This window comes from Trichomycterus rosablanca, chromosome 15, assembly GCF_030014385.1.
Source record: "Trichomycterus rosablanca isolate fTriRos1 chromosome 15, fTriRos1.hap1, whole genome shotgun sequence".
Classification (NCBI taxonomy): Eukaryota; Metazoa; Chordata; class Actinopteri; order Siluriformes; family Trichomycteridae; genus Trichomycterus; species Trichomycterus rosablanca.
In genome coordinates, this window is record NC_086002.1 from 29699611 (window position 1) to 29771699 (window position 72089).

The 72089-nt window shown below is 39.1% G+C and overlaps 1 protein-coding gene, 3 long non-coding RNA genes, 2 other non-coding genes and 3 pseudogenes across 6 annotated transcripts; 4 read left to right on the forward strand and 5 right to left on the reverse strand.

Annotated features, from left to right (window-relative positions):
* Positions 1–1489: 1489 nt before the first annotated feature.
* Positions 1490–1602, reverse strand: LOC134329657 (5S ribosomal RNA; annotated as a pseudogene).
* A 5734-nt stretch (positions 1603–7336) lies between these two features.
* On the reverse strand, positions 7337–9691 carry LOC134329120 (uncharacterized). The gene is made up of 4 exons (XR_010014775.1): positions 9382–9691; positions 8481–8781; positions 8099–8214; positions 7337–7884 (listed from the first exon to the last, which is right to left on the reverse strand). It is a non-coding gene; the product is annotated as an uncharacterized LOC134329120 (long non-coding RNA).
* Positions 9692–11782: 2091 nt separating this feature from the next.
* LOC134328479 (uncharacterized) lies at positions 11783–15105 on the forward strand. The gene is made up of 15 exons (XM_063009572.1): positions 11783–11942; positions 12367–12404; positions 12510–12575; positions 12831–12911; positions 13003–13101; positions 13199–13246; positions 13319–13497; positions 13586–13655; positions 13756–13842; positions 13929–14027; positions 14134–14197; positions 14292–14390; positions 14494–14552; positions 14908–14945; positions 15040–15105. The coding sequence occupies exons 1-12, from the start codon at positions 11783–11785 to the stop codon at positions 14321–14323; spliced, it is 1023 nt and encodes a 340-aa protein (XP_062865642.1). The 3' UTR covers positions 14324–14390; positions 14494–14552; positions 14908–14945; positions 15040–15105.
* Positions 15106–16201: 1096 nt separating this feature from the next.
* Positions 16202–17223, reverse strand: LOC134329130 (uncharacterized). The gene is made up of 2 exons (XR_010014786.1): positions 17054–17223; positions 16202–16764 (listed from the first exon to the last, which is right to left on the reverse strand). It is a non-coding gene; the product is annotated as an uncharacterized LOC134329130 (long non-coding RNA).
* A 5402-nt stretch (positions 17224–22625) lies between these two features.
* On the forward strand, positions 22626–29610 carry LOC134328480 (NACHT, LRR and PYD domains-containing protein 9-like; annotated as a pseudogene).
* Positions 29611–36344: 6734 nt separating this feature from the next.
* Positions 36345–43772, forward strand: LOC134328481 (uncharacterized; annotated as a pseudogene).
* On the forward strand, positions 40101–40173 carry trnak-cuu (transfer RNA lysine (anticodon CUU)). The gene has a single exon. It is a non-coding gene; the product is annotated as a tRNA-Lys (tRNA).
* trnan-guu (transfer RNA asparagine (anticodon GUU)) lies at positions 40366–40439 on the reverse strand. The gene has a single exon. It is a non-coding gene; the product is annotated as a tRNA-Asn (tRNA).
* A 20528-nt stretch (positions 43773–64300) lies between the features above and the next one.
* On the reverse strand, positions 64301–67863 carry LOC134329159 (uncharacterized). The gene is made up of 3 exons (XR_010014814.1): positions 67748–67863; positions 67319–67495; positions 64301–65108 (listed from the first exon to the last, which is right to left on the reverse strand). It is a non-coding gene; the product is annotated as an uncharacterized LOC134329159 (long non-coding RNA).
* Between the last annotated feature and the right edge of the window lie 4226 nt (positions 67864–72089).

Below are 72089 nucleotides of genomic sequence, written 5' to 3' on the forward strand. Positions count from 1 at the left end.
CCACCTCTCAGAAAATGAGCAAAAACTCTTCAGAATCACTTCTGCATCTTTTACGCCACCATTTGCTTCTCACTCCTCCTTGCTGCAGTGAACTGTTTGGGGAATGGGGGCTGGAGAAGGAAAATGAACTTAAAACGTCTTCCTGTGCAGAAAGGTACATTCATAAAAAGATTTGAATGTTTGATGTAGAACTCAGAATAACACGTTCAGACCATCATTCCATATTAATGCCTGGCTTGTTTTTCTTTCTAAATATCAGTGCAGTTTTAGGTTTGGCCCATATTTTGTCCAGGAGTGTGGACCAATCAAATTACACCCTAATCCAGTCGGAGCCAATTGGAATTTATCTCTCTCTAGATGCGGCCGTTTTTTCAGCCCTTGTCCCGCCCCTCTACAAACCCACAGCCAATCGTGAGTCTGCGTAAAGGTGCACGTCTGCACGACCAGGTGATAGCAGAGCAGATCATTGAAATGAAGAGCTGAAGATTTCAGTGTGTTAGGATGTGTAAGTACCAATTTAAACACGTTTATAAATGTACTTGGTTTTAGACTTTTAACAAACACACCTACAAAAACATTAATGCCGTTTCTGATGAATGCGATGCTTTGCCACTTCTGCGTATTTACTGTAATATGTCTGTAAATGCTTGGTGTAGAGGACTACCTGATCTATTTAGTATTAATCAGCTAATCAATGGCCACTGTATTTTTACTAGGAATGCAGACGTTGGTGTGGTGTGGTTGGATTGGTAGCTAAACTGAAAATCTTCAAGGTTTAAGTGACTTGTAAAGTGGAGTTCAAAATTATCCCCATCTAGTGGTGCTAGAAATAAGTTACATCTGGTTGATGGGATTGTAATATTATTTTACAATTACATTTGTTTTTGTATTATTTGTTATTTTAAACATAATTTATTTTTTGAAAACTGTTCATTGGTTAAAATTAAACAAAAAGTCTCAAGTGGAGGACCAAAGCAATTAATTTATTTATTGATGGTGGTGTTTATGCTTTTGCACTTTAACCTGTGGAGTTTTCAAAAAATCTGTTTAAAATAACAACAAACACAACAACAAATAATCAAAAAATACAACAACAACGAAAAATAAATCACAATACAAATGAATAATGTCACAAATCTTTACCCCATCAACCAGATGTAATTTATTTCTAGCACCACTAGATGAGGATGATGTCAGGACATAATTTTTGAACTCCACTTTAAAAGACACTTTAATGTTGAAGATTTTAATTCGGCTTTTCAGTACAGTTAATAATAAATGCAATAATAATAATAAAAACAACAATGATAAAAGTTATATTGACAAAATAATTTCCTTTTGTACAGCCAGCATGGATAAGTGTTTTACTCAGAATGAAAGTATCAGCTGGCCTTTTTCTTCACGTATTGCTTTGATGATGAAGAAAAAAAGAAAATGTTCGGTTCCTTTGGCAGGAGGTTGAAGTAAAGATGTGTGAGGATAAAATAAAAGCTTACAGCACCTGGTATTCCCAGACGGTCTCCCATCCAAGTACTAACCAGGCCCGACCCTGCTTAGAGATCGGACGAGATCGGGCGTTCTCAGGGTGGTGTGGCCGTAAGCGAGAGACGCTACTCTGTAAAACATTTCACGTTGGTTAAACTCAGAAACTTAAGTTCACCTGCTGCCTTAAAAAGCTGAGTAAACTCAACTTGAAGAAAACTGTTGTAACAACTCAAGAAGTTAAGTTAAAAAGTTGTTTAACTAATGATTATTCATTGTTTTAACTTGATGCACTGAGTCAAAATAACTTACTATGTTTATGTTATTCATTTTAGAAAATGAGCTATCTAGTCAAATAAACATACAATTCCTCACTATTTTAACACACACTTTTAAGTTCATAAAACTTCAGCTATATTCACATAACTTATTGTCTAAAGTTAACAGTGCTTATGTTCATCATTTCTAGACTTGACTAATAAATGTTTCCCAGTTTCTTTAAACTTTACAATGAATCAACTTACAACTTCTGTTTATAAATAACATTTATTTAAACAACAAATATTTCATAAGTCACCTTGGCTCTTGGTACATCTTTTAAAAAGGCAATGTGTCCCCAAAATAAAAACAGTGCCACGTTTTAACACATTTATTGCAAACAGGTTCCATAAACGTTGTTTAGGAATAAATCTGCTCTTTGTAGTGCTGTTGTATTCTTCCTTGACCATTTCCACTTCATGAAAGGGATCTTCAGAACTCTGCAGAGAGAAAAACAAGACTGCTAAATTATGTTCTCAAAAATGTATGTGAATAAAATTATTATCTGGATAGTGAGGTATTTAGGTCTCTTTATTCATCCCTACATAGGTCAATTAAACCCAATTACAACTTTAAAAAGAAATACAAATTATTTAACACTCAGCATATCAACACAGTATAAAAACGCACAAAAATAAGTCGTTATTTACCTTTGAAAGTGGATGGCTAATGAATTAGCTAGCTAGCTAACATAATCTTTACCACTGTTAGCTTACCCGAGCACGCATGCAGACGTTTCGTTTAAAAGCAAACCAAAGTTTATTTCGCCCCAGTTAACATTCCGTTATACTCATTACAGCACAAAACAACACAACCACCATTTAAAATATCTGCCATGGACCCAAGTGGTGTATTAGCTAACTGTTAACCTAATGTTAAGCGATCATGGCCTCGGCAAACATAACGAAACGAGTAAATCAGTCAGTTCTGTCACATTTAATGGTCGGCGTACATAATTTCACTTTTTATCACACAGATTTTAAACATTGATAAACTCACCTGCTTCCCGCCATTGATGCTTTCAGTAGTAAACGCAATCCGCAATTCATTTACCTCAAACTGTCCAGAGTCAGGTGTGTCCCTCCGCCGCTAAATGTAGTCCACTATGGTATAATGTGTGTTATTCTTGTTTTTATCAGTATTAATATTAATGGCTTTCCGTCTTTGAAAAAAAAAATGGTTAGCCCCATGCTCCCATTGTTTTAACGTTTTAAAAAACATTATTGTTCTGTCTAACTCAAAAATGGTGCCCACCTATAGGAATAGCCCACTCTTTCCCCTTCTCTTTTGTTTAACTGATAACTTACAGACATGAGTTAAATGAACATTGACAACATAGAAAAACTAACAAGTAGTCAAGACAACTGATTATTTTACGTTAGATTTTCTGAAAACTTATTAACCTGAGTTCAAAATCCAAAACTTGTCATGACAATTTGAGTTGAAACGAAGAAATGAGTTCACATAACTTATTGAGGCTGAAATGTTTTACAGTGTACAAATAGTTTCCCTTTTAAATACGTCCATCATTCAGCCTTTCACTTCAGTATGTTTAGTCTTTTTCTTTCTCTATTCTACATGCCCCATTTTAAAAAGCGTCTCATAGTTCCTATGTTCCAGAAAAGTCGTCATTTCATACCTGCAACATCTTACAAAAACACTTGGGACGGGGGAGCCTTTATTATGGAGGTAAATATGTAGCAAAAGTTTTGCACCTGTGAAAACGAAATCTGTAAAATTTGTACCTGTAAAAAATAAATTTGTAACTGTAAAAAAAATCTGTAATATTTTTATCTGTAAAAATTAAATCTGTAACTGTAAAAAAGATTTGTACCTGTAAAAAATAAATTTGTAACTGTAAAAAAGATTTGTACCTGTAAAAAAATAAATCTGTAACTGTAAAAAAGATTTGTACCTGTAAAAAATAAATTTGTAACTGTAAAAAAGATTTGTACCTGTAAAAAATAAATTTGTACTTTTATTTTCGATGTGAGAATAAAAACATTGCAGCACAGTTTCAAATCTGCCCGCCACGAGTTTTGCAACAAATATCTGTCAGCCTGCTGCAACACTGATCTGTACGGTGGCCCGCTGAGTCAAAACACAATAACAGTTACAAAACAAACAAAAGCTGACAACACAACAACAATAAGGAAAAACGTGAAATACAATAAGACAACACAACAACAATAAGGGAGAACGCGAATATATTAAGACAACACAACAACAATAAGGGAGAACGCGAATATATTAAGACAACACAACAACAATAAGGGAGAACGCGAATATATTAAGACAACACAACAACAATAAGGGAGAACGCGAATATATTAAGACAACACAAATGCTTTAAGGTGGAACGCAATTACATTAAGGGAACACAACGAAATTAAGGAAACACGAATACAAATCTACAACGGAAATGCTCCCGGTCACTAGAGGGCGTCTCTATCATTTTTTATCTGTATGAACACTGCAGCAAAAGAAGCAAGAAGCAGAGCAGCGTAGTGCAGAGCATCTGGCTTCGGTTTAACTTTAACATTCAGTGATATAATTCTAAATAAAATTGAGCTTTTTAGTGTCGGCGGTTTGACTGTATAGCGCTTTAGCTATTAGCTTGCCAAATTTCTAACATATTTGCAAAATCAACTAACTTGAGTTTTAAACGGACTGTCATATTGTGCCACGCTTTTACAGTTTAACATGTTTTAATGTCATAAACCATTTAACAGTATATTCACAATGTATTAGTTAGTTATCATTAATCATTTTAAGCGTACATACTCATGCCCATTAGTAATATTCTACGTTCGTTTGACATTCGGCATTCTAGTTTAAATAAGTGCTTGAAAAAACACCTAAGACTTATTTTATTAATTTTTACACATGAAAATAGGCAACATACTTAAAAAGCAATTTAATTTTAAATTTAAGATTACGTCTATTGTTTAAAAAATTCTTTTAATTTTTTTTTTCGGAAAAAGGAATCCATTAAAGTGTCATATAATTTGATGTATTAATGTCAAACTAATTTTTATATACACACATCATTGTCTCTCACCTACTACAAACCTTGTACAAAACAATACAAAAAATGTCTTTCTTTTATAATAATTTGATTGTGCAAATAAATAAGTCTTGTATTATTTGATTAGATTAATGTCAAACCATTTTTATATATATAAATGATATAAATGACATAAATGAACAGAACTGTAAAATATAAATATTATACAATTATTGATCTTAACTAGAAACTAAAATAAATGATTTAATAATGTAAAGAAGTTTGTAGGTGAGGGGTATGTACTGTATGTGTAAATATAAAATAGTTTACATTAATAAATTTAATCATATCAAATAATTCCATAATTTATAATTATCCTATATGAAATAAGGTAATATAGCCGTTATTTGTCATATATACCTATACAGATGTGCAGTACAATGATCATACATCTTAACTATACATTTAAATAAAATACAACTAAAAATGTAACTAAAAAAAGTTGTTAGTAAATGGGAAACATTGATGTTTGTACTAATAAATGAAATTATACGAGACCTGCATAATTCATCTCCAATATAAAATGATCAGATTTATTGATCTTTATTTAAAATTAATATAAAAATAGTTTGTAGTAGGTGAGAAACATTGATGTGTTTGTATAAAAATGGTTTGACGTGAATTTATCAAAAGCTCGATTTTATTTAGAATTATATCACTGAAAGTTAAAGTTAAACCGAAGCCAGATGCTCTGCACTACGCTGCTCTTCTTCTTGCTTCTTTTGCTGCAGTGTTCATACAGATAAAAAATGATAGAGACGCCCTCTAGTGACCGGGAGCATTTCCGTTGTAGATTTGTATTCGTGTTTCCTTAATTTCGTTGTGTTCCCTTAATGTAATTGCGTTCCACCTTAAAGCATTTGTGTTGTCTTAATATATTCGCGTTCTCCCTTATTGTTGTTGTGTTGTCTTAATATATTCGCGTTCTCCCTTATTGTTGTTGTGTTGTCTTAATATTTTCGCGTTCTCCCTTATTGTTGTTGTGTTGTCTTAATATGTTCGCGTTCTCCCTTATTGTTGTTGTGTTGTCTTATTGTATTTCGCGTTCTCCCTTATTGTTGTTGTGTTGTCTTAATATATTCGCGTTCTCCCTTATTGTTGTTGTGTTTTCTTAATATATTCGCGTTCTCCCTTATTGTTGTTGTGTTGTCTTAATATATTCGCGTTCTCCCTTATTGTTGTTGTGTTGTCTTAATATTTTCGCGTTCTCCCTTATTGTTGTTGTGTTGTCTTAATATGTTCGCGTTCTCCCTTATTGTTGTTGTGTTGTCTTATTGTATTTCGCGTTCTCCCTTATTGTTGTTGTGTTGTCTTATTGTATTTCGCGTTCTCCCTTATTGTTGTTGTGTTGTCTTAATATATTCGCGTTCTCCCTTAATGTTGTTGTGTTGTCTTAATATATTCGCGTTCTCCCTTATTGTTGTTGTGTTGTCTTAATATGTTCGCGTTCTCCCTTATTGTTGTTGTGTTGTCTTAATATGTTCGCGTTCTCCCTTATTGTTGTTGTGTTGTCTTAATATGTTCGCGTTCTCCCTTATTGTTGTTGTGTTGTCTTATTGTATTCACATTTTTCCTTATTGTCGTTGTGTTGTCTTATTGTATTTCGCGTTTTTCCTTATTGTTGTGTTGTCAGCTTTCGTTTGTTTTGTAAATGTTATTGTGTTTTGACTCAGCGGGCCACCGTAGATCTGTACCTGTAGCTGCAGGGGCGGGGCTTAGGGGCGCAGGGGGCGGGACTACTGGGGAGATAGACGTAATTACCGACCAATCAAAAGAGCTTGTTTTTAGAGCAGCAAGAAGCGTGTCGATCACAAAGTTTCAGTGTAGTTGGATCAGAACATCATAACTCACGTTATAACTTCCTTATTAGTGTTGCTGTGGGTTTTATGTTGGATGTTTGCTGCGTGTTGTCTGCTAGTTAATGTGTTAATGCGTTTAACCCTGCTGGTTTTATAGTGGACATTCGTCTGACATTCCAGTTTCTTTCATCTCGTTCTCGGCTAATAAACATTCAAAAGCGAATAAACCTGCACGAACTGACTCTGCAGTAAACAAAGCACAAACTACAATCTAATATGTTTTTAAAAGTCTTTCTGTTTATTTTTATTTAACGCTATTTCGTGATTCCCAGGAAAAAATGTACTGTGAAATTTCATAGTAAAACTGAAATATTTTCCAGTTCTACTTTGAAATTTTGATGGTAATTTGGCCACTTCATGGTTCTACTGTGAACTTTCATAGTAGTCCAGTTGACAGTTCCACTATCAACTTTCACAGTAAAACACTGAATTATTTCACAGTTCTACTATAAACAATTTCAAAGTAAAACTGTAAGCCTGATTAATTATTTTACTATGATGTTTAACAGTTCCACTGTAAACTTGGTAAACAGTTTTACCCTGGACTTCACAGTTTACTTTGTAATTACTGTACTTTGACATTAATTATACAATACAATACAATACAATGTATAGATCTCACAACTCCATTTATTCAGCAACGGTATAATTTCAAACACAGGCACAAAAACAACTGGTAAGGATTCCTTCTAAATGGTAAACTGATAACACATGTACCAACTCGGCATTCTATAATGTAATGTTAAATGCATTAAAATAATAGTAATATAAAAAATAATAGTAATAGATTGTATTTGTTATATAATAACATAATTATATTACACTTAATAATTTATTTTACGATGGTAATTATACAATAATATAATTTTATTATACAGTAATATATACAATTATAAATAAACTGAATAATGTATTGTGGTATAAATCTATATATAAACTCTATACATACATAATGAAAAATCTAATTCATAAGCATTCCTTATGCATTTAATTATGGCAGTATTGGGTGCTTGGATGTGTCCTATGTCTGAGTGTGTGTGGGGGCGTGAATTGTGACATGAATTACACCTCTTGTTTTCCTAGCTTGTCCACATTGTTGAATTTGCTGGTGAAGTACACTTTCTGGACCTCCTTCATGGGGAAAATCTGTTCGGCCACCTTTAAAAATGCAAAAAAATAAATAAATAAATAAATAAATAAAAATAATCAAACATTTGCCGCCATCACCTCTAAGCTACAGGGGCCCTAATATATTTCATCAGCAATGTCTTACATTTGATGTATCATAAGGCATATATTTGGTAAGCGTATCATTAATTACCATTAATTGTTATGGTGCAAAAAATATTTATTGCTGAAAAACATGACTTACCTTCATCTGCACTAAAGCACTGACACAGACAGATCTTCTCTCTTTTTAATTTCATTATTTTAGTAGCTCAGACTGCCTTAAGATGGATTGGCATGGCCCGTCTGATTCACTAGTTACTACAGTAGAAAAAGAATCAAACAATTAATATCAGCAGCTATGCAATCAGTACACAGTTTAGCATTTAGTAACACACCCAACAGAAGCTGAAAACAGTCAGGGCTTTAAGCATATATAGATATGCAGGCGGGCACAAAGGTGGATGAATGGATGGATGAAAAGACATTGTCAGCACCAAAACTGTAAAGAAGTGAGTTGTTTTACATATTTTAACAAAAATTTATTTTAAACACAATCTGTTTTTAAAAAATCAATTAGCACCTACTTCAAGTTTCCGAGATCCAGGCCTCCTTGTAATTTTCACTTTTACAGCATAGTCCTAGAATGAAATGATTTAGAATATGTAGTTATCTGAGTTATCTACAAAAACAGTAACATTCTGTGGATGTGGTTGTAAAGCAATGTACTAAAATGTGCTGCTACTATCATGAACTAGAATATGGAAAACCATCCTTATGTGCTGATGTGCATGTAGGCAGATACTGTTATCTACAATACCCGGGTCTTCTCTGTCGGACACTGAGACTCTCTCAACCTCAGCAGCCCTCCTTGACGTGACCATTTTCCTGAAATAAAAATACTGTTTTTAATTTCATATTTAAAATATGTAGTTAACAGAATGCTAAAGTAGCTTAAACACAGTGGCACAAATGCATGGTTTTCCCTGGGTTGTTGGTGGGCTTACAATTTTAAGAGCAACTTGCAGGTTAACGTCCACATTTAATTAATGTAGAGATATGCGTATAAATAAGACATAAAAGGTGAATTGTCTCGTAGGAAGTATTAAAAGCATTAACAAACTTGTCTATGTTCATTTCTTAGTACTATTATCTGTACACTTAAAATCATACAAAGTGAAAGGTTTATTATAGTGCAGTTCAGCACTGTAACAACACTATAAACTAAGTACTAATTGTACCAGTCTTAACGCGTTGCAAGCATTACTAGGCATTTAAAAAGTGCACAATCAACTACCGTCAGCTAACAGACTGTTAATGCTAATGGTTTAGTTTAGTAACGTCCCAAGTAACTAATTTGAAGACATAGAATCCTGAGACCTGTGTTATCTTCGGCTTTCTAATATGGCCACTTATTTTTAATAACATTTCAGGCACAGTAAAGATATTATTGTGTATTATTATAAACTGTTTAAGTTTTTGACTTACCATAGAACTTCAGGAGTTTAGCATGTTAGCAGGGCGCCGCTTCACCAACGTCTTTTTATCCATTTCTCACTTTCCAGATAACAGTTTAGCCGTTGACGAGATTACCGTCGTCAGATTCTTGTCCTTTAATAAGTTCTGACTCAATAACACATGTGGCAGGAACTTTATCTTTAAGCAGATACACAGCGCGGACTTTAACAGACTCGTTTGTGAGAATTAAATCACTGAAACTGAGACTAAATTTGTATTTCCGCGGTTCACCTGACGCGAAGCTCGAGACACTTGTTTGAGATAACGGTCTCAAATCAAGTGCGCATGTGCGCATGCCCAGATGTCCAGGCTGACATGATGTGTGTAGAAGAGAGGTTTGCGCAGAATAGGCTTAATAAAAGGTTATAAAGTCATCTGTCTGATGTAATATTGATGTAATGTAATATTTGTCCTGTCTGCATGAGGTTATTTGTATTTTTGTAATATTTTAAATATGTAAATCTGTGCTGTATTCTTTTTTTATTGGAATATTGTTAATCATCTAGTTTTTTAGATGTAAATAATGTCTTTTTGACATGTTTTTCATGTCATGTAATTAACTTACTCCCACACACATACACTCCTTTCATTCACATACATCCTTTAAATAATACATAAATATTATATACATTATTATTGTCTTGATATTTGTATCTTGTCATTTACCTATATGATCATAGTTAAACTGTAAATTATTGTAAACATCAAACATTAGAAGAGGTGACTATGAACTATTCTTAGTTGAACTTTAAACTGTAAGTTGACTGAATTTCACAATTCAACAATATCATGTTTACAGTTGAACTGTAAACTTCACAGTCAATATTATTAAACACTGAAAAGGTTACCATGAACTTCGTGGTAACATGAGAGTTCACAGTTGTACTCATGGTCAAACTGTAAAAGTGACAGTAGAACTGTGAACTATTATGGTTCAACTGTAAACTTAACAGTTTTACTGTAAACTTCACAGTCAATATTATTAAACACTGAAAAGGTTAGAATGAACTTCATGGTAACATGAGAGTTCACAGTTGTACTCATGGTCAAACTGTAAAAATGACAGTAGAACTGTGAACTATTATGGTTCAACTGTAAACTTAACAGTTTTACTGTAAAACTTCACAGTACATTTTTTCCTGGGCATACACTAACACGCGCACACACAAGAGAACCACACACATAAACACACACTCATACACGAACACACACACACACAGACACAAACTTACTTGCACATACACTAACACGCGCACACACAAGAGAACCACACACAAACACACACTCATACACGAACACACACACACACAGACACAAACTTACTTGCACATACACTAACACGCGCACACACAAGAGAACCACACACAAACACACACTCATACACGAACACACACACACACAGACACAAACTTACTTGCACATACACTAACACGCGCACACACAAGAGAACCACACACATAAACACACACTCGCACCCACAAAGTCCCATGCATGCGTGCATACACACACACACTTAGACTGTGACACGTAACTACTCGCAAACTTACATGCTCGTACACTACCTCGCGCACACACACACGAGATCCACACACTTGCACGCATGCATACACACACACACACTGCATTGCATGCATACATACTTACACACACTTAGACTGTGACACGTAACCACTCCCATGCATGCATACATACACATTTACACACACACACACACACACACACACTTAGATTGTGACACTTAACTACTCGCATACACACACACACACACACACTGATAAACAAACTTACATGCGCACACGCACTAAATGATGTATTGTACTACTGTGTCTGTATCACTTGCATCTTTGCACAATATTGCAATTTGCACAAGTTTGTGCATGTTTAGAATCCTGAAAAGAATAAAAAATTATTAATATCTTAGTGTATTATGTAAATATTATTATTAAAAGCTTTGTAATGTTTTTAAAGCGCTAATGCCCGTTTCGCTCCCTTTCTGCACTGGAGAGTTCCGTGGAATCGGTTCGTTGAAATGAACACGGCAAGGAATCGACTCTTCAGTGTAGTAGCGTGAAATGGGTGCGCTGATTCTGATCGACTCGTAGAATCAAACCAATTATTAATATTAGTTGTTATTCGTTTTATAATTAAACATCTACTTTTAAGACGTAATGAAATATCTAAAATGAAATAAGACACGTTCCTCGATTCATGAAATGATTCGGTGATGAGCACGTGACCGGTTCTCAGGTTGTTATAGGCAGAGCCCTTAGTAACCAGCCTCATTAGTGTCTCCGCTTAGCTAAGAGACAGACGTGTTTCTCAGAGCTCCGTAGATTTCTCTTTTTACAGCTTATCTACTGTACAAGCAGTCATGGACCTTGGCAAATTCCTGCCTAAAATCACTGAGGGAAGTCTCAGGAAGGTGGCGTGCGCCGCTGGCGTGGTACTGTTGGGTTCAGCCGGCTTCATTTATTACCGGCGTTGGCGCAGAACCAACCCGCCACCTGAGCTCTCTCAGCCGGCCACGAATGGTAAACAAACCCCCCCCCCCCCCCCCCCCCCCCCCCCCCCCCCCCCCCCCCCGGTCAGTTAGCTATTAACCGTTAGCTAATAAGCTTTGTGCACTCTGGTTGGCTAAAGTCAGTTCTGTACCGGACACTGATAGATAAATGTATTCATTAATTAATAAAATAACGAAGAAATGAGTGATTTGCCGTAAAAAGCAACTTTGTATCCAGATTGTAACATAAACACGAAGTGTTTCAAAACACACCCAATGTCGCACACTGTACAGTTCATTTCTAATCACGCCCTATTTCAGAACACGCATTATTTAGATCATACATTATGAATCTATATACATTCTCCACTTGCTTTAACAATGTTTGTGCACCTACCACAAATAAATTAATACAATAACAATACGAATTCTTTTATTACTTTATTCTATTGTAGACTACGAAGAAAGACCGGATGAGACCAGTGATCTTCAGGTACGTCTAATTCAGGATAAAACTGTGACACTACACTTACATCATATCGCTTTATATTTATTTGTTGTGTGTGTGTGTGTGTATATATGTGTGTTCATTTTCAAGGTCGACATGCCAAACTGGCAACTGGTGGCTAATGACCCGCTGCCCACAGAGGAACCCGTGCTTCCGGTAGTATGTCTTGTATTTTAGGTTAGGGGTGGGAGAGAGGTCATGGTCATTACATCTGACACATTATTAGTGAGTGAAATTTAATGGGTTTAATGGGAGGCCCTAAATGGCCATGAATTCAAAAACCAGTCGAGGCCCAGTGGCGGTTCAGGATCCCTCTCATCTCTGATTTTTTTATTGTTTAGAGTGTTTGTTGTGTGCTATGAAAATGTTTCGAAAAGAAAGATTTCTGATCTCTGTGCTGTCATTTTACAGCATTCTGGCAACTGCGAACTGCAGAGCGCATCCAGAATCATCCGGTTCCTCTCGAGCGAAAGTCACCGTTCTCGGTCTGAGGTATTCAAATATGTTGCAGTGTTGCAACTGTGACACAAACGTATCATCCGGTCTATGACTACTAATCTATGCTCTTGTGTTTGTTTAATAGTCAGTGCAGCTCAGACGATGCTCTGTGTGTGTGGTACAAGGGTCAGAGATCCAGCAGTGGTGGTTCACCATTGCTGAGAGCTGCCGTGTAAATCATGTTGTAAGAGCAGATCATTCACCTCCAGCTTCGTTTCGATTAGATGAGGATTTGTGTGCAGTCGTATGTTTTGAGTTTAAGTTGAGATGCTCTTTTGCAGGGTTTCCCTTACTACACCACCAGTGAGGTTTCTTTCACTGGCATACAGGTTAGAGCTCGTCTATTGTGTCCCGGACGTCTGTTGGTTTGCCCAACATCTTGATATTTGTTTTATTTTCAGCAAACCTTCCACGAGGTGACCAGGGACTGCAGCCAGCTGTGGGCCGACGGACAGGAGGATGCTGCTCACTGTGTGGAGAACGCCACCTTTCAAACACCGGACATGGACTCCGGGACTGACTCCGAGGGCAGCGACGAGGGCAGTCTTTCTCCCGAGGAGAGCGAGGTGCATTTCATCAGGTCAGGATCGTCCTCGGGTCATTTTAGTGGTATTTGATACATGGCCGACTAAGTCTTACAGAAAGATTCATTCTAACCTCGTTACCAGCTGCCACCCGAAGGACTGCGGCATCGCAGACGTCGCCCTGAAGCTGCCTGCACTCCGTGAGGTGTTCTCTGTGAGTACACCCTGAACCTCTCCCGTCTCTCTGATCACCGGACGTTACCACACTTACGGATTTCCTCGTGTTCTGACCTTGTGCTTCATCTCCTGTTCAGACCCTGTTGACCAGCGTTCACCTCCAGAACTTGCTGTTTGTGAGCGGCAAAGAGCTGGTGATGCACCTAGCCACCCTGAACGAGCGGGTGACTGATCTCACCGGGTTACCTGAAGCGGTTACCTAAAGAAACGAAGCAGTGTGTATTAAGAATGCGATTCTTTTTTTGGACAGGATGTGCTCGAGGTGCAGCTCTCTTACGAGGCTCTGATCCGCTTCCTAAGAGGAGCAGCCAATCGGAGCTCAATCGAGCTGGAGATGTCCGAGATGCAGGTAAAAAGAAAGGTTTCTCTGTATAGGGGTACCTAAAGCCCCCCAGAGTTCCACAGCTGGATTGATATTGGATTGTTCTAATACTTTTTAACGTTTCTCATTTCAGCTGAACTTTCTCGATGTGCTGTACGAACTCGTCGTCTTCGTCTTACGACTCTGCACCCGAGTTTGTGAGTGACTTATCGGCAGCTTTGATCTCATCCTATGATCATTCTCCATTCCAGTGGCCATAAAGTAAAAGTGTCTTATTCTTCTTGCCCAAAGATGGACGGAGGATTCCTGGATCCACTGTTTAAGCACATCATGAGTTGGGACCCAGAGATCTGGGAAACTGCTGCTCAGCGGTGCTTCCTGGCTCTTCAAGTAAGCGTCCGACATTTAATTTCACCCCACGTTACACGTCGTGAAGGAGAGTTTTTATTCTCACTGATATCATGTTGGAAATGTGTGTGTTTTTCGTTGATAGGATCAGCTGACAGCTCACTTTATTAGGAACACTTTCTTGTTGCTCAGATTTCTCGGTAGGTAAGTATGCCGTTTTTATCATTTTTATGACGAACAAACACTAATGGTATACCCACTAAGCCACTATGCGGCCCATATGTAACACCTGTGTAGGAGGAGTTGTGTTATTGGACCAGTTCTAGATTCGTAGGGGGAGTGGTGCAATTACAAATGATCAGAGACAACCACAAAATGTCATTAATTTAATATTTAGTTCTCAAGGAAAAGAAAAAATGACACCTAATTATATATTTAAATATATATATTTATAATTGTTACAAGTCTTATTCAAGATGTACTAGTCCAATTATCAATTATAGGTTGGGATATATATATATTTTGTTGTATTTCCTAATTAACTTTATTGTTTATTTAGCGGGACTGCAAATTTTACTCAGTATACGGAGTAGTAAGGTAAGTACATTTATGTTATCAATTTACTATTATATTTTCCTTCTACTTAGGTTGAGTGTTATGAATTAACTTTTTTTTTCTTTCTTTTTTCTAGGTTTCACAGAATCCCTCTTTACAAAGAAAAAAAAATTGGTTAACAGTTTTGTGATTTCAAAGGAATAAACAATAAAATACAATTTTTGGTTGACTTCCCTTACTCTTTGGAGCTTCAAAGTACCAATACCATGCAATATCAATTTACCAAACACCTTAACATTAGTAGAGTCCGTATGAAAATGAACACTGTAACTCTTTAGACCAGTGGTTCTCAAACTTTTTTGACCAAGTACCACCCATTATCAAACCAAAAGTTCCAAGTACCACCTATGTTTCTCATCACAGAACCACATATGGCACACATTAATTAGGTGTAGGTGTGTGTGTGTGTGTGTGTATATTAGTGATGGGAATTATGGCTTCTTGAAGGGAGTCGGATCTTTTGGCTCGGTTCCTTTTAAAGAGCTGTTCAAAGAAATGGCTCTTCGTTCTTCGGGAGGCGCTACTGGGTAAACTATAAGACACCCCCGATATTAATATCAAATTTTGCTACCTTGCCTTAAATGTTCCTAATTCAAACAACACTTAAATGAGAAAAAAAGATGGTTGCATTTCATTAAGTTTCAGAAAAAATCCTCTTTTGTGCAGAGATGCGACTGTTTGTTTCTGCTTTAAAACATAAGCACAATGAAATAATCAGATTTAACACAATTAAACAAGTTTATAGTTTATTTCTCAATTATTTGTCACTATACTACTAGCGCTAGCTCTCTCTCTCTCTCTGTGTGTGTGTGTGTGTGTGTGTGTGTGTGTATGAGTATGCATGCGTGCGAGTGTGTGTTTATGTGTGTGGTGTTAGTGTATGTGAATGTAAGTGTGTGTGTGTGTCTCGCGTTCAATAGAATCGGATCGTTCACAAACGACTCATCACTAGTATATATATGCAGTTGCCACTGACCATTACAGTGAGTGCGCCTGTTTAGCGGAGCAGCCTGGTGATGTCAGGAACGAGATCAGTGAGATTCAAACGCAGATCTGCTCTGACAAAAGCGTTTCGGAAATTTCGAGATGGAAACCGCGAACGTGAAGTATAGACGTAATGAAGTACGGTGTCTGCGTAGCCCCGAAAATTTTTAAAAACACATTCGTTTTAATTAAACTGATTTTATTAAAACAGAATTATAAGAACTTTGAAACAGATTTTATTAGTAATTTACACATTTTGTATCATATTTTTATTTATTTATTATTATTAAATTATTAATTTTTTCGGTGCATATAAATATTTTTACTTTTCCGAGATTATCTGGCGTACCACCTCGTGCTGCTTCACGTACCACCAGTGGTACGCGTACCACAGTTTGAGAACCACTGCTTTAGACCAATATACAAAATAAAAAAAAATAAGATCCTTGACTCAGTCTATTCAGAATCACTCAATGTTCTTAGAAAAATTGTGACCTTAAATGTTCTGAGGCAAAAAAATATGTAGGAACAGTTGGAAAAATAAGATCCTCTTTCTCTTCAAAATAAATGTTCCTTTTTTTCTTTCAGATCAGGTATATATACATCAAAAATGTTCCATTCAACTCCAAAAACAACTCAATTACTCCAAAAACTCAATTCGATCCAGATCCTACCGTACAGGAGGAACAGGTTCAAGTTAGCTTAACAGGCACAATATCCTCGGGTTGGCTCGCCATCTGATGTCTGGTTCGCTCACACTCGGTTGTAACACGAGCAGCAAGAGAGACTAAAGTTCAGAAAAGGAAAAAAACCTGACCTGTTTTACAGGTCGAAAAAACACAAAATATCTCAATTAATGTCCATTTCATGTGATATCAGCAGTAATTCGCAATCTATTGTGCCATGTGCTCAGCAGTATTCACAAAATGGAGGCTAGATCTGATCTAAAACAGTTATTTTACAAAACTCCACTTAACTAACTTTAACTCATAGCTAATACACTCATACTCAACTTAACAACAATATAAAAAAACATATTTTCACTCAAATATTCACATAAATTAATTTACTCACATATGACAACGAGTTAGAACTTCTAAACTCACCAAAACCAGCTTGTTTCACTGGAAAACAGGGAATTTGTCACCCTAATTGGGTACTGGAGTGGTGAACACCTGTAGAGCTGATTTTTTAGAACTTTTAATTAACTATTTGCAAGAAACGGGCTAAATCTTGCAGCTCTGACGAAATGTCTCCCCTCTTCTCTCTGCTCCGGTCTGTGCACACACCGCCTGTGGCTGTGTGTTTTTTTTTTTTTCCTAAGCTGCAGGGCTGTCTTAAAGAGACAGTACCTTTTTCTAATATGCATTAAGTGGAATGTTTTTACCATTTTAAAAATCTTAATTTATCCCACAAGTTTTTTAAACATAACTAGTTAACATTCTTAACTTATTAGTGACTATTTCAAAATTTTGGAATTTGTAATATAACCTTACTTTACGTGGGTTACACATACATCTCAAATAACTGTGTAATTTTTAAACTAGTTTATTAAAAACAACAACACATCCTGAGTCTCTGAAGGATTAGTGTCTACATTTTGTATTTCGGGTGTAAATTCTGCACATTAAAATGTACCCATCTACTTTCACACTGCATCTGAGAAAACCAGGTAACAATGCTGTACAAATCAGTAAATAATGTTGACTTTTTAATAATAAAGGTAAAATTAGATGAATTCTGTGTAATATAGCTGCTCTAAATATTTACAATTTCAATCATGCTCTTGTCAGCTCATTGTCTTAAATCACCACTCAGCCCTGCTGTCATGAAGTTCCCTTGGCTTCATAATTCCTATTAATTTATGGAGACTATTTACATTGTGACAGGTAGTAATCATTATCATTATTAATATTATTGCACAATGGTATATTAACATACAGAGTTTAAAGTGATCTGTGCTTTTATAGCAGCTTGGGGATGGCAGGGTTCAAGACAGTTTGGTTTGCCGTCTCAGTAGCTATGGGTTTGTGTCTGGGCGGGGGGTGGGGGGTTTTGGTGTAATGGATACTACAGCTCTGGGGGAAAAGCTGCTCCTCAGTCTGTTTGTTCGGGTCTTAATTGTCCTGAATCTTTTGCCCGATGGGAGGGGGACAAACAGTCTGTGACCTGGGCTAGATGAGTCCTTGATGATGTTCCTAGCCCTCTTATGCAGGCAGCTAGTATACAAGGAGCTGAATGGGGAGTTTAGCCTTTTTGAGCTTTCTCAAGAAGAAAATAAGGGGGCGGGGGGGGGGTTGTCTTTCTGGTTCTACTAAAATTCACAATGATCTGTTTTGGTGGGTTAAGGATCAGGTTATTGTCTGTACACCACCCGACCAGATGTTGAACCTCCTCTCTGTAGTGGGACTCATCATTCCCCATCAGTCCTATTATAGTGTCGTCAGCAAACTTCACCATAGTGTTAGAGGAGTGGATGGGTGTGCAGTCGTGTGTGAATAGTGTGAAGAGGGCTGGGCTGAGGACACAGCCCTGTAGTACTCCTGTGTTCAGGGTTAGTGTGGAAGAAGTGCGGTTACCCACTCTGACGTTCTGCGGTCTGTTTATAATGAAGTCTAGAATACATGAGCAAAGTGTGTTGTTTAATCCCAGATTGCTGAGCTTGCTTACCAATTTATGGGGGGCTATTGTATTAAAAGCAGAGCTAAAGTCCACAAAAAGCAATCTGTTTCCCCGGTAGGCAAACTGGTGGCTGTCTAGTGCGGATGTTGACTCTGATGTATGTTAGAACACGTCTCTTCATGATGGGTGTCAGGGCAACTGGGCGATAGTCAGTGAGGCCCCTGGCTGCTTGCTTTTTGGGTACCAGGACAATAGTAGTGAATTTGAGGCATTCATGCATAAATAAATAAATAAAAGCAACATATTGATGTTTAACACATTTTAAAAAATTACAATTATAATGATTTTGGTGCAAAAAGTTTTTTGTTGATGCATAAATCAATAAATGATCATTTATATACCCACACTTTTATACCTGCTGCTCTCTGGTCTCCTAAACACACTTATTATGACATCACAAGATTCTCTCAGCCAGGCTGCACTTTCATCACCCAGCATCTCTAACTGCTCTCTGTTATCCAATCACATTATATCTGTCATGTGTTCATTTACATTCATTTATTCATATTCAGTCATTCATAATCAGTTATTTATATTCATTCCTTCATTTATGTGTAAAGTGATAGCTCAGTGGTTAAGGTACTGGACTAGTAAACAGAAGGTTGCCGGTTCAAGCCCCGCCACCACCAAGTTGCCACTGTTGGGTCCCTGAGCAAGGCCCTTAACCCTAAATTGCTCATTGTGTTCCGCTCACTGTGTAAGTCGCTTTGGATAAAAGCGTCTGCTAAATGCTGAAAATGTAAATGTGTAGCAACCAGCAGGGGTCGCAGTTACATTAGTTTTGAGGTGGTTATGAGCCGTTTAACAGACCTGAGATTTGAAAGCACAACTTTGACATGTCAGTTCTTGTGTGTTGGTGTGTTTTACTGCTGTATCACCTAAGTGCAGTAATCACATGTGAATTAATACCTGCAATAAGAGCTTAAAATTCCTTTTCTTATGACTTTAAAGTAAACGTTTTTCAAATCTGCTTTAATAAAGTCAATTACATTTTCGACATTTAGTAAACGTTTTTTTAAAAGTGACTTACAGTACTGTGACAATATACAGTGTAAGCAATTAAGAGTTAAGGGCCTTGCTTACAGGAGCAACCTGGCAGTGGTGGGGCTTGAGCCAGCAATCTTCTGATTATTAGTCCAGTACCTTAACCACTAGGCTATAACGTCCACTAGCCTACAGTTTGATCTGTGATGACTGTATGTTAACTAAACTGTTTAGCATTATTGTGAGCTCTAGTCCATTGCTATGTATATTTTAATTCGTTTATTCATCAGCTTCTTATCATAATTCAGGTCATGGGGAGCTAAAGTTTAACCCAGAGCTCATTAGGTGAAATACAAGGAGACATAATACATAATTAGTTATTAGTTATATTTTTAAAAGTATTTATCTAATGCAGTTCATACACGTTACTATTTAAACTCTGTAAGTACACTGAATGAATATTTATGTAGTGTTCTTTGCAAGTATAATTACAGCATCATGTGAAATCCATTAATTCTATAAAAAGTAAAAATACATAACATAGTATTTAAAAAGTACCTGAATATGTTCTTAAATATGATTAGTTTCCATATTAGAATTAAATAACACTGAAATATAATTACAATTATTATTCTTATATTTATTATATTATTCTTATTATTATATCAACTATTGTAAAAACGTTTTATTATTGTACCAATAAGTAACTTTCTAAAAAAAATACACTTAAGTAAAACCTTTGTATAATATATTAAGTGTGCTTTAAGTGAAATACTACTGCAGTTGTTATATATACTTTCAAAAATATACCAAACATCTAAAATATTTAAGAAGTTTATTTAATTAAATGAAACCTAATTTGAACTAAAAGTATACCTCATGGTGATGCATTTATTAAAAGTATACTTTTTGATAATTTTTGACATATTTTAACATATTTAAATTAAGTACATTTGTTTTCACTAGGGCATTATCACAGAAGAGTTCAATCTCCTTTACATAATTAAATACCTTATCGTTCACAGTTTCATACCGTTTGTAAAACTCGTCCCTTCCCTTGTACATCATGGTTTCAACACCATAACCCTAAGATGGGGGTACTCAGTTGTACTGTTGTTGTCAAGTACGGACAGAGTAAAATATGGTTGTAATAAAGTATGATGTCTGCATAACCAACACAGTATTCATATCAATTACTGCAGTTTTAATTAATAAAGGTCTGATGCTTCTGATATCGATTATGTAAATTATATATTTTACATAGATTTAATGTTTCTTTTTATGCCCATATTTACTGCACGTATTTAACACACAATTACTGTTTTATAATTACAACAACTTAAGATTTTGCTGAAATAAAAAAGGTACAAAATGTGGTAATTGCTACCGTTCCTCTAATATGTTCAGTTTAGTAAATAATCAGAAAAAGTGAGTAAAAGTGTGCAGGAAATGGCATCATTAAATGAGTCTCCTGTAGATGGTGTTATTGTAACTTATTTTCACTTGATCAGACATAAAATGTGACCAGAGGTGCAGAAAATTTTACAGAAGACTGTATTTCAGGATCACAGATATTTTCGGAATGAGAGTTTGGACTGTGGTAATAAGACTGTGGTAATAAAACTGCGGCTGCTAGTTTGAGTGCAGCATTCACATGTAGACAAATTGTTGTTCAAATTTGTTCTTCAGTAGTAACACATGAAGGCTGTTTAATCTTATTTACACACACAAAAATATAATTTTGATTATTGTCTGATTCTGTGTTTTCAACAGTTTATAAACTAAAATCCTCTCTAGTGTAGATTCAGATTGTACTCACGACTATTGTACTCAGAAAGCAAGAGATCAGTTGAAGGAGGAGCAGTTGAAGGCAGCTTGAAAAACCGGTCCGGTAAAGTGAAGGTGGAATTTGAAAGAAGTTTTCGAGAAAGTCATGGTGAGTATCTGAATATAAAATATAATATGTGAATGTTATACATCTGTACTTAATGGAGAAGTTTTAAGTATTGCTTTTTTATTATCTGATGTGTTTTGTAAAGGGAACTGCCTGAAAATACAGCTCATTTAGACCATGACCACATACGTCTTTAGAATGTGAGTCTCTGTTCAGGCTTACTTGCAGGAACCAAAGAGAACTATGTACAAGCAGAACCAAGATAATGATTAGAGGTGTTGGGGTTGTTTTACATACACAGGGAGAAACAGGTTTTGTGGTTAACTAGTTACCAAAAGTTAATGGACACCTTGACATTTTACCTAACACAGAGACTGTCACTGACAACACATGACCATTATTGAGCAGTGCTGACACAGAATGAGAACTTTTGACTATTGACTGTGCAAGTGCTAATAGTGGAAGATAGGTAGTCTGTATCGCTCTTAAACACTGACCCACTGTGCATGCCAAGGCATATAATTTATCTAAATAGTAAGCTATTGGGCATTTCATACCACCATGCTCCTAAGGCTTGTTTGGATCATAAAGGCCAAGAGCTGGTGCAGATAAAAGGCTAATTTTAGCTTCACAAAAGCAGTTGTGTGTACAACAGGGTGTTGTCCAGGTATCCCTTTAAACAGATCAGACAGTGGTTGTGAAAAAGCAGCATAGGATTCTACACAGGGTCTAGAGTACTTGTATAGACCCGAGAAAGCTCGCAATTTGTGTACTGTAGTTATGGTTAGAGTTATGTGTAGTCCCTGGCTTGCTATGTCTACAGCATTATTTGAATGTGATCAAGTCCCATTTCCCTTGGGTTAAATTTCTTTGGATAGTTTGTCCAGTGTAACTGAATCTAAAGGGACATGGCTGATCTCTACTCTAGTAATTTCACCTCCTCTTTTCTGTAATTACATAAACACAGCAAGATGTGAGTTTAGATTAACTAAACCAACTGCTAGTTAAGCTAGCTGTCTGATTACTTTTTCATGTGCCTGGAGGTGTTTATGAACTGAAACTTTACTTGTATTTTATATAGTTTATTTATTTATTGGTTTTACCCCTACTCCAGGGTGATGGAGGATGCGAGACCAGATTCACCTGAACCCAGCTGTGTCTCCATGAAGAGCGACCAGTCAATGGGACATCCACTTGACTTTAAAGATGGAGAATGTTCTACTAATCTACTGAGGTCAGTATAATCTCATGGTGTGTTAGTGCATTAGGGTTTCAGTATGGACTGATGATTCCTCATCAGAACTAAGTAACGTTTAGAAAAATACTTATTTTTTTTATTTATTCATAAAGAGTGACTAGTTAGTGGAGCATCCAAACCAATTTAGAGATTCTTCTACTGATCTGAGGTAAAATAGATGTTTGACAATCCAAACTGTGTAGGACTGTCAGGACCTCTTTGGTTAAGTCCAAGACTATTAATAGCTTTAGTTTATAGAGTCTACACTGGTCAAATTCAAGACCAAGTCCAAATGAGAAAAATAATAACACTGCAATAATAATATTGATTGCTGATTTATTTAAGAATGTTAATTCAGATCCGCTGTGGTTGAATTATCATACTGGTGTTAAACAAAAAAGCATTGTGAACTGCTGAGGTTGCAGACATTTATAACTCATACATGTATTAACTTTAAGATTACGATTAATCTCAGAATCATTAAGATGATCAGTTTCTGTATTACAGTGATAGCAGGGGCCAGTGATAGCAGGGGCCAGTGATAGCGCAGTGGTTAAGGTACTGGACTAGTAAACAGAAGGTTGCCGGTTCAAGCCCCGCCACCACCAAGTTGCCACTGTTGGGTCCTTTAGCAAGGCCCTTAACCCTAAATTGCTCATTGTGTAAGTCGCTTTGGATTAAAGCGTCTGCTAAATTTGTTTACTTTTTATATACTTTAAAAGACTTATTTGTACTTTATATTATAGCACACTTGTTTACTTTTTATATACTTTAAAGACTTATTTGTACTTTATTTATAGCACACTTGTAGAGTTCCCGAGCCTCCCAACATACATTTCAATGTACAACTGCTGCTAACATTTGTACAAATGACAAATAAACTTGAAACTTGAAACTAGAAACTTAAATGCTGAAAATGTAAATGTATTACAACCTGCTTAAATATGAAACATGAACAATTACAGCTGCTAGATTCAATTTGTTTATCTCTGGATTAAACTTGCTTAAAGAGACTTTATATTGTACAGCACTGCACTTAAAGCTTTTCTGCAATAAATCAGAAACAGAAGTGCTTTACATGGTGGGTTTATCCTGTAAAACTGTGGTATTTTTTAACAAGTTTACATTACTGTGAACACTTCAGAATGAAACTGATTAAATCTTCTATACAGTTTCCAGCTTGAATTAGGGTGCAAGTTTTACATTTCAAATTTCAACCTCTACACATTCATTTTAGTTCTTTTATTTTTGGTTTTACTTGTATCCAAGTGTGATGAAGGGTATGAGACCAGATTCACCTGAACCCAGCTGTGTCTCCATGAAGAGCGACCAGTCAATGAGACAGCCACTTACATTTAAAGATGGAGGCGATTCTACTGATCTGAGGTCAGTATAATCTTATGTTATAGTGCAGTGTTTTTACTTACAGTTCCACCTAATCAAATTTATTAATCTCATTAAACTCAGTGCACTAAGTAATTTATTCATAAAATTAATAATCATCTAGGAAATGTTTCAGTAACAGGATGATAGAACCTGCTAGTGCTCAATACTGTCTTATTTGTCTTTTTACAGACCACAAAATAAGACATTAAATGTTACTTACAAAGATCAGCTGGAATCCATATTTAAGGTTTGTATGTATGTGTGTGTAATAATAATAATGCTAATCTAGTTTGCTGATGGTAAATGAATACTATGAAGGATCATATGTTGATTTTAGATTCTAGATGTTGTTCTGCTTTTTACTGACCTGAATGTTTTTTTAATTTTTTTAGTTATTGGGACTCATTAGGGGTATTAAACATACAACCTTCCACATTTTCATTATTAGGACTGGTTTAGGCAGAGGTAAAATTGTAACGGTTATGGGGGCTAGACCGACAGGAGGGCGGACACAAATGCAGAGATGTATAATAACCAAAATATTTTTATTGATAATTAAAGACAAGACAGGGGAAATACAAGACCGAAACAACGCTAAACAAAATACAAAGACCAAACTGGCTAAATGCTAGTAAGCTAAACTAAACACAAAGGAACTAAGCTAAATGCTAACTAATCTAAACATACAAAGACTAAGCTAAACAGGAACTAGACAGGACAACACAAACTAAACTGGACTACAAAAACTAAACAGGTCTAAAACTAAAGAACAAAGGCAAACACACAGAGCTAAGAAACAAAGGGCTAAGGCTAAACAGAGAGCTAACGAACAAAGGGCTAAACAGACAAGAACATTAGACAAACAAGACATAAACAGAACAAACAAACCGGAGGAGACGGACCAGAGTTACCAAACGCGAACAGAGTTACACAAAATAGTCTCCAACCAGCATTTCCCTGATCCTCTCCTAAATGCAGGCAGCTAACCAATCAGGAGAGGGAGGCTGGCTGGAGACTGGGGCGAGAAGGGCGTGGCAGGAGACTGAGTGTGCACATGGAGAGAAGGGCGTGGCACACAGGAGCTCCAGAGCACAGAGGGGCTGAAAACGTGACAAAAATACAAGTTTAAATTCAGTAAATGATTAATGTGGCACACACTGGTTATTATACTAGCTAATGTATCACAATATCAAGTTTCAGTATAATGTTAGAACTACATCATTCCTTATATGGTGACATCACTCATCTTTCTTTATTACCTCATGGTGCTACTTGTGATGATCTGTTCCTAAATTCCTCAACAGGAACTGGAGCTCAAAGTCATCAACATGTTAAAGAATGAGCTAAACAAGTTCAAAAAGCTCCTGAATGAAGATTATCCAGCATGCTCTGAGCAGGAGGTGAAGGATGTGGATGATCTGAGTAGTTTCAGAGAGGGGGCGCTAAAGATCACACTGAATGTTCTAAAGGTCATGAACCAGACAGACCTCGCTAACACCCTGCAGAGGAGTAAGAGACCTAAATACTTAAATCAATAATTTCTTTAACATTATATTAAAATTCTTCCATATTTATCTTGGGTCTAGTGTCATCTGGGCTTTTGATTGGTCATTTGATTCTATTATGTAACATTTTATGAGCACCAGGTGCTTGATATTAGATGAGAATTCTGACATTGGTCACTACATCTCTACAAATCCATTATAATTTAAAATAGAAAATCCTATATTTAATATTATTTTTAAAAAATAGAAAATACTTTAGAAGTGAATCTATTATTTATTTAAATTAATTAAATTATATACTGTGTTCCTTGATCATGCTGGAAAATATTGATACATGAATAATTGATTCATAATTTCTGTTTATTAGAACTACAAGTCCCTGTATATCAGAAAGAACTCAAATCCAATCTGAGAGAGAACTGTAAAAGAATTAATGAAGGAATCTCCCAGCATGGAAGCTCAGAACTTCTGAATGAGATCTACACAGAGCTCTACATCACAGAGGGTTGGAGTGGAGATGTCAATAATGAACATGAGGTCAGACAGATTGAAGCAGCATCCAGGAGACCAGCAGCACAGGAGATTCCCATCAAATGCAACGACCTCTTTAAAGACACGTCCATCAGAACTGTGCTGACTAAAGGAATCGCTGGAATTGGAAAAACAGTCTCAGTGCAGAAGTTCATTCTGGACTGGGCTGAAGGAAAAGCAAATCAGGACGTCATCTTCATATTTCCACTTCCTTTTAGAGAGCTAAACTTGATGAAGCAGGAAAATCTCAGTCTGATGGAACTTCTTTATCAGTTTTTCCCAGAAGTAAAAGGTCTGACATCATTAGACTGTGATGCTTATAAAGTTTTGTTAATCTTTGATGGTCTTGATGAGTGTCGACTTCCTCTAGATTTTCAAAATAATGAGCGATTGTGTAACATAACAAAGTCAGTAAAAATGGATGTGCTGCTGACAAACCTCATTAAGGGGAACGTGCTTCCCTCTGCTCACCTCTGGATCACCACTCGACCAGGAGCAACCAATCAGATCCCTCCTGAGTGTGTAGACCAGGTAACAGAAGTACGAGGGTTCAGTGACCCACAGAAAGAGGAGTACTTCAGGAAGAGGATCAGTGATGAGAACCTGGCTAGTAAAATCATCACTCACATGAAGTCATCAAGAAGCCTCTACATCATGTGTCACATTCCAGTTTTCTGCTGGATTTCAGCCTCTGTTCTAGAGAGAATTCTGAATGAAGCCGAGGGGAGATCCCCAAAACTCTGACTCAAATGTTCACTTACTTTCTGATCTTTCAGATAAAACACAAGGAACAAAAGTATCATGGGAAATCTGAGCCTGATCCACATCCGACCAGAAAGACAATACTGGCACTGGGAAAACTGGCCTTTCAACAGCTGGAGAAGGGAAACCTGATCTTCTATGAAGAAGACCTGACAGAGTGTGGCATTGACGTTAGAGAAGTGTCAGTGTACTCAGGAGTCTGCACCCAAATATTCAAAAAAGAGTCTGGGCTGCACCTGGGTCAGATCTTCAGCTTTGTGCACCTGAGTGTTCAGGAGTTTCTGGCTGCTTTATATGTATTTCTCACCTTCATCAACAAAAACAGAAATGTGCTGGTGATGCAAAACACTGGATTCTTTAACATCGTTAAAAACTATACAAACATGTATGACTTTCTGAAGAGTGCAGTGGACAAGGTCTTACAGAGTAAGAATGGACACCTGGATCTTTTCCTTCGCTTCCTTCTGGGTCTCTCACTAAAGTCCAGTCAGACTCTTTTACGAGGCCTACTGCCACAAATAAGAAGCAACTCTTACAACAAAGAGGAAACAGTCAGGTACATCAAGGAGAAGATCAGTGAGAATCCCTCTCCAGAGAAATCTATCAATCTGTTCCACTGTCTGAATGAACTGAACGATGATTCTCTAGTGCAGGAAGTCCAAAAATACCTTAACATAGGTTCTGTTTATCACAACAGACACCATCTCTCCCCTGCTGAGTGGTCGGCTCTGGTGTTTGTGTTGCTGAACTCAGATCAGAAGCTGGATGTGTTTAATTTAAATAAATATTATCCATCACATGAAGGTCTTTTGAAGATGCTGCCTTTGGTAAAAGAATCTAGAACAGCTCAGTGAGTCATTTATTGATGTGTTTTATTCATGATTTCATCACACAAACACTAATATTTAATATATAAACCTACACTGTTGCTGTCTGATCTCAACATGTCTGAAATTTACATCTAATTTAGTAATGTAAATAATAATGTAAATAATAATGTTAACTGTTTTTGCACCTCCTACTAACTTGCACTCTGCTAATTACACTGAAATCTGGTATTAAATTGTGGAAATTATAAACCACAAAACTTCAAAAATATCAGGACTAAATGGTGAAGTTCAGTAATAAAGAGAGAAATGCATTAATAATAGACAATATTTTTAAATAAAAACACTCATGTTAGCATGAACAGGGCGCTCAGGTGGTACAGTGGTAAAGTACACTAGTTTACTTTTGATGAGATCTGAGGATGTTAGCATGGTGGGAATTGATCTGACTGATGTGTAATCATGTTTTCAGGAGAATTAATTTTACTCTGATGAAAACACAATAATCAGATCATTTTGACAGTATCATGAATCAGACGTGGAATAAACAGAGCTCAGTTTACATAAACATGACGTGTAAATTACATGTTTAGACTCGTGCACTAGTTTTATACAGAATGTAGAATTTCACCTGAAAGCAGGAGCAGAAGTATTTGTACCTCTAACCCTGAATGTTAGTGACAGCAGTTTCTACGTAGAGCTTCCTGAAAATTATTAGTTCCCAGTCGTGCTGTAGGAAGTAAAAAAAAAAAAAAAAGTAGAAACACTGGTGACATTGACATTGGTGACACACACACACACACATTTTCATTTATGTTTTAGGATAGAGACAGAAATCAAGTTGTCATTTATAATCTGTGAGTAACATTGTATTAATTTTCAGTAGCTACATGGCTATAATTAGCGCTTCCACTATTTTGGACTGTGTAGAAATGTGAAGCATTGCCCCTTTGTAAATCAGCACAGTAGAGCTGTTCTGCTATTGGTTCATTCATTAATTCAACTGTTTTCACATTTATCTGCAATGCAGTCTGATCTGATTATTTCCCTCCAGGTTGTGGAATTGTCATCTAACAGAGAAAAGTTGTGAAGTTTTGTCCTCAGTTCTCAGTTTAAACTCCTCCAGTCTGAAACATCTGATCCTTAGTTACAATACACTGAAGGATTCAGGAGTGAAGCTGCTCTCTGCTGGACTGGAGAATCCACACTGTAAACTGGAGAAACTGGAGTAAGATCTTCACTTTCACTAAGTTTTTACACATTTATTTATTTACACTAATCACTTAATCCTGGGAAACAATCAGTGTAAACAAATCTTACACACACTTTTTGAGACAATGTTGAAATGATTACTGATTCCAAATAATCAATTCAACTGCATTCACTTTCATCTGATTCATCTGATTATTTATCTCCAGGTTGTGGGGTTGTAATCTAACAGAGGAAAGTTGTGAAGTTCTGTCCTCAGTTCTCAGTTTAAACTCCTCCAGTCTGAAACATCTGAACCTGAGTAACAATAAACTGAAGGATTCAGGAGTGAAGTTGCTCTCTGCTGGACTGGAGAATCCACACTGTAAACTGGAGATACTGGAGTAAGATCTTTACTTTTACAAAGTTTTATACACATTCATTCATTTACACTAATCACTTCATCCTGGGAAACAATCAGTGTAAACAAGGAAATCGTCTTAGGGTGACACACACACACTCACACACACACTTTCATTTCAGTTCCTCAGTTCTCAGTTTATACTCCTCCAGTCTGAAACATCTGAACCTGGGTAACAATAAAATAAAGGAGTCAGGAGTGAAGCTGGTCTCTGCTGGACTGGAGAATCCACACTGTAAACTGGAGATACTGGAGTAAGATCTTCACTTTTACAAAGTTTTATACACATTCATTCATTTACACTAATCACTTCATCCTGGGAAACAATCAGTGTAAACAAGGAAATCGTCTTAGGGTGACACACACACACACACACTCACACACACACACACACACACACTTTCATTTCAGTTCCTCAGTTCTCAGTTTATACTCCTCCAGTCTGAAACATCTGAACCTGGGTAACAATAAAATAAATGAGTCAGTAGTGAAGCTGCTCTCTGCTGGACTGGAGAATCCACACTGTAAACTGGAGATACTGGAGTAAGATCTTCACTTTCACATGGTAGATACAGAAGATCATTCATACAGAAACTGTTATTGATGTGTGTATGAGTTTGATATTTTACTCATTTTTCCCACACAAGATAAAACACTTCATCATTAATATAATAGAATAGTTTTACATGTTGAAGATTTCTCAGTGATGTTGTCTGATTGTGGATCTGAATGGAGATGGAGGAGGAGGTGGGAGAAGATGATAATTTTTATTAAATGATTTTCTTCTGCAGTTTGAGAAGCTGCAGTATTACAGATGAAGGTTTTACTGCTCTGGCTTCAGCTCTGAAATTAAATCCATCATCACGTCTAAGAGAACTGTATCTGAGCGGCAATAATCCAAGAGAATCAGGAGTAAAACTGCTCAAGGATCTACAGGTGGATCCGAAATGTAACCTAAAGGAACTAAGGTAACTTGCTTTATACACAGACACACCTATATGCACACACTTAGGCCCACACATACTGAAACACCTTCATATACACACACACACACACACACTGCCTACACATGCAATAGTATTGTAGAATCAGAACTACACCAGTAGTGTAACTGAGCCTTTTGGTGTGTGTGTGTGTGTGTGTGATGGTGTTTATACTGGTTATGGTTGTGTTGAGTCTGATAAGTGACTGAAACATCTGATCATGTCTGATCTCTTCTACAGCTTCTGATTCTAATACACATTGAATTATGAGATAAAGAGCAGTGAAGATAAACACCATGATCTGGTAGATTGAACACTGAGCACCTGGTACATGTAAGTTAGGAGCTGCCAAACAGGGTAGGGGTACATGAAGACTGCTTTAGAAAGCCCTACATTAGCTTGATGCATTAGCATGTTAGTAGTAGATGTTCACTATCTAAAGAAGTTTAAAGAAATTTAAAACTGCTAAAGATGGTGCCTGGAGGAGAACATGAGGGAGATTACTGGAGTGGCCAAATGATCTCCAAGGATCTCCGCTGGGAAATTACAGATGTTAGTGATGTCTCAAGGTTAGAGGACTGTCTGAAGAAAGTCTCTTCTGTTTGATTCTCACCCAAACAAAATATTTTTTATATAAAATTATGAATCACTTTTATTTACTGTACATTATAACCAACTGATTAAACCAACAATTATGTTAAATATAGAAGATGATGATAATGTAAATATTTGATAAAAGGGACAGTAAGTGTAACAGTTCTGTTAATAACTAATAATAATAACACTAATACATTATGAGTGATATTTCAAGTTACCTTTAATGACTGGAGTTACTGTATTTTACTTTATATTCTTAATTACTTTTATCTTCCTGTAGTAATGCAGTGCACTGAAAATTTATTTACCTCATTTTTTTATTTTTGCATGTCGCACTTGTACTGTATATATCACACCATAAAACAAATTTTATATTAAACACCAAATAAACACAAAATGTATTTAAACAATGGTTTCATTTATTGAAAAAGAAATTATGTGTGTGGCCCTATGAGAAAAAGTAACTGCACCCTTAGCTACTAAATCAACCAGTTATCCAAATTTTATTGACTACCGGGTTAAAATGACTAGCCACACTCAGGCATGATTACTGCCAGATATTTTAAATCTAAACATCACTTAAATCTACCACTTAAATCTCTGGGCCTCCAGCAAACCACAGTAAGATTCTGTATCCACAAATGAAAAAAAAAAAACCTTGAACAATAGTGAACCCTCCTAAGAGTGGCCGGTTTACTAAAAACTTCTTAAAGAACACATTGATTACTCTTCCAAAAGGTCACAAAAGAACCCAAAAAAACATCTGTGGAAGAACTTCAGGTCTTAATTAAGGTTAATGTACATGATTCCACAAAAATAAAGACACTGGACAAGGAGCAAACTACTGCTAACTAAAAAGAACACAAAGGCTTGTCTCTCATTTGCCAAAATAATGTCTAAACGACCCTCAAAACGACTTAATTATTTTTAATAGAACCATTAATTCTGCTTTCTATCTATCGAAAATGTCATGGCACATTTAGGTGTGTTTCCCCCAATATGTTATTATTATTGTTGTAACTTCACATAATCAACCATAAAATTTGACCAGAGGTGCACAAACTTTTGCAGAAGACTGCAGGTATTTTTTTGACAGAACTCAAAGCGGAATGAGAGTTTGGGCTGTGGTAATAAAACGGCAGCTGCTAGCTTAAGTGCAGCGTTCACATGTAGACAAATTGTTTTTAAACGTAATATTATTGTATTTCTGTTCTTCAATAGTAACACATAAGGGCTGTTTAATTTGATCATTTACACAGAACAAAAATATAATTTGGATTACTGTCTGATTCATTATGAATAACTGTTAAAAAACTAAAATCCCCTCCAGTGTGGATTCTAATTGTACTTGTGACGTTAAACTCAGAAAGAGGGAGATTTGGAGGAGCAGTTGAAGGCAACATTAAAATTAAGTGAAAGTGAAAATGAAAAATTATGGTATCAGAATAAAAAAACTGTAATCTGTCAGTATATTCACAAACTTTTCTACATTCATTTTTTAATAGTAATATTAATAGTAATAGTAATATTATCTGGAAACTCAATGAGAAATTTAACCTGCAAGTTGAACTTGTGTTAATACATTTTTATTGGTTGACGGCAAACCTACTTTCTGACGAGTTTGCTTCTCTTGGATTATACCGGCCAACTGCTGGGAGGACTTAACTTTCTGCATTTTTTTAACTTCATTATCTGTTTTGAAGTGGAACTACCTTGCCCTGCATTGGACAGTTTTTCTGATAATGAAAGAAACACATAATAAAAAATTTCATAGAAAACACTAAAGTTACTGCAAGCTGTATTTGAATTTATAAACTGTAATTTGTTCATGCTGCACCACAGCATTCAGTAGGAAAGTGCTTTACTACCAAATTCTGTGAGATATCTTTATATTGACTTCATCTATATCTTTTACACTAATTGACCTTTTGATACCAGGAACTCTTCCATCAACAAAATTGCTGTTTGAGAAAGAGGAAACAGCAGGGTCTAATATCACAGTATAAATATGTTTTATGTTGCATGTCTTGCAATGCCAGAATTCCAGAAAACACTAGGATGTGTATAGGAGTGCCTAGACAAAGGAAACTTCTGCATATACACACCCTTGTAACACCAACTGCAGAATTATTTGGAAAACCCTTCTGTCATGTTTATCAGAGATGAAGAAAAGGCAAGACATGTTGCAACTAATGTCACAAATTCAGATTTTTATTTAGAACACTCGAGCAATGAATAGATAACACCACAAGATTTCACTTTGATTTTTAACATAGATCGTGTTCCTTAGTTTAAATCAAGCAAATTGTTTATGACTCCAATTCAGTGTGCCATCACAGAGGTGAAAAGTATGAGAAAGCATATTTTCCTTCTTGGTATGTGGCTTCTTGGTAAGAATCTTAGACTGGAACACTCATTAACAAAAGGCTCAGTTAAGTGAAGAAGGTTTGAAGAAGGTGATGGGCATGTGAGGTGTTACCCCTTTCAGCCCAGGGTGCAGATTAGGAACAACAGCAACCACACAGAGTAGGCACTAACTGCCAGTCAAACGCAGACTGTTGTTAATGCAATGAAAGGTCCTTCTGTGCCGAGTCCTGAATATATGAATTCTGTGTTGCTGGAAGTGACACTGTACACAGCAAAAAGTCCAGTGTTGAATTAACTCCCACATAGTTGATTTTAACACTTTTTCAGGGTTTATATAGCTCCACACTCTTAAGAGTGAAATAAACACTTTCAAATTAGTTAAATGTTTAACACCATGTCAGAGTTCCTGTTTTAACTCATACAACAGAGTTGAACACTAAGGGAGTACAAAATTTTGACAAACTTAGGCAGTGGTAGCCTAGTGGGTAGAGCTTCCGGTTATCAACCGGAAGATTGGCAGTTCAAATCCAGACTTTGCTACGCAGCCACTGTTGAGTCCTTTTTTTAATATAACACTGCTCTGAGTTATATTTTACTATTTCAGTAGTGTTCATTTAACTCCCTAAATTATTCTTCTAATAATTAGAAGAATTAATTCCAATACACCAAATAATTTTCAAAAAAACATTTATTTTTTTCTGGTGGTGGCATGTGAAGATGCAAAAGCAACAACAGGGAGGCCATTTGTTGTTCATAGACTGAAGACAAAGTCACAATCAAATAATGAAAAATTCATCAAATGAGAGGTGTTGAGTTTTGAAATGTCTTTCTATTGGTCATATTTTCCCTTAAATCAGATCAACTTAAAAACAGAGAATAAACAAACTAAATCTTAAACTCTAAAATAATGAATGCATAAATTAATGCAAAAAAGACTGCAATTATTAGATTAGATTCAACTTTGTCATTGTGCAGAGTACTAGTACAGAGCCAACGAGATGCAGTAGCATCTAACCAGAAGATAGAGATTATTTACATATAATACAGTTAAAGTGCAGTGGTGTCCAGATAAGTAACAATGAAGAGACATATATTAAGATAAGTAAACAGACAATGATTGTCCAGTGTATAAACTAGTCTATAATTACAAAGTTATGAAAGGTGAAAATTATAGCAAATACATTAAAACATGCAAAACACACGTCGCCTCGAGATCACTTTTGTTAGGAAAAATTAGAATTGGACACCCCACCTGTTAGCAAAATAAAGGATGTAGCAAAGTAAAACAGTGAGTTCCAATTAAGTTGGTGCAAGGTCGGCTACAGGAAGGGAGTGAATAGATAATTGGTAGCACACAGTTCCATAGAAGAACTCCCTAAATACCTTACACCGATAAGTCCGGTTCAGTGCCTCGGACAAGGTCAATGGCGCTGAGAAAGCAACATCTGAAAGAATTAATTAGGACTGGTTTGAACAGACCATGGGAACAAAGAACTAAGAAGGTGTGGGCAAAATTATAAAAGCACGTTGAACCCTGCGCTCAGGGTCTGTATCTCTCTGACTTGCATTGATTGTTCTCTGAAAGCAGAAGTACAGATACTAGCTGGTGAGGCCTGAGGAGAACCGAACCTTTTCTAAATAAACTTTGTTAGACTTGAGAACTTGGCTAATTGATCATTTGTCACCCAAAACTCGATTTATCGATTACTTTCTGGTGAACTTTCTGCTAACAGCAACGCGTGATTTAATAAAGAATTAATTTTAAACTACTAGTTGTAGTACTACATTAAATGCTTAATTTCAACCCAGTATAAACATAATTCCAAACTCACCAATCCTTTTGTATTCAGAAATCTTGGGAAGGTGGAATCATCACACGTCCACATATATCATGCTGCTAAACAGAACAAAGAGCTCTTGCATGAGGTTAAAGGACAAAATCAAGGGAATAGGTGGGACCAGGTGATATCAATTAAGCAAGTGAACAGAAAACAATCAATTCAGTGAAAAGGTAAACCATTAAATAACTTTTTTTAAGTTAAACAACCACAGTACACAGTTCCCCAGCAGGCAGGGAGAAAGCTTGCAAGAAAGCGTAACCAATCTGGATTTCTTCATCAACTGAAATGGCACTTAAATCTTGTGTTGTATTAGCTGTATTTTCAATCAACACCACACTATCAACTAGAAGAGACAGTGAATCAACAATAACATTGCCATTTTCTGCTGTGGAAATGTTTGTGACAGAGGTAGATGGTTTGTCCAGTGATTCCTCTGCTGTGGTGGTGGCTCTCTTTTTTTTTGCAAGACAGATAAGGTCTTAGTATTTTTACTTTCTTTAATTCATTTATGTCACCCAGTGTGGTCACAGGATCTTTACATACTACCCATGTTCATTTAGTTTACATCTTGTTATTCTGGTTGGACAATAAAATTTATATACTACTTTCTTTTCTATGTATTTAAATACATAGTGTTGTACAATACTTTTGTACGTAATACTTTTGTATTTTAATACTTGCATACTATAATACTTTGCTTTAATGTACTGTATATTGAGCTGATGTAATAACTGAACCTCCCTATAGCATTAATAAAGTGATAAATCTAGTGATAGTCCAAACTACAGTGGTGCTTGAAAGTTTGTGATTTAGTAGAAAGTTAGTATTTTCTATATTTTTGCATAAATATGACCTAAAACATTATCAGATTTTCACACAAGTCCTAAAAGTAGATAAAGAGAACCCAGTTAAACAAATGAGACAAAAATATTGTACTTGGTTATTTATTTATTAAGGAAAATGATCCAACATTACATATTTGTGAGTGGCAAAAGTATGTGAACCTCTAGGATTCGCAGTTAATTTGAAGGTGAAATTCAGGTGTTTTCAATCAATGGGATGACAATCAGGTGTGAGTGGGCACCCTGTTTTATTTAAAGAACAGGGATTTATCAAAGTCTGCTCCTCACAACACATGTTTGTGGTAGTGTATCATGGCACGAACAAAGGAGATTTCTGAGGTTTATTGAGCATGCATCAACAGATTCTGACTCACTTCGGCAAGGATTGCCTCAAACTCGTACGAGAGTATGAGAAAACGGCACGTAAGATGGCTGACTACAGGAACCACCTGCGATTTAACATCAGATGCAGACAGAGCAGGATCACACCTAAGAGCCTGCAACTCATATCTTCTGTCAAAGGTCACCGAGCTAGCAAGATCATTCAGAAGGCACAGAACCAGCTATTGAATGAACGGGATTGAATGAGACAAACTAACTTCACAATCGATGTCTTAAAAACTAGAGAGGAGCAGATTGTACAAAGACTTACATCACGTCTAGATGAGCCCACTCTCCAACAGGTGATTAACTTCACGCAGAAGACTCGTCTAGGACAACATGAAAAGTCAAAAACCAGGCAGCGAAAAAAGTTTGACTTGCTTGCTGCAGGACGGAAACACCAACAGACCATGGATGGCCGAAAGAGGAATGAAGGGCAAACACACGCTGGTGATGTGGACAAGTGGGTGAAGAACTTGTCGGACAGACAACTCACACAAGTGGAGAAAGACATCTTGGCTAAGGGGTTGAATTTCGCTGTTACACCAAAGCAAGTCCCACTAGTGGAACTGATCACAGCCACAGAATCAGCAATCCGCAACAACAACATCTCCGACCTGGAAGCGGAACAGTTGCGGATGAAAGTGTCAGCTTGCCTGAGTAATGCAAAGCCACCGCCATCCAACATCAGCAGAGATGAGAGGTATACACTTACTACACTTAGTAAGGACAATAACATCATCATACTTCCTGCTGACAAGGGTAGATGTACTGTTCTATTAAACCAGATAGACTATCATGAGAAAGTGATGTTGTTACTTAGTGACACTAACACTTATGAGCTGCTGAAACGAGATCCAGGTAGTAGCTACAAGAAAAAGGTGATAGATTGTCTGAAAGTTTTAGAACAGAACAATGCTATTGACAGGGCTTTGTACTACAAATTATATCCGGGGGAGGCTACTCCTAGTCTGTATGGGTTACCTAAGATACACAAAAAGGATGTACCTTTACGACCCATTGTTTGTATGATTAACTCTGTGACTTATAACATTTCTAAGTTTCTAGCATCGATTCTCAACCCGTTGGTAGGTAGCACGGAACATCACATTCAGAACACCATGGACTTTGTGGACAAGGTGAAGGGCGTCATCATTGAGACGGAGGAAACAATGGTCTCGTATGATGTTACATCCCTCTTCACGTGCATTCCGGTTGCTGAGGCAGTGGAGGTGGTCCGTAGGAAACTACAAGGCGACCCCACCCGGAGCACGAGGACCACCCTTACCACGGACCAGGTGTGCACACTCCTAGAACTGTGTCTCCAGTCCACCTACTTCTCGTACAGAGGACAGTTCTACAAACAGAAACATGGGTGTGCTATGGGGTCCCCTGTCTCACCTATTGTTGCAAACCTGTACATGGAGGAAGTGGAAAAGAAGGCACTACGGTCCTACTCAGGGACACCACCGAGTCATTGGTTCAGATATGTGGACGACACCTGGGTTAAAATAAAATCAGAGGAAGTACCACATTTCATGGACCACATCAACTCGGTGGACAAACACATCAAGTTCACAAGGGAGGATGCAAGCGACAACATTTTAGCCTTCTTAGACTGTGAAATTGCTAGTAAAGATGGGGGACGGTTGAAAGTAAATGTTTACCGCAAACCAACGCACACGGACCAGTACTTAAGGTTTGACTCCCATCATCCTTTGGAGCACAAACTAGGAGTCATCAGGACGCTGCACCACCGGGCGAACAGCATCCCCACAGACACTACGGCCAAGGATAGAGAGAAATCTCATGTCAAGAAGGCCCTGGGTGAATGTGGTTATCCCAACTGGGCATTCGTAAAAGCGGGAAAAACGCCCAAACACAGCTCCAGTGGATCGAAGGGAGGAGAAGAACAACCGCAGGCTAAGCGCAAACCAGTGGTGATTCCGTATGTGGCAGGAGTATCGGAACAATTAAGACGGATATTCTCCAAACACCGTGTTTCAGTTGCTTTCAAACCCCAGAACACGCTACGCTAGAAATTAGTTCACCCTAAGGACCGGGTTCCTCGACACAAACAGAGTAACGTAGTGTATGCTGTTAGGTGCCGGGAGGATTGTCGGGAACTGTACATCGGGGAAACTAAACAGCCACTGGCGAAACGGATGGCCCAACATAGAAGATCGACCTCTTCTGGCCAGGACTCTGCGGTTTACACCCACCTGCAAGCCAGTGGCCACTCATTTAATGATGAAGATGTGCAGATCCTTCACAAGGAGGAACGCTGGTTTGAACGTGGAGACAAAGAGGCCATCTATGTGAAGAGGGAACGACCATCTCTGAACCGGGGAGGGGGCCTGAGAGTACATCTCTCACCATCTTACAACGCCGTAATTGGAGCTTTACCCCAATCATGTGTGAAAGACACACATGACCATTGTAATTAATGGTCATTGTGAATTTCATATGGACCTGATCACCAGTTCCATTGTTATTCATTGGGCAGTGATCAGTCGTTATGCAAATCAACTGCATATAAGGTTGGGGTTATTCAACACCAGCTCAGACTGAAGAAGTCATTCGGATTGAGTGACGAAACGTATCTCTACAACAAACTTGTGTCCAGATGAACTGATTCAACTTTGTGAACATATAAAATGTTGACTTCATCAAAAAGAATCGACTCCCTTAGCTTCCAACTGCTCGTTGCTGAGTACAATCAAATTAGTGAATCGACTCTTTCGAGTTTGTTCCTGTCGTTTGACTTTTAAGAACCGGATTAAGGAATCGACTCGTTTGATTCATTTGAACGCGCAGACTCACTCGCTCTCCCACTATGCGTTTCTCAAACTGAACTGCGTCTTTCTGCACATGACGAAGAATCTATGTAGAGATCTCAAATAACATGAACCTGAAGGTAAGAAAAGAAAAACAAGCCAGTAGCAGCAGCGTGCACATTAAACCATTTACAGAAGGGTCATTAAGTTTGGTTAATTGAGATAATGGCATGTTTCTGACCTGAATGAGAGGGGCAGTAAAAAATCTCACACTGTCAGAGACAATGTTTGAAGTCCAGGTTAATAGGACCTGCTAGTTAGAGAAGGATCACTTGTTTGTTAGTTTAAGTCCAAAAGTAGGTGTGGCCCGTACGGGGATCGAACCCGCGACCTTATTAGCACCACGCTCTAACCAACTGAGCTAACTGGCCATTACAGCTATTCTCTCTTTAGATCTTTGTACATAATTCTACACTGACCCAATTCAACAGCTGAAACAGACTTTCTTAATACACATCTAAGAGGTTTTGTGGGTTCTTATATGTGTGCACCATCTAAAGTTCTTGACTGAGTTTGTTGTCACCAACCTGCACACAGTAAGTAGTGCTGATACACAGTACCAGCCTGCACACCAGAGGGGCTCCAAACATCAAGTTTTCACTCATTAAATCATGTAGTTTGCGAGTATCATGTAGTATATTTCTATATGAAGAGCATCTGTTTCCAGATAATACACACTGAGGTGTAAAGCATAATGGAGCGGGTTGAGTAATTGTGTAGTAGTTTAAAAGTGACAGTAAGTCTGTGTCTGTTTCTGTTACTTATTCTGAATTGTGTTTGTTTGTAAACTGTGAATTAGTTCTTAATCTGGTCGTGATGTTAGTGAATTAAACCTACATCTCTCTGATGATCTGACCGATGAGCTGTCTGTTCTGGCGTGCTGCATAAGCCCGGCTAGCTCAGTCGGTAGAGCATGAGACTCTTAATCTCAGGGTCGTGGGTTCGAGCCCCACGCTGGGCGAGTGTCTTCATTTAACATTTACAGAAACCAAAACAGCCGGTCTCCGGTGACTTATCAGGTGGATGTTTGTGCTTGTAGGACTTGTTTACTGGATGTTTTCAGTTACTTATTTGCACTATTCTGTGGGACTACACATTGTTGTTGTGTCTCATATCCGTTTGATCAACAGGCAGGTTGTGCAATAAAAGCACTCGTCCCTGGGTGGGCTCGAACCACCAACCTTTCGGTTAACAGCCGAACGCGCTAACCGATTGCGCCACAGAGACACGCACAGCTCTTTCACATGACGATACACACGAATCACATGACTTGCTAATGTTTACTTCATGCTAATAAAAAGTATAACATCTTACTTACGTGTCCAGCCCTGCTACACAAACTGTCATTTTTGTCCCTGTTAAAAACTGTAGCTTAGTTAAAGCAAATAAAGACACATAAAAAAATTTAATCTATTATTACAGGTTTAAAGTTGCATAAAACAAATGTTTGTACAAATAATAAAAAACCAAAGTACAAAATAAACATTTCACTTATTTTACTGACCTCACAAATTACTCAGTTTTAAAGGTCAAAGGCAGCAGCATCTTTTAGATCAGAACATCTATTAACATTAAATATCACTAAAGAGGAAATCCTGAACACAGCAATGTGAACCTTTCATTTAAATACAAGCTGCAGTAAAGTTACATAGTTGACCCATGGTAAAAAAAGAACCTCACAGCTCAGCACAATGGTTAAACTGCACAACCCAACAAGGTAAAATAACCCATCATGTTTTCATCAGTGCTGGGTTGCCAAATAACACTTTATCACCTGCTTTCGGCCTTTTCTTTCCTGTATACCAAAAACAGTCGCCATTGCAGGTCTACAACACGTTACAAAAACTCTTGGGACAGAAAAGTCATAAACACTCTTTAATTTTTATATATTATAAAATCTGTATCCAAGCAACAAGCTGTAATTTATTTCTAGCACCACTAGATGGAGACGATGTCTGTACAACATGTTGAACTTCACTTTAAAAGTCAGTTGAATGTGTTTTACTGTAGTAAGAATGAAAGTTTGAGCTGATCTTTGTGTCATTGTGTAGCTGTGATGAAGAAAAAGCCGCTGGGTCAGTGTGTAACTGGAGGTTTGGAGTGAAGGTGGGTGTGTGTGGATAAAAGCCTCCAGCACCTGGTATTTCCAGGCGGTCTCCCATCCAAGTACTAACCAGGCCCGAACCTGCTTAGCTTCCGAGATCGGGTATTCTCAGGGGAGGTGTGTCCGTAAGCGAGAGACGCTGTAAAGAAGCTGCTTCTTATAGACGTCCGTCGTTCAGCCTTATAAATAAATAAATAAGTAATTAAAACCTTAACATTGTTTAGGTTCATTAAATGTCAGGTGTTGTTTATGTAAATGTGGTATTATGGTATATTACTTTTCTTCTCCCACCCGTTTTGCCACCCGTCCAATCAGAATCTGATTGGTATGTTTAGTGGCTATAAATAGAGGGGATCTAGTACGCTACCTGGGTGATCACTTCCGCCGAGGGGGTTCCATTCGAGGTTTGGTTCCTGTTTTTCCGGGTCGTGAAGTTGTGGCTGATTGTTTGTGCCGGTGGCTGGATTGTGAGCCAATGAACTGTCTTCAGGTATGTTACGGGTTGTTTGGTCATGTATAGATAAATCGCTTTGTTAAAGAAAGCCTAGACTAAGATAATTTAACTTTTGTAACCATTATGGTTTAGGACTGGCGTCTGCGCTTCCTGCGACTGACTGCTTTTAGGTGGGTTTTGCCATTATTCACGCTACGACACGAGGTCTGATGTTTGCCAGGTATGGTTGATTTTTAAATAGTAGTAAGAATTCATGATTTTTTAAAATAGATTAATTGAATTCGGGTTTTCTCTCTCTTTAGCGTGAGCTGAATTATCTTCGTGTTTCCTGTGTTCCGTTTGGATAAACGGAGTAACAGTAATCGACTGGCTCCTGCTGTTTTGTTTTCTTTATTGTTTGGTATTGTTTTGTTTTTCTTATTGTTTTGTTTCTCTGTTTCGTATTGTTTTGTTTTTGTTATTGTCTTGCTTTGCTGTCTTAATTGTTTTGTTTTGCTTTAATTGTTGTTTGTCTGCTTTGCTGAGAGTGTTAGTAGTAGTAGATTTAAGTTATAATTGGTATTGTATTGTTTGTGGTTTGGTTATTCTATAATAATTGGTTATTGGATTATTCTATTTGTAATCGGTATTGTGAATTAGATAGAGGGCCTACTGGGGTGGGTTAGACCACCATCTAGCTGGAGATGCATAGGTGTGTAGTGTGGGGTTTCTCACGGTGTGTGTGTTAGTTATTTGTTTGTCGTTGTCTTTTGTGTGTGTGTGTGTGTGTGTGTGTGTGTGTGTGTGTGTGTATGTGGAGCACGTGTATGTGTGGCTTGTGCTATGCTTTGCTTTTTTTGATTAGCGTCTCCTTATAGGTGAGTGAGTCGGCCTCCTGACTGGTAAGTCCTTGAGTGTCACATCCGATTTTTTTTGTACTACTACTATTTTATTTTTCTCTAATTCTTGATTCTGGTTAAGTGATTGTGTGAATTATTTCTTTGCCTTTTTCGGTTTTTTTGTTTGTTTGGTTGTTTATTTATTAATTAGTAATTTGTTTTATAATGAGTAATGGAATAAATTAAAACCCATTGTTTTAATTGGAGACAAGTCTCTGTCCTTCTTTTCTTGTATAACGAATGTGTGCCCTATTTGGGTTAAGTAATGGTGTTTGTTCCCTGGGTATAAATACCTGGGGTGGTGTTGTCGACCTACCCTCTTACCGTCTCGCCACAATCTGGCATTGTCGGCAGGATATACTGTTAAAGAGTAGAGACTTGTACTCCTTGATTGTTTGGGTTTTCTTTTTTTTTTCTTTCTCTCTTCTGTTTTTTTTTTGTGTTTTGTTTAGTGAATATTGGTGCAAAGTGTAATTTTTTTTTTGGATGTGTTCTGTGCTTAAGGTGTGTTGTGTTAGAAGCAAAACAGCAGTGAGCCTTGTCAGTGTGATTGCCCATCTTTAGCTTCACTCTCCGGTTTTTCTTTTTTTTCTTTTTTTTTGGTTGTGGATCTCCATTGGATGTCCCTTGTTTAGGTCATCATGGAGGAAGAGTTGCAAGAACTTAGGGACCTTGTCACCCAATTGATGGCAGATAATGCCAGGTTAAGGCAAGAACAGGTAGCTTGTTCACAACCCGGGCCTAGTGGGGGCCCTTCGGCTCTGCCGTCAGCTACATCTGTCCCAAGTGGGCCCAGTCTCCCTGTATCAGAGAGATTAGTTTTTGTGCCTAGAGACAGAAAATGTCCAATGTTTAATGGACGGTCTGGTATTGGTATAAATGAGTGGGTGGAGGAGGTGCAAGCCTGCATGAGGGCTCGCCACCTCTCCACTGTTGACCAAGCTTTCTTTCTGTTTGACCATTTAGAAGGTGAGGCGAGGGAAGAGATCAAGTACCGGCCCAGTTCAGAGAAGAATGATCCAGCCAAGATTATTGCAGTTTTGAGAGAACTGGGTGTTCACGGTCCTATGTGGCGTTACAGGAAGCATTATCTAGAAAACAACAGGAAGGGGAGACCTTATTAGAATTCTCTTTGGCCTTGATGGGGCTTATGGAGAAAATCAAGCAGGTTGCCCCTGGTGGAATGGTGAATGCGGATGTTTTGTTACGTGATCAGTTTACTGAGCATGTTGTGGATAGTTCATTGCGTAGGGAGCTTAAGCAGTATGTACGTCGTCAGCCAGCTTCAACTATGTTAGAAGCTCGAGCAGAAGCAATTCGATGGGAACGGGAGGGTATGCCAGGCAGTGTAAGGGGTCGTAGCCACTCTGTTCCATCTCTGTATGGTATCCAGTATAGGGTGCAGGGGGAGTCTGGTGTGTCATTGAGTAGTTCCTTGCAGGGGTCGGAGCTATCTGAATTGAAGGAGATTTTGAGGAGGCAACAAGGCCAACTGGACCAGCTCTCTAAAACTTGCTCTGTTGCATGGATCTCAACAACCCCCACGTTCGTCTCGTAATAGTACCATCATATGTAGACGGTGTCAGCGACCTGGCCATTTTGCCCGGGATTGTGATGGGGAATGGGTCCCCCCTCGTCTTCAGCCCTCTACTCAAGTGGGTCCTTCATCTAGTGGGGGTAGGCAGTCTTCTCATACCCAGGCGGAAAACTAATACCCACCGAACTGCAGAGCCACAGTTCGGGTGGGGAGTCAGCTGGCTCAGGTAGGGAGAGTGCAAAGGGTGGGTTAATATCCTCTTGCCCTCATTTGGATGTGCTTATTGGGGGGGTACTTGTACCTTGTTTAATAGACACTGGGTCTATGGTGGCTACAGTCACTGAGTCTTTTTTTTCCAGGCACTTGGAGTTGCGGGGTCCAGATCGTCTTCAGTCTTGTCAATGGCTAAAGCTTCGTGCGGCTAATGGGCTTGACATTCCCTACCTTGGTTACGTTGAATTAGATGTAGAGCTTGGTGGGAAGTTGGTACCCAAGTGTGGTATACTGGTTGTCAACGACCTTCCTGGTAGTTCAGGTTTACGTGCCCCTGGGGTTATAGGGATGAATGTTTTGAGTAAATGTTATGAGGAACTTTTTGGACAACATGGCCTTGCTCTTTTTGATCTGCCTGCCGTATCTCAGGCCCATAGTTCCCTTAGCCAGGCCTTACAAGTATGTCAGCAGGTTGCCTGTCACTCTACTAAGGTGGTGAATGTAAAAGTCCGGGGAGGCCGGGCTCACCGCATTCCAGGTGGTAGTATGAAGTTGGTAGCAGCTACATGTTCGGAACAGTACTTTTGCGGTCCAGTACTTTTTGAACCTAATGATAATGGCTTACCAGCGGGCTTATTGGTATCTCCTGCATTAGTTAGGGTGACCCGTGGGACTGGGTATATACCAGTTGTTAATGTGGGATTGACTGATGTTTTACTTTACCCACGGACTAACCTGGGTACGGTAAGTAGTGTATGGGTTGTTAGCTTGCCAACAGGAGTCACAGAAGATAAGGCTGTGACTGCGACGGTTGCCTCTCAGGTAGTGGCAGACCCAATGCAGGGGCCAATTGACACAGTTGATTTGTCTGCTCTCCCTGATGGGGAGCGAGCAGAAGTAAGGGCTGTGCTCCAGAAGTACAGTGGAGTCTTTTCCTCCCATGATGGAGATTTGGGGTGTGTCAATTTTATTTCTCATCATATTCCCCTTCTTGATGACGTTCCTGTTCGTCAACGGCACAGGCGTATTCCTCCAACAGAATATGAGCTAGCCAAAGCTCATATAAACCAGTTATTGGAGGCACAGGTAATTAGGGAAAGTAGTAGCCCTTATGCTTCACCAATCATTTTGGTACGCAAAAAGGATGGTAGTCTACGCATGTGTGTGGACTACCGCCAGTTGAATGCCAAAACCAGAAAAGATGCGTTTCCCCTCCCTCGCATTAAAGAATCCCTTGATGCACTGTCAGGTGCCCGCTGGTTTTCCACTTTGGATCTAGCCAGTGGGTATAATCAGGTTCCTGTTGTGGAAGAGGATCGAGCTAAGACTGCATTTTGTACCCCGTTTGGTCTCTTCGAATGGAATCGGATGCCATTTGGACTTTGCAATGCCCCTGGTACCTTTCAGAGGTTAATGGAAAGACTTTTTGGGGATCAACAGTGTCAAACATTGCTCCTGTATCTTGATGATATTGTTATTTTCTCCTCCACAGTTGCTCAGCATTTGGAGCGGTTAGAGCTTGTCCTGGGATGGCTGCAGCGAGAGGGCCTCAAGGCTAAGTTGGAAAAGTGTTCCTTTTTCAAGCAGGAGGTTAGTTACTTGGGTCATGTCATTTCAAGTCAGGGTGTTGCCACGGACCCAAATAAGATTGAGGCAGTAGCCAAGTGGCGTTGCCCTAGTTCAGTGTCTGAGTTGCGTTCATTCCTGGGTTTTGCCAGCTATTATCGGCGATTTGTTGAGGGGTTTGCCAAGTTGGCAGCCCCATTGCATAAGCTGGTGGCTGAGCAGGCAGGTATAAAGTCCAGGAAGGTCACAAATCAAAGTTTTACACCATGGTCGGAGCAATGTCAGAACAGCTTTGATGAACTAAAAAGGAGACTTACGTCTGCTCCTGTCCTAGCCTATGCTGATTTCACCTTGCCATTTATTCTTGAGGTAGATGCCAGCTATAGTGGGTTAGGGGCTGTCCTCTCACAGGAGCAAGGGGGAAAGGTGCGCCCAGTAGCCTATGCCAGTCGTGGTTTGCGTCCTACTGAACGCAACATGTCTAACTACAGCTCTATGAAGCTGGAGTTTTTAGCCCTTAAATGGGCCATGACTGAAAAATTTAGGGAGTATCTGTTGGGACATCATTGTGTGGTTTACACTGACAACAATCCTCTTAGCCATTTGTCCTCTGCAAAGTTGGGAGCCTTGGAGCAACGTTGGGCTGCCCAACTGGCATCTTTTGATTTTGAGATAAAATATCGCTCTGGGAGACATAATCGCAATGCAGATGCCCTTTCTCGCCAAAATCCCCCTAACTATTCTAGCTCCGAAGACTTGACCCTGGGTACAGCTGTTCCCCTGCTGCTGCGACGGGTTAGTGAGTTAGTGGTTGAAGTTATTCAGGCAGTTATTACTGCATTTCCAGGGCACACACTGTCTGAGCTGTGTTCTTTACAGGTATTTGATCCAGTTATCAAAGAGGTTTTGGTGTACTGGAACCAAAAGGTACGACCTAACTTTGGGGAGCGTCAACAGATGTCAAAACCAGCTTTGGCTCTCTTGTGCCAGTGGGATCGTTTAATGGTAAGAGAAGGTCTTTTGTATCGTAGGGTGTTTCGCCCAGACGGTGCAGAAGAATGTCTTCAACTGGTGTTGCCCATCTGTCTTCAGAAGGAAGTCCTGACTCAATTGCATCAGGAACATGGCCATCAAGGCATTGAGCGAACATTGGAGTTGGTGAGGAGACGGTGCTATTGGCCTGGTATGTCCTCTGATGTGACCCGTTGGTGTCATGAGTTTGAACGGTGTCAGGTGGCTAAGGACACCCAGCCTCGAGCTAACAGTTTTATGGGACATTTACTGGCTTCCCGGCCACATGAGGTGTTGGCTATTGATTTCACAATATTGGAGCCATCCCAGTCTGGTTTTGAGAATATCTTGGTGATGACTGATGTGTTTAGTAAGTATACCATGGCAATTCCCACTCGGGATCAACGGGCAGCGACGGTAGCTCAGGTTTTGGTTTGTGAATGGTTTTATAAGTTTGGGGTCCCTGCTCGTATTCACTCTGACCAGGGTCGGTGTTTTGAAGCATCACTTATACAACAGCTTTGCAGCCTTTACGGGGTCGAAAAATCTCGTACTACTCCCTATCATCCTGCCGGAAATGGTCAGTGTGAACGGTTTAACCGAACGTTGCACAACCTCCTCCGTACATTGCCTGCATCACGGAAACGAGATTGGGTGGCCTGTTTGCCACAGTTGCTGTTTAGTTACAACACTACTCCCCACCAAGTTACTGGTGAGTCGCCGTACTTTTTGATGTTTGGCCTGGAGCCCCGTTTACCTATTGATTTCTTGTTGGGCCGAGTTCAGGAGCCAGAGGCAGGTAGTATGCATGACTGGGTAGTTGAGCATCAAACTAGGTTGCAGGTGGCCTTTGATGGGGCCCGAGATCGGTTGAAGGCAGCGGCACAACATCGAAAAGAGCGTCATGACCAACATGTTCAAGAGTCACCGCTGGTAGAGGGCCAGTTGGTTTATCTTCGTGATTTTAGCTTGAGAGGCCGTCACAAGATTCAGGACTTGTGGAGCTTAGTGGTGTATCAGGTTGTTAAGCCTCCAAAGGCAGGTGGGGCAGTGTATGCAATTGCACCAGTAAGTGACCGAAGCCGGGTTAAGTATGTACATCGTACGCTATTGAAGAGCCGATGTGGGAAGGATCCCCCCCATTTGCCCTCCCCAAGATGGGCCATCGGAGGAGGAGATTCTTGTTTCAGAGGAACCTCAAATGGAGGACGATGATTTGTTCCTTCGGGTCTCAGAGTCTCTTCAACCTCCTTTGGAGGTGCCTTTGCAGTCTGCTCCTCAGTCCACCTCTGTGCCGATTTTCCCAGTTCCAGTTGTGCCTGCTTCTTTGGTGGAGCCCGGTGTAGGAGAATCTAGGATTATCAACGCCCATGATGGATGAACAGTTTGGTACCAATGAGGTAGTCCGACGACGGACTGTAAGGACTACTGCTGGTAAACATTCTAATATCCACCGTCTTCCACGGGCAGTGGGCAGTGAGGCATTGGATCCGGTTAGGTCTGTATCTAATGCAACATCTGCCTTGTTTAGGCCTTGGAGTTAGGAGGTAGACACTTGGTTGTTCATCGTCGGGGCGACGATGCAAATAGGGGGGGGGTAGATTGTGGTATTATGGTATTATATTATTTTTCTTCTCCCACCCGTTTTGCCACCCGTCCAATCAGAATGTGATTGGTATGTTTAGTGGCTATAAATAGAGGGGATCTAGTACGCTATGGGGTCCGTTACCTGGGTGATCACTTCCGCCGAGGGGGTTCCATTCGAGGTTTGGTTCCTGTTTTTCCGGGTCGTGAAGTTGTGGCTGATTGTTTGTGCCGGTGGCTGGATTGTGAGCTAATAAACTGTCTTCAGGACTGGCGTCTGCGCTTTCCGCGACTGACTGCTTTTAGGTGGGTTTTGCCATTATTCACGCTACGACACGAGGTCTGATGTTTGCCAGGTATGGTTGATTTTTAAATAGTATTAAGAATTCATGATTTTTTAAAATAGATTAATTAAATTCGGGTTTTCTCTCTCTTTAGCGTGAGCTGAATTATCTTCGTGTTTCCTGTGTTCCATTTGGATAAACGGAGTAACAGTAATCGACTGGCTCCTGCTGTTTTGTTTTCTTTATTGTTTAGTATTGTTTTGTTTTTCTTATTGTTTTGTTTCTCTGTTTCGTATTGTTTTGTTTTTGTTATTGTCTTGCTTTGCTGTCTTAATTGTTTTGTTTTGCTTTAATTGTTGTTTGTCTGCTTTGCTGAGAGTGTTAGTAGTAGTAGATTTAAGTTATAATTGGTATTGTATTGTTTGTTGTTTGGTTATTCTATAATAATTGGTTATTGGATTATTCTATTATTTGTAATCAGTATTGTGAATTAGATAGAGTGCATAGGTGTGTAGTGTGGGGTTTCTCACGGTGTGTGTGTTAGTTACTTGTTTGTTGTTGTGTGTGTGTGTGTGTGTGTGTGTGCTGGTGTTTATACTGGTTCTGATTGTGTTGAGTCTGATAGTTGACTGAAACATCTGATCATGTCTGATCTCTTCTACAGCATCAGAAACACATATTGGATGATGTGATGAAGATGAAGAGCAGTGGAGATAAACACCATCTATCATCTTCACACTGGGATTTTGCATGGTGACGCTTTGTTCAGCTTCTTTATGTTCTAATCTGTAAACTGTCATGACATCACTTCCTGTACAAGATCAACACTCTCAAACATACTAAAGTGCTGATGGATAAAATTGGAAAGTCCATCAGGTTACTGGTGGAGTGGAATGGAATGGAATGGAATGGAATAGAATAGAATAGAATCTTTATTGTCACTATACACAAGTACAATGAAATTTCGAGTGGCATCTCTCCATTAGAGTAGCATCAGTAGAAGAAAGACAGTAGTAGTAATCACACAGAAAATTATTTACACTCTAAAAATAATAAGATAACAATAAAAATCTTTGCTTTTTTAAGTGAATTTACATTTTTTGGTTTAAATATTAAATACTAACTGTGTGTGAAAATGCTGCATAGTTCGTGTGTGACATGTAGTCCTGTGTTTGTGCTCAGTCTTTTTCAGTCCTGTGGTGTGTGATAGAGGCCACAGCTCTAGGAAAAAAGCTGTTCCTTAGTCTGTGTGTGCTTTTATTGTCCTGAATCGTTTGCTGAGGGTAGTAGCTGAAACAGTGTGTGTCCGGGTTGTGTGGTGTCTTTGATGATGCTGCTAGCCTTCTTCCTCAGTCGGCCAGCATACAACACGTCCAGGTGTGAAAGTTCTGTTCACTACGCGATGCAGATCCTTACGCTCGGCGGCAGTGCAGCTTGAATATTACACTGTGAAATTGCTGGTCAGAATACTTTCTATTGTGCTCTTGTAAAAGTTTACTAGTAGTTTCTGCCTTAGTTTGGCCTTTTTCAGCTTCCTGAGAAAGAAGAGTCTTTGTTGAGCCTTCTTAATCAGGTGTGAGGTGTTAACGGTCCATGGATGTGCAGGGGGAGGTGGTTTATCTCCTCCTGGTACCATCTGTATTAATCTGGTAGATTTAGTTAAGATTTGGGAAATGGAGTGAGGGTACATGAGGACTGCTTTAGAAAACCCTGCATTACTTTGATGCATTAGCATACGGCCTGTAATGAAGAAGTTTAAGGAAGTTTAAAGCTACTCGAGGTTAGTGCTGGACAATAATTCGATATCGATATACAGTGTATCACAAAAGTGAGTACACCCCTCACATTTCTGCAGATATTTAAGTATATCTTTTCATGGGACAACACTGACAAAATGACACTTTGACACAATGAAAAGTAGTCTGTGTGCAGCTTATATAACAGTGTAAATTCATTCTTCCCTCAAAATAACTCAATATACAGCCATTAATGTCTAAACCACCAGCAACAAAAGTAAGTACACCCCTTAGTGAAAGTTCCTGAAGTGTCAATATTTTGTGTGGCCACCATTATTTCCCAGAACTGCCTTAACTCTCCTGGGCATGGAGTTTACCAGAGCTTCACAGGTTGCCACTGGAATGCTTTTCCACTCCTCCATGACGACATCACGGAGCTGGCGGATATTCGAGACTTTGCGCTCCTCCACCTTCCGCTTGAGGATGCCCCAAAGATGTTCTATTGGGTTTAGGTCTGGAGACATGCTTGGCCAGTCCATCACCTTTACCCTCAGCCTCTTCAATGAAGCAGTGGTCGTCTTAGAGGTGTGTTTGGGGTCATTATCATGCTGGAACACTGCCCTGCGACCCAGTTTCCGGAGGGAGGGGATCATGCTCTGCTTCAGTATTTCACAGTACATATTGGAGTTCATGTGTCCCTCAATGAAATATAACTCCCCAACACCTGCTGCACTCATGCAGCCCCAGACCATGGCATTCCCACCACCATGCTTGACTGTAGGCATGACACACTTATCTTTGTACTCCTCACCTGATTGCCGCCACACATGCTTGAGACCATCTGAACCAAACAAATTAATCTTGGTCTCATCAGACCATAGGACATGGTTCCAGTAATCCATGTCCTTTGTTGACATGTCTTCAGCAAACTGTTTGCAGGCTTTCTTGTGTAGACACTTCAGAAGAGGCTTCCTTCTGGGGTGACAGCCATGCAGACCAATTTGATGTAGTGTGCGGCGTATGGTCTGAGCACTGACAGGCTGACCCCCCACCTTTTCAATCTCTGCAGCAATGCTGACAGCACTCCTGCGCCTATCTTTCAAAGACAGCAGTTGGATGTGACGCTGAGCACGTGCACTCAGCTTCTTTGGACGACCGACGTGAGGTCTGTTCTGAGTGGACCCTGCTCTTTTAAAACGCTGGATGATCTTGGCCACTGTGCTGCAGCTCAGTTTCAGGGTGTTGGCATCTTCTTGTAGCCTTGGCCATCTTCATGTAGCGCAACAATTCGTCTTTTAAGATCCTCAGAGAGTTCTTTGCCATGAGGTGCCATGTTGGAACTTTCAGTGACCAGTATGAGAGAGTGTGAGAGCTGTACTACTAAATTGAACACACCTGCTCCCTATGCACACCTGAGACCTAGTAACACTAACAAATCACATGACATTTTGGAGGGAAAATGACAAGCAGTGCTCAATTTGGACATTTAGGGGTGTAGTCTCTTAGGGGTGTACTCACTTTTGTTGCCGGTGGTTTAGACATTAATGGCTGTATATTGAGTTATTTTGAGGGAAGAATAAATTTACACTGTTATATAAGCTGCACACAGACTACTTTTCATTGTGTCATTTTGTCAGTGTTGTCCCATGAAAAGATATACTTAAATATCTGCAGAAATGTGAGGGGTGTACTCACTTTTGTGATACACTGTATATCGCGATAGAAAATGTTTCAATAACGGTGATATGATTTTTAAACAAATTCGATCGATATGCATTACGTCAGTGCGCTTTGCCCGTGTTACTTTTTTGCGGAAGCATTTCTGGTCGCAGGTGTTCCCACAGGGACGCAATTCAACAGCGCACCACAAGCGAGTAGTTCTCCACCAAAACAGTGCAGTTACACACTCAACATAAATATCAACCACCAACACAAGTACAGAAAAAGTACTAGTACTGAGTACTAATACCAGTTATTAATATTACTTCTGTTAGGTTTTTTTGGAACATAACATCATTATTAAACATCATTATTAAACATAAATTCAATATGGGAAGTTTTACGGCAATCTTCCAAATTTTACGACATCCAGGCCGCATGGCCTATTGTTCAAAATGGCGCTGGCCAGGCCCCCCCCTTGACTCCTACCGAGGGGGGGGGAGGCGGAGCCCTGAGCTTTTTAGCACATTTCATTGGCTCCAACAGCAGCGGCGGAGGAGGAGCCTAGACTAGTTTAAAAAGAAGGGCGCGTTGAAAAGCTGGCTCTCTTTCTTACGTGGTTGTGTTTCTATGCTGCAGGAGAAAGGAGCGTCGGTCGGCTTAGCTCTGATATATATTCACAGATCATTTTTACACTTAATAAAGTGTTTTGTAGAGTACTTTCTGGACTTCCCGACTGCTTTCTTCAGGACCTCTTGGACAAAAGATTCATCCTAACAAATGGTAGCAGGAGGATGGTTCAAGAGACCTGAGAATTGCATCAGAATTAATTCAGCTGACTGAGCTAAAGACCGGAGATTCTGAGGAGCTTTTGTACTTAATACAAGACGCATCTATACAAGGTAAACAGATGTTCTCTGTATATATATTAGCTGCATTTATTATTTAGCGTATTGAGTGTGAAAGTGAAACTCAGAATCCGTACGTGTCTGATTAAATTACTAAAGTATCATTAGATAGTTTAAAACTGTGAATATATGTTGGAGCTAAAATGTATGTGTCCTGATTGCTGAATTTGAACCAGACCGGTTGAAACTATACAGGGCGCCATGTGTTCGGCAGCGGCTGGGCCCGGGACACAATTGAAGGGAAAGGACGCTTGTCTGTTTTGGTAACGAAGCGAACCTAGTTCGAGTGTAATAAATTCCAACGAATCTGTCTGTTATGGAAACGGGATTCGGTTAATTCGATTGTTATAAATCTTAAAAGGAGAGCCTGTCGGTTTTGATAGCGGGGCTTGAATAATAAGATTGTAATAAAGACGGGCTTGTCTGTTTGGGTAACGAAGCGCCATTTAATCTTGAAAGAATCTTTTGGTTCTGGGAACGGGATTCGATCTATAAGATTATGCTAAATTCGGGCTCGTCTGTTTTGGGAACGGGGCTCGAGTAATTTGATTATTCTAAATTCGGTTCGAAAATAGTACATCAGGAGTTTGTTTGTAAGTGTTTCTGTGTGTATTTGTATGTAACCTTTTGTTTGTCCGCCATCTGGCACACGTGTTTTCTGTCTATCCGCCATTTTGGCTCTATGCGCAGCTTGCCGTATCTCTTGTCCATCGGCTATCTTTGTCTTTGTACGCCTGGATTGGGTAAGTGCTGCAGTTAATTTTATAATCAACTTTATTTTTATAATCTTAAGATAACTGTGAGTTAAGGCAAGTATTTGTTATGCTACCTTATTAAGTGTGGTTTAATGTGGGTAGGGGAGTCGAGTCTTTTGTCTCGGTTCCTTTTGAAAATATTGTGTAGTTGTGAAGGGTGAGATTTCATAGACTGTTGCAGGGTTCAGAAGTTACCGAAATACTCTGACCCTTTCTATTTGGATGTTTCTGAAAAGAATGGCATTATAAATGCAGTTCTTTTTCAGAAAAGGGGGGAGTGGAGAGCTGTACCCTTGTACCATAGCTCAAACAGCACATTTGGTCATGTCATCCTCTTACTGTCAATACAAGTCATGGTGTGACTGCATTTTTGATTTCCACACGACAACATGCGGGCTCCGCGGAGGGGGAACCTTCTTGCTGTGACAGTGTGCGACGGTGCTACCCACTGAACCACCGTGTCGCCCAACTAATAAGGTTAAAAACAAAAGGAATAGGAAAAATGCATTGAAAAAATCAAAGCTCGGGTCTCAGGAGATTAAATATAATTTCTTACACGGACTCCGGTAAGATTCAACTTAATTGGTAAAATTTTTTGGAAATTGTTAATTGGCAATTGTTAATATTTGATGCTTGTGTTGTATCCGATGAATCTTTTCTAGCTAATTGATCAGGTCAATTCACTCATTTTATATTATATAGTTTATTGAAGAAGTTAGATTGGTTCAATGTGGTGCAGTAAACCTTGTGGCAATACTATGCATGATCATAGATGAGTGCAGTTTAAAGATTGAGGGAACAGTGAAGAAAATAACTTGGTAGGTGAGAAGTATCGAATAGTCTAGTAGACAGTTAACCAAGTGGAACTATTTAAGTAGAGTTTAATGTGATTCAAGAAAGCCAAAGTGGATCAAAGCGCTGGTGATGATGAGCATGAGGGATTGGCTGACTAGGAGCAGGAGATGGTCATGTGAGAGTCTGTTGGATTGTGGGAAATGGAGTCTGTATTGTTAGAAGCAGGAGGTGTGTTAGTACCAGTGACCAAAAGTTGGGGTAAAAATCTGAATGAATAAATAATATAAGTCAGGGGTTCGTGGGACTGATGGAAGTTGATATAGCAGAGCTGTTGTTATTTTAAGTATGGCAGAGTAAATAATAAATAGTGGATTGGTGATTTTGTATTGGGAAAAATGTGATTTAGAAAATTTGAAGGCTCTCTAGCATGCGGCGATGATGAAGTAGAATAAGTGTAGAAAATGTTAGATGTAATGTGTATGCACCTTCTGCTCTGATCAGTTTGAACTGTTTGAAGTGGAATTTTATATAGCAGGAAGGGTTAATGCAGTATGAGAGACAAATAATGAAGTAATTGTTTGTTTCCAGGGGATCACTGTCGATTGCCCTGAAGTATATGTTTGTTTCCATAGGACCATTGTCGGTCGCTGTGATGTGACTGTTTGTTTCCAGGGGATCACTGTCGATTGCCCTGAAGTATATGTTTGTTTCCATAGGGCCATTGTCGGTCGCGGTGAAGTAATTGTTTGTTTCCAGGGGATCACTGTCGATTGCCCTGAAGTATATGTTTGTTTCCATAGGACCATTGTCGGTCGCTGTGATGTGACTGTTTGTTTCCAGGGGATCACTGTCGATTGCCCTGAAGTATATGTTTGTTTCCATAGGGCCATTGTCGGTCGCGGTGAAGTAATTGTTTGTTTCCAGTAGACACTGTTGTTGTACTGAGGTTTACGTTCTTTTGTCTGAGTTGTGTTTGGACAACCGAGTGAGTTGTGCCAGTGAATGTTAAAAGAATACTCGTATTCTTCGACTAGGCAGGAATCTTCGGTTCTAGGGTGTGTCTCGTTAAAAACCTATCAGTTTGTCTTTTTCTTAATACGTGTTACAGGTTTTGCTCGAAAGGTTGTTTAAAGCGGTCTAAAATGTCTAATTTAACTCATAGAGAATTGAAACAAGTAGTTGTTAAGCAACTGGTGGAAACCTCCTGTCAAAGAGAAGGCGAAAACAGGCGCAAAAGTTGAGGAACTGAGTTGGACAGAGGTTGGTCTCTATCCACTGGAAACTAAAGCCCCACCTGGTTCTGAACAACGTATTAAAATTTTTTCTAAATGTATCTAAAACATAAAGTTGACAAATGTAAAAGGGAATTGGAAGGTGCCCCTGCAGTAAAGAAATTGAGCGTGGGCTTTACAAATGTAAAAGGGAATTGGAAGGTGCCCCTGCAGTAAAGAAATTGAGCGTGGAAAAGCCCTGGGAATAACCCATAAATTTGGCTCAGTGTATCATCCGAGTTCGCAGGGTATTGTAGAAAGAGCCAATCAAACAATCAAGACCAAATTGGCCAAAGCCTGCTATAAATCCAAGATGACTTGGGTTGAAGCATTGCCATTAGTGCTCATGTCCATGAGGAGCTCCCCTAGGGGGGACTCTCATTACTCACCTCACCAGCTGCTGACTGGTCGACCGATTTCAGGTCCGCCACGAGATAGAGCAGTAGGCAAAATGTTAGATTTGTGGGATGAAGAGTTGGAAAATTACATGGAAACTTTAACTAAGTTTGTTATCAGTATCTCTCCCCAGAAGCCGAAAGAAGAAGAGGAACGAGTACCATTGCTGTCCGAGGTGGAACCAGGACAGTGGGTCAGGATCAAGGTACACAAAAGGAAGTGGGATCAGCCGAGGTGGACCGGACCTTGGGAAGTGACTGAAGCTACTTCACATGCAGTCAGAGTAAGAGGGAAGAAAGGTAACAACTGGTATCATCTGAGCCACTGCGTCCGTGCCGAACCTCCGACCAGAACCCTCGCAGAGACTGGACAGGATCTGCAGGCACCCATCATTGAGGGTGATTCTTAAGTCTGCTTAAGACGGGTCAGACTAGCAAGAGAAAGGGGCTAACCAAGGTGGTGAGTATAACGCAAATTGAGAATTGACCTTAGATACGGGAGTAGCCCAGTAATAACCATGAGGTGTTTAACCTTCAGAGGACTGTGTCACCTGCTGGGACTTTTTGAATTGTGCGACTTTGCGAGCATAACTGCTCCGGGGTCGAGACCAAAAAGATCCCTTGAGCGAAACCATAGAATTCCCACCAAGTGCTTCGAGATTGAGATAGATTACAACCGATCCACCAATGTGTTGTTTGATGTGTGCAGAGTAGTGGATTGTGGTGAAGATAATAGGTGGAGGGGTCATCATATTTATGGCTGCGCCTCCTATCCCTCACCAGAACCCTACTGTCCCACTTGGGGATCAGTGTTCACTCATTCGAACCCAAATTATAAATTTCATTATGACCCGACGGTCCGTTCATCAAGGGGGCATGCATTAGGTTTGGACGACAAGCCCCGAGCCTATCTCGGCACAAAACTTCAGTTGCGAGGAAAGACAGTTCTCCTAACCCTACCCAAGCTATCTAGCTTTGGGTGGGGTCCACAACTTAATTACTATTTTACCTTAGGAGTAGATGTACAAGGCGAGGACCCATTGGGCATAGTGTGTGTAAAGCCAAAGACAACCATAGTTACGAACAATATAACTGGCAAGATAGAGGAACCAAGGGAAGGTAGTCAGGAGCCACAGCCGGTTGCCATAGCGCCAACAGGAACAATGACCTGGCGCGATCAGTTGGCGGTGGAAACTGGGTATGAGGAGCCTAACATGTGGTTAGAATGGGTCAGATTTACAGTAAAGAGCATAGATGTTAAAGATTGTTTTGTATGTGCAGCTGCAAAACCTAATTTGGCCACTCATCCAGTAATTTCAGGTAATTGGACATGCCTAATCTCATTGTTCAATGAGATTGCACCAGTAGGGTGTGGGGACTTATCCATGACCCACCCAGTAACTCAGGAACCAACCCCAACTAACATCAAAGCCTATAAAGGCAATTACACCTGTTTCAGGAGCAACAAACCAGGACCGATAAACAGGGGACATTTTTCAGAAGGTTGGTGTAGGGAAACCATTATCCTGGATAGTGATGGGAATTATACAGGCAGCCAGCTGAATGCACAAAAATTCAGTAGGGCGGATTTAGTATGGTTGTGTGGAGATATGAGAATCCGGCGAAGATTGCATGGGAATTGGTCTGGGGAGTGTGCGTTGGTCTTTCTGATTATGCCTTTCAGAATTTACAAGCAGCACGGAGTGGAGGATGCCGGGGACGTCCTGACCAATCACCACAACCATCGAAGAGACACCCGAGAGGTCAAACCTGGCGGATCCTTCGACAAGACCGTGTGGATTGATGGTATAGGGGTCCCAAGGGGGGTCCCAGATGAATTTAAGGCTAGGAACCAAATTGCTGCAGGGTTTGAAAGTGCCCTCTTTTGGTGGGTGACTATCAATAAGAATGTAGACTGGATAAACTATCTCTATTACAATCAGCAGAGATTTGTTAACTTCAGTGTTCAGGCCATTGAGGGACTGAGAGACCAGCTAGACCAGACTTCACTTATGACCTTACAGAATAGAATGGCATTAGACATGTTGTTAGCAGAAAAAGGTGGAGTTTGCCAGATTGTGGGGTCATCGTGTTGCACCTTCATCCCTAATAATACTGCACCCGATGGTAGTGTGACACGAGCTTTGGAAGGATTGAGGGCTTTGTCACGAGAATGGAAGGAAAATTCAGGGATAAACAATGAATGGGTTAAGTGGCTAGAAGGGATATTTGGACCATGGGAGGGAGTTATTGCGAGTTTGGTGATGTCAGCATGCGTGGGAACGGCAATTTTAGTGGTATGTGGTTGTTGTGTCCCGTGTATCAGGGTGTTAATGGGAAGAATTGTATTAGATATAGTGAGTAGAGGAAGCAGAGGGGGGCAGGATCCACCAGTTATCCAGATGGTGTTGGCTGATTTGTCTAGATATCATGTAGATGATGATGAGGAGGATTCCCTTGAAGGTGGGCCGGAAGACCCACTTCGAGCAGTATAAGTGCTACTAACTCTGCTTAATTAAAGGTAAAACCGTCCAGAGAAAATGAGGAGAGAGGACCAACACTACGGATCATACACCGAGAGGAAAGAAGGAGACTTGGAAGGACTGACAGAGGCAGACACTGAGGGGACTGGAAGACCCACTCCAAGAGACAGAAGTGCCACTAACTGGACCTGCCTACAGGGAACAAAAACACAGCAGAAAGCCCAACGAAACCAACCATGCGGAAGACGAGTCCAGAGGAGCCACCGGAACAAGAAGAAGAGAAAGGATTTGGTTAGACTAGGAGGGAAAAGCATAAACATATAGTTCGCAGACATGCAGATCATCTTTAAAAACACTAGTTAAGTACAACACACATAGTTTAGCTACAAAACGCAAGGGGTTAGCTCAGGATTGTGTACGATGTATATAGGTTTGGTACTCTGCTATTTTTAGGAAGGATATTCTCTGTGTTACATCGTTTAAATGTTTGTGCTGCTGTGGAAACAGGTAAGACCGACAGGGGAGAATCCATAAGACATTAGGAGTCTTGCAGAGACACAGGAGCTATGGGCCCCTTCTGAATATCTGCAGCTCCGTCCGGTGGAGGACAACCTGAACGGACTTCCTGTGGAAGCTACGCACCCATTGTTTTCATTTTTTTTCTTCTCTTTTTGATTTCCTATTTTTTAAATTACTTTATTTTGATTTCCTGTTTTCATCATTTTTTGTTGTTTGTTTGTTTTAGGGTTAGGAGCTGTTGCGATAGGTACGGTTCCTTTAGTTTAACTGGTAGCCTTTTTATTTTTAGAAACGTTTTATTGTATAAAATTCAGCCCAGTGGCCATGTAGTCAGAAGGGGTTAAATTGGGGGGTTGCTGACGGCTATCCTTTTCTCCTGGAATCTAGAAACAGCTAACCTATAGTTAAAAGTTAATGTGAAAGCATTAAGATGCTTTCAAGGGGGGTTTGTTAGGTTTTTTTGGAACATAACATCATTATTAAACATCATTATTAAACATAAATTCAATATGGGAAGTTTTACGGCAATCTTCCAAATTTTACGACATCCAGGCCGCATGGCCTATTGTTCAAAATGGCGCTGGCCAGGCCCCCCCCTTGACTCCTACCGAGGGGGGGGGGAGGCGGAGCCCTGAGCTTTTTAGCACATTTCATTGGCTCCAACAGCAGCGGCGGAGGAGGAGCCTAGACTAGTTTAAAAAGAAGGGCGCGTTGAAAAGCTGGCTCTCTTTCTTACGTGGTTGTGTTTCTATGCTGCAGGAGAAAGGAGCGTCGGTCGGCTTAGCTCTGATATATATTCACAGATCATTTTTACACTTAATAAAGTGTTTTGTAGAGTACTTTCTGGACTTCCCGACTGCTTTCTTCAGGACCTCTTGGACAAAAGATTCATCCTAACACTTCTTATTAGTTGTGCCGCGCTACGAATAAGGCACCAACGGGATATTCGCGTTCCACTGTTGCCAGATTGGGCGGTTTTCCTCCTAATTGGGCGTTTTTTTTTTCAAAAACAATTTAATAGCATTTAAATAACACTTCTATTGAAAAGAAAATATTCAGTTTTAAGAAGCCCCAGCATTGTAGAAGGCTACTAAAAGTAAAGTCAATGTTCAATGCTGATTTGGCTTAATAGTGTTGGTCAGTCTGTGTCATATTCTTGAAAGAAAATTAAAATTTGTTTTCCATGCATTCACACTAGCATGTTCTGGGGTTCAAATGAGTCTCATCAGTACTTATCTGACCCACCCACTTATCCATGACCCACCCAGTAACTCAGGAACCAACCCCAACTAACATCAAAGCCTATAAAGGCAATTACACCTGTTTCAGGAGCAACAAACCAGGACCGATAAACAGGGGACATTTTTCAGAAGGTTGGTGTAGGGAAACCATTATCCTGGATAGTGATGGGAATTATACAGGCAGCCAGCTGAATGCACAAAAATTCAGTAGGGCGGATTTAGTATGGTTGTGTGGAGATATGAGAATCCGGCGAAGATTGCATGGGAATTGGTCTGGGGAGTGTGCGTTGGTCTTTCTGATTATGCCTTTCAGAATTTACAAGCAGCACGGAGTGGAGGATGCCGGGGACGTCCTGACCAATCACCACAACCATCGAAGAGACACCCGAGAGGTCAAACCTGGCGGATCCTTCGACAAGACCGTGTGGATTGATGGTATAGGGGTCCCAAGGGGGGGTCCCAGATGAATTTAAGGCTAGGAACCAAATTGCTGCAGGGTTTGAAAGTGCCCTCTTTTGGTGGGTGACTATCAATAAGAATGTAGACTGGATAAACTATCTCTATTACAATCAGCAGAGATTTGTTAACTTCAGTGTTCAGGCCATTGAGGGACTGAGAGACCAGCTAGACCAGACTTCACTTATGACCTTACAGAATAGAATGGCATTAGACATGTTGTTAGCAGAAAAAGGTGGAGTTTGCCAGATTGTGGGGTCATCGTGTTGCACCTTCATCCCTAATAATACTGCACCCGATGGTAGTGTGACACGAGCTTTGGAAGGATTGAGGGCTTTGTCACGAGAATGGAAGGAAAATTCAGGGATAAACAATGAAGGGGTTAAGTGGCTAGAAGGGATATTTGGACCATGGGAGGGAGTTATTGCGAGTTTGGTGATGTCAGCATGCGTGGGAACGGCAATTTTAGTGGTATGTGGTTGTTGTGTCCCGTGTATCAGGGTGTTAATGGGAAGAATTGTATTAGATATAGTGAGTAGAGGAAGCAGAGGGGGGCAGGATCCACCAGTTATCCAGATGGTGTTGGCTGATTTGTCTAGATATCATGTAGATGATGATGAGGAGGATTCCCTTGAAGGTGGGCCGGAAGACCCACTTCGAGCAGTATAAGTGCTACTAACTCTGCTTAATTAAAGGTAAAACCGTCCAGAGAAAATGAGGAGAGAGGACCAACACTACGGATCATACACCGAGAGGAAAGAAGGAGACTTGGAAGGACTGACAGAGGCAGACACTGAGGGGACTGGAAGACCCACTCCAAGAGACAGAAGTGCCACTAACTGGACCTGCCTACAGGGAACAAAAACACAGCAGAAAGCCCAACGAAACCAACCATGCGGAAGACGAGTCCAGAGGAGCCACCGGAACAAGAAGAAGAGAAAGGATTTGGTTAGACTAGGAGGGAAAAGCATAAACATATAGTTCGCAGACATGCAGATCATCTTTAAAAACACTAGTTAAGTACAACACACATAGTTTAGCTACAAAACGCAAGGGGTTAGCTCAGGATTGTGTACGATGTATATAGGTTTGGTACTCTGCTATTTTTAGGAAGGATATTCTCTGTGTTACATCGTTTAAATGTTTGTGCTGCTGTGGAAACAGGTAAGACCGACAGGGGAGAATCCATAAGACATTAGGAGTCTTGCAGAGACACAGGAGCTATGGGCCCCTTCTGAATATCTGCAGCTCCGTCCGGTGGAGGACAACCTGAACGGACTTCCTGTGGAAGCTACGCACCCATTGTTTTCATTTTTTTTCTTCTCTTTTTGATTTCCTATTTTTTAAATTACTTTATTTTGATTTCCTGTTTTCATCATTTTTTGTTGTTTGTTTGTTTTAGGGTTAGGAGCTGTTGCGATAGGTACGGTTCCTTTAGTTTAACTGGTAGCCTTTTTATTTTTAGAAACGTTTTATTGTATAAAATTCAGCCCAGTGGCCATGTAGTCAGAAGGGGTTAAATTGGGGGGTTGCTGACGGCTATCCTTTTCTCCTGGAATCTAGAAACAGCTAACCTATAGTTAAAAGTTAATGTGAAAGCATTAAGATGCTTTCAAGGGGGGTTTGTTAGGTTTTTTTGGAACATAACATCATTATTAAACATCATTATTAAACATAAATTCAATATGGGAAGTTTTACGGCAATCTTCCAAATTTTACGACATCCAGGCCGCATGGCCTATTGTTCAAAATGGCGCTGGCCAGGCCCCCCCCTTGACTCCTACCGAGGGGGGGGAGGCGGAGCCCTGAGCTTTTTAGCACATTTCATTGGCTCCAACAGCAGCGGCGGAGGAGGAGCCTAGACTAGTTTAAAAAGAAGGGCGCGTTGAAAAGCTGGCTCTCTTTCTTACGTGGTTGTGTTTCTATGCTGCAGGAGAAAGGAGCGTCGGTCGGCTTAGCTCTGATATATATTCACAGATCATTTTTACACTTAATAAAGTGTTTTGTAGAGTACTTTCTGGACTTCCCGACTGCTTTCTTCAGGACCTCTTGGACAAAAGATTCATCCTAACACTTCTTATTAGTTGTGCCGCGCTACGAATAAGGCACCAACGGGATATTCGCGTTCCACTGTTGCCAGATTGGGCGGTTTTCCTCCTAATTGGGCGTTTTTTTTTTTCAAAAACAATTTAATAGCATTTAAATAACACTTCTATTGAAAAGAAAATATTCAGTTTTAAGAAGCCCCAGCATTGTAGAAGGCTACTAAAAGTAAAGTCAATGTTCAATGCTGATTTGGCTTAATAGTGTTGGTCAGTCTGTGTCATATTCTTGAAAGAAAATTAAAATTTGTTTTCCATGCATTCACACTAGCATGTTCTGGGGTTCAAATGAGTCTCATCAGTACACACAAGTTCACAATCAAATGATCAAGTATTGCAAAGGAATATCTTTGAAATTCTGTTAAGGTTATAGGCTATATTTTAGTTTTTCACAGGGAAAATAAGAAAAAATAAAAAGTTTATTATGCTAGGTTTTTATGTAATTCTACATGGCACTCACTGCCTGTATAGGTAAATGAGTGAGTGACCAAAACACTACTAGATCCACAGCAACTTGCCACATAAAAGAATAAGGTATCAGACAGTTTCTGTACATACCTGTCAAGTTTTGGATTTAAAAATAAGGGAAATTTTCCGCCACGCGCTTCGAGCCGTCCCACCAGCCCAACCGAGGTTCAGTATCCCTTACATTTTAAGACAGGTTTACAAGAAATATAAAATAACCACCTGTGAACCACTTACAAACTACAATTAGATGATCAATATCTGATAGGCTTACCTTTGTTGACACTGAAATGCTGTGGACATTCCTACATATGTAATTCTTATAATACAGCCTAAATGAAAACACAGTTACAAACCTTACAGAATGCATAACTCTGCCCCATCCTGCTCCTCTTTAGAAAGGTGAATTTGATGTCCCATTTAGACATTTACATGCAGTCTTTACTTTTTTGGCAGGAATGCCCTCTCTCTCCTTGCATGCATTCATCTCTCCCTGTTCCAGGTTTGTTCCCGCTGTCCGCACTGACCTCGTGAGAACTGCCACTTGCAGCAGCCTGGGTGGCAGTTCTCGCGAGGTTAGTGACATTTCAGTTTGGAGAGGCACAGGAATGTTTTTTTTTTAATTATAATTGTAGTATTGTGTAAAGGAAACATAAAAATACTTACCTGTAATGGGGAGCTGAACCTGTGGGAGGCACTGTTACCTTTTGTTATTGTTGTGGTGCGGTTAAAGGAGGGTCAGAAGAAAGTTACCGTTCTGAGAGTTTGCACATGACTTTATTGCTTATCTGAGATTTGTTGGTTAATAATAAAGACACTTAAATATATTATATTTGGATGTGATGATTGAAAATACCACAATAAAATAATACGGGAAATTTACGGGAAAATACTAATACGGGAAGACGGCGGGAAAGAGGGGTAAAATACGGTAGTTTCCCGGCCAAAACGGGAGACTTGACAGGTATGTTTCTGTGCCACCCCTGTGTGAGCAATGGTCTCAGTCTGGCCACCCCTATGGAAATTGTCTGGCTTTGCCACTGTCCACAGTTGAAAAAGAAGCAGACGAAATAGCTGATAAGAGAGGAAGGACTAATTCAGTGGTGTATTCAGCTTGTATTTCTTGCCAGAAACCAGAAAAGAGGTTTGCAGGTACAGCCATCCAATTTTGGTGTTTTTGGCAGTTTTTCTGACATTTGTGTTATTCATATCGATATCGGAATTATATCGTATCGACCGAAATTAGGAGTTATATCGTGATATAAATTTTAGCCATATCGTCCAGCCCTACTCCAGGTGTTGAGATTCTGCCTGCAAGAACATAAGGTGGATTACTCGAGTGGCCAGAGAATCTAAAGTGAGGTCTCGAGGTCAAAACTTTTTCCCACATAACCACAAGATGTTTAGAGTATGTTTAGAGAAGAAAGTCTCTTCTGTATGATTCTCATCCAAGGAACCTTGTTGAATGGTCAGAACAGACCTAAAAAGAACAGTAGAGGTTCTGGGTTGAGGGGTACATAATGCTGTTTTTTTTTTTTGCAAGTCCAAATCAGACCACAGTTTTGAACAGGCTATCACCCACAATCCACTGTGATCCTGTGATGTTTTACCAGTAACCAGTGGGTTTTGCAATAGTATAAATTTGCAAAATTATTTCATTTTATTTCAATTTACATATTTGGCATTTAACAGATACTTTTATCCAAAGTGACTTACAGTACTTTGACAGTATACTGTCTAGGCAATTGAGGGTTAAAGGCCTAGCTCAAGGGCCTAACAGTGGCAACTTGGCAGTGGTGAGGCTTAAACCAGAGATCTTTCGATTACTAGTCCAGTACATGAACATGAACATGAATTAGGCTATTTAACCATACATTTTATCCAACCAACTGATTAAAGCAATAAACTACAATAGATTAAAATGATGATAAACAAAGTGATGATTCTTATTAATGATGTTAAATATAGAAGATGATGATAATGTAAGTGTTTGATAAAAGATGCAGTAAGTGTAGCAGTTCTGTTAATGACTAATAATAATATTAACCCTCTGCTTGTCTATACAGTGCCTTGCAAAAGTATTCAGCCCCCTTGAACTTTTCAACCTTTTGCCACATTTCAGGCTTTAAACATAAAGATATGAAATTGTAATTTTTTGTGAAGAATCAATAACAAGTGCGACACAATTGTGAAGTGGAACGAAATTTATTGGATATTTTAAACTTTTTTTAGAAATAAAAACCTGAAAAGTGGGGCGTGCAATATTATTCAGCCCCTTTACTTTCAGTGCAGCAAACTCACTCCAGAAGTTCAGTGAGGATCTCTGAATGATCCAATGTTGACCTAAATGACTGATGGTGATAAATAGAATCCACCTGTGTGTAATCAAGTCTCCGTATAAATGCACCTGCTCTGTGATAGTCTCAGAGTTCTGTTTAAAGCGCAGAGAGCATCATGAAGACCAAGAAACACACCAGGCAGGTCCGAGATACTGTTGTGGAGAAGTTTAAAGCCGAATTTGGATACAAAAAGATTTCCCAAGCTTTAAACATCTCAAGGAGCACTGTGCAAGCGATCATATTGAAATGAAGGGAGTATCAGACCACTGCAAATCTACCAAGACCCGGCCGTCCCTCTAAACTTTCAGCTCAAACAAGGAGAAGACTGATCAGAGATGCAGCCAAGAGGCCCATGATCACTCTGAATGAACTGCAGAGATCTACAGCTGAGGTGGGAGAATCTGTCCATAGGACAACAATCAGTCGTACACTGCACAAATCTGGAAGAGTGGCAAGAAGAAAGCCATTTCTCAAAGATATCTATAAAAAGTCACCTGGGAGACACACCAAGCATGTGGAAGAAGGTGCTCTGGTCAGATGAAACCAAAATCGAACTTTTTGGCCACAACGCAAAACGTTATGTTTGGCATAAAAGCAACACAGCTCATCACCCTGAACACACCATCCCCACTGTCAAACATGGTGGTGGCAGCATCATGGTTTGGGCCTGCTTTTCTTCAGCAGGGACAGGGAAGATGGTTAAAATTGATGGGAAGATGGATGGAGCCAAATACAGGACCATTCTGGAAGAAAACCTGTTGCAGTCTGCAAAAGACCTGAGACTGGGACGGAGCTGTATCTTCCAACAAGACAATGATCCAAAACATAAAGCAAAATCTACAATGGAATGGTTCACAAATAAACTTATCCAGGTGTTAAAATGGCCAAGTCAAAGTCCAGACCTGAATTCCATCGAGAATCTGTGGAAAGAGCTGAAAACTGCTGTTCACAAACACTCTCCATCCAACCTCACTGAGCTCGAACTGTTTTGCAAGGAAGAATGGGCAAAAATTTCAGTCTCTCGATGTGCAAAACTAATAGAGACATACCCCAAGCGACTTGCAGCTGTAATCGCAGCAAAAGGTGGCGCTACAAAGTATTAACGCAAGGGGGCTGAATAATATTGCACGCCGCACTTTTCAGTTTTTTATTTCTAAAAAAAGTTTAAAATATCCAATAAATTTCGTTCCACTTCACGATTGTGTCCCGCTTGTTGTTGATTCTTCACAAAAAATTACAATTTCATATCTTTATGTTTAAAGCCTGAAATGTGGCAAAAGGTTGAAAAGTTCAAGGGGGCTGAATACTTTTGCAAGGCACTGTAGGTGTGTCTGAGTATAAAGCAAGTTACCTTAGTTCCTTCAGGTTACATTGTGGATCCACCTGTAGATCTTTGAGCAGTTTTACTCCTGATTCTCCTGAATCGTTGCCACTCAGATGCAGTTTTCTCAGATGTGATGATGGATTTGATTCTAGAGCTGAAGCCAGAGCAGTAAAACCTTCATCTGTAATACTGCAGCTCCTCAATCTGCAGAAGAAAATCATTTAATAAAAATCATACATCATCCTCTCCCACCTCCTCCTCCATCTCCATTCAGATCCACAACCAGACAACATCACTGAGAAATCTTCAACATGTAAAACTATTCTATTATATTAATGATAATGTGTTTTATCTTGTTTAGGGAAAATGTGTAAAATATCAAACTCATACACACATCAATAACAGTTTCTGTATGAATAATCTTCTGTATCTACAGTGTAAAAGTGAAGATCTTACACCAGTATATCCAGTGTACAGTGTGGATTCTCCAGTCCAGCAGAGAGCAGCTTCACTCCTGAATACTTCAGTTTATTGTTACTCAGGTTCAGATGTTTCAGACTGGAGGAGTTTAAACTGAGAACTGAGGACAGAACTTCACAACTTTTCTCTGTTAGATCACAATCCCACAACCTGGAGAGAAATAATTAGATCAATCAGAAAAATGAAAGGTGTCACCCTGCAGCAGTAGGTGGAATCCAAGTAGCAGATCTGATAATATTGCCCAAACGGCATTGCAGATGAAAGTGAAAGCAGTTAAAATGATGCTGAATCAGTAATTATTTTAACATCGTCTCTAAAAATGTGTGTGTGTCTCACCCTGAGATCATTTATTTGTTTACACTGATTGTTTCCCAGGATGAAGTGATTAGTGTAAAGGAATGAATGTGTATAAAACTTTACGAAACTGAAAATCTTACCCCAGTATCTCCAGTTTACAGTGTGGATTCTCCAGTCCAGCAGAGAGCAGCTTTATTCCTGAATCCTCCAGTTTATTGTAACTCAGGATCAGATGTTTCAGACTGGAGGAGTTTAAACTGAGAACTGAGGACAGAACTTCACAACTTTCCTCTGTTAGATTACACTTCCACAACCTGGAGAGAAATAATCAGAACAGACTTCATTGCAGATAAAAGTAACATTTATCAACCTGTGAAATTTCTCACTGTTCCACAAGGACTTGTCTTGTCTTCATGTATATAAGGGTGATCATTCCCTTTCTTTGTGTCGCGCTGCTCAGGTTTCTATGTGAGGCTTGTCAGTGTGATCCTTCTCTGCAGACAAGAATAAGCCACTTTTCTACTTACAATCCAGTCCTAAAGGTAATCATTTAATGGTTTTTCCACCACACAACCAGTAGCAGGACAGCTGTACTGTATTGATTTACAAAGAGGTGGAGCTTCACATTTCTACAAAGTCCAAAATAATGGAAGTGCTAACTATAGCCATGTAGCAACTGAGAATTAATACAATGTTACCCACTGATTATAAATGACAACTTGATTTCTGCCTTCATTCTAAAACATAGATGAGAGTGACTGTGTGTGTGTGTGTGTGTGTGTGTGCGTTTGAGTGTGCGTCACCAAAGCGTGTTCCTACTTCCTTGCTGATGACAAATTGAGAAAATAAAAGTTTAAAAATATCTTAGTTGGTGTGGACTGAGCTCAAATGACAACGTTAAAGGTCTGGGTACCTTTGGTCATTCATTTTTCACTTCAAATTATAAAGTTGAAAAACAAGAAAATGGGTCATTTTTGGTTTCAAAAACCAATATTGAAAAACGGGAAAACAGGCCGTTCTTCGTTTTTTGTTTCAAGACCAAAAATCAATTAACAAACAAGCAGAAATTGAAAAATGGCTCAGATTTTAAGTTTACAAAAGCAACATTTTTTATCAGTTCAACTGGAAATAAACACACAAGTGCATGCATGTGCTGACATGCACGTATTTACTTAATATATAGACCAGGGGTGGGCAATTAAATTTTCCAAGGGGCCACATCAGAAACTGGGACTGTTGTGGAGGGCCAGACCAATAAGGTGAACTTAATTCTGCTAAATATTAATTTCATCACTTTATTTACATTTAAAATTACATTTTATAAAACAGATAGTTTAGGTAGTTAGAAAGAAATTTGCTATGCAATGCAATTACTATTATACATCAGTATGGCAATTACTACAATTTAATACAAACACTATATATTCTAATATACTGTATACATATGTGTAAATAATGACAACAGAGTCCAGTGCTGGGCAAAAGGGTATCGGGGGATCTTGAGTTATTGTATGGGGGGAGCTGGCTCATTAGTGTGGGGACAGTCTGTGTATTCTGCTATTGTTATGCAGTCTGATGGCGGTTGGCACAAAAGAACGTCTGAAGCGCTCCGTCTTGCTTTTTCTATGACTAAAAGAACTACCCAGCCTCCATAGTTCCTCATTGAGAGGGTGAGAAGGATTATCCAGGATGGCCCTGATTTTGTCCTTTGTTCTTTTCTCACATACCACCTGCAGACTGTCCAGCTGTAGACCCACAACAGAACCGGCTTTCCTGACCAGCTTATTTAGTTTGTTGGCATCTCCAGCCTTGATGCCACCACCCCAGCACACCACAGCAAAAAAGAGGGCGCTGGCAACCAGACTGATAGAAAGCTTTCAGCAGTCTGTTGCACACATTGAAGGACCTCAATGCTTTATTGTAAGTTTATACACAATAAATACATTTACTTATTGAACATTGTTGTATTTATTGTATTTTATGTTGACCGCCGTTTTATAAAAGCAATAAGCCACTCGATACTGTGCGTTACCGCTATGATTTTATCACAGGGAAAGAAGAACGTCATTCCCCGTCATAAAATCGCAGTAACGCACAGTCTCTTGTGGCCTATTGCTTTATTCAGCATTTAGCAGACGCCTTTAACCAAAGTGATTTACAATACAGTTACAGTATACAGTCTGAGCAATTGAGGGTTAAAGGCCTTGCTCAAGGGCCCAACAGCAGCAACCTGGCAGTGGTGGGGCTTGAACCAGCGACCCTCTGATTACCAGTCCAGTACCTTAAGCACTACCTTAAGGCTACAACTGCCCACTCTTTATGAAAACCAGTAAATTGTACAGTCCTAATAAGCTGTTAATGTTTAGATGTTACAATCAGAAAATTAGAAGTATGCAGGGTAAAAACATCAACATTATTTTACTATTTAAACAAACAAATGCAAAAAAAAAAAACAACTGTGAACAAAATGTGCAGGCTTTTAAACTTTACACTATTTTGTTTTGAGTCTAATTATCACATTTGTTTTTCAGTCCTTTGTTATTGTTGGATATTCTTTTTAAAATCACAAATCTGGTCCTGACTGCTTCAGTTCTGGATGTGTTAAACTTTATAAAAAGTCCTTTTTGCTTTTGCAGTGTAGTTAGTGAAGCTTCAGGTGTGACACTCCGCATCGTTCATGTTCTTGTATTTCTCTGTTTAGTACCGCGATTTAGAGCCTAAATTGTGATCATTAAACAGCTTTACACCTGACTTCAGTTAATAAATACTTCAGAAGTTCATGTCTTGTTAAAAACTCCACCGTCAGTCACACTCAGTTCTGTTACCGCGGTCACGCCATCTGCACTTTAAAAAAGCTTGGTCGCGCTATCTGCACTTAAAGTTTTACTGCGCGTTTAATCCGTGTTATACGGTAATCGAAGCGCCGAACAGACTGAACCAGCTGTTTACAGATTAATAAACATAATGTACTGTATAATAATACACAAAATCCACTGCATTAAACAAGAGCATTCATTCTGTTATTAATGGAATAAATTACAGATGTTTTTACTGTGAGAAAAGTGTCTATTTGGATGAATACAGACCCCTCTTTAAAGATCAATAAAATTAACAAATCAAATTGTTATCAAGTTCCACCCTTACTGTCATTAAGTACAATTACTCTAGTACACATAGTGTGAGTTTGGGACAATTTTACTGTAGGAATTTAAAATAATGGGATGTCAAACTTAAGAAAAATGTCAATTTGGTTGTGTTTACATGACATTTAAAGTCCAATAAAATTAACAAATCAAATTGTTATCAGGTTCCACCCATACTGCCCTTAAGAACACTTACTCTAGTACCCATGGTGTGATTTTGGGACACTTTTACTGTAGTAATTTGAAATAGGAATTTAAAATCATGGAATGGCAAACTTAAAGTCTCTATTCAATTGTGTTTAAAGTCCAATAAAATTAGCAAATCAAATTGTCATCAAGAGCCCCCCACCACCCAGATTCATGAAGAACCCGTTTGCTAGTACTCATCTTATGATTTTGAGACAATTTTAGTCTAGGAATTTGGAGTAATGACTTGCCAAACTTATGTAAAGTTTGTATTCAGTTTTGTTTTGACTAATTTTTGAAGTCCAATAAAATACTCAAATTAAATTGCTATCAAGTCAAACCACTAAATTCTGTAAAGGATGTATTCTTGTACTAAAAATATTAGTTTAATTTTACTGTAGGAAATTATATTAATGTGTTGGCAAACCTTTGTAAAGTACAGTATCTATTTGGTTGTTTTAGAACTACTTTTTGAATTCCTTTACATTTAATTAAACTATATTTGTAAAGTTTTATGACATGATTATTCAAGTCTTAATTATTCAGTACAAAAGTAACTTTTTAAAAATGTAGTTATGTCATTTCATAATTTGATTTGTTTATTTTAGTAAACTTTAAACTGTCGACTGGACGCAAACAAACTTTTATTCTTTTTTTTATTTTATTATATCTATATAATTTTATTCTGTAGA

Coding starts and splice junctions, on each gene's coding strand:
- LOC134328479 (XM_063009572.1), top strand. CDS start 11,783: ATGGACCTTGGCAAATTCCTGCCTAAAATCACTGAGGGAAGTCTCAGG. Junction 11,943..12,366: donor CTCTCAGCCGGCCACGAATG/GTAAACAAACCC, acceptor ATTCTATTGTAG/ACTACGAAGAAAGACCGGAT. Junction 14,028..14,133: donor TGGAGATGTCCGAGATGCAG/GTAAAAAGAAAG, acceptor TTCTCATTTCAG/CTGAACTTTCTCGATGTGCT.